We start from the raw sequence: 72,089 nt of genomic DNA on the forward strand, positions 1-72,089 counted from the left end.
TATTATATATTGCTGGAAAGCCCTGGATGTCTACTTTCCAACGCAATTGGAAGCGCGCCATCTCAAGTTCTGTAGCTCCAGAAAATCCACTTTGAGTGCAGGGAGGTCAGAATCCAACAGCATCAGCAGTCCTTTTTCAACCTCTGAATCTGATTTCTGCTCAAGTCCCTCAATTTCAGCCAGAAAATACCTGAAATCACAGAAAAACACACAAACTCATAGTAAAGTCCAGAAATGTGAATTTAACACAAAATCTATTAAAAACATCCCTAAAAGTAACTAGATCCTACTAAAAACATACTAAAAACAATGTCAAAAAGCGTATAAATAATCCGCTCATCAACTTGCTGAGTCAATATTTTGTTCTGAGCCAATATGGCATTCAGAGTATCAATTTCAAGAACTCCCTTCTTCATAGGCGTCCCATTATTCACAGGATTTCTTTCAGAAGTGTACATGAACTGGTTATTTGCAACCATGTCAATGAGTTCTTGAGCTTCTGCAGGCGTTTTCTTTAGGTGAATGGATCCACCTGCAGAGGTATCCAATGACATCTTAGATAACTCAGACAGACCATCATAGAATATATCCAGGATGGTCTATTCTGAAAGCATGTCAGAAGGACACTTTTTGGTCAACTGTTTGTATCTTTCCCAAGCTTCATAGAGGGATTCACCTTCTTTATGTCTGAAGGTTTGAACATCCGCTCTAAGCTTGCTCAGCTTTTGGGGAGGAAAGAACTTGGCTAAGAAAGCCGTGACCAGCTTATCCCAAGAGTTCAGGCTGTCTTTGGGTTGAGAGTCCAACCACACTCTAGCTCTGTCTCTTACAGCAAAAGGGAAAAGCATGAGCCTGTAGACTTCAGGATCTACTCCATTAGTCTTAACAGTATCACAGATCTGCAAGAATTCAGTTAAGAACTGAAAAGGATCTTCAGATGGAAGTCCATGAAACTTGCAGTTCTGCTGCATCAGAGAAACTAGCTGAGGTTTCAGCTCAAAGTTGTTTGCTCCAATGGCAGGAATGGAGATGCTTCTTCCATGTAAATTGGAATTAGGTGCAGTAAAGTCACCAAGCATTCTCCTTGCATTATTATTATTTTCGGCTGCCATCTCCTCTTCTTGTTCGAAAATTTCTGAAAGGTTATCTCTGGATTGTTGTGTTTTAGCTTCTCTTAGTTTTCTCTTCAGAGTCCTTTCAGGTTCTGGATCTGCTTCAACAAGAATATTCTTGTCCTTGCTCCTGCTCATATGACAAAGAAGATGGCACAAAAAAATAATAATAATAATATGGATCCTTTATACCACAGTATAGAGGTCCTTGTGTTAGTAGAAGAAAAGAAGAAGAAAATCTGAACTCAGAGAGAGAGAGAGAGGGAGTTCGGATTTTTGGTGGGTGAGGGAGAGATGTTAGTAGATGAATAAATAAATAGAATAAGATGAGAGAGGGAAAATTTCGAAAATAATTTTTGGAAAAGAGTTAGTGATTTTTGAAAATAGTTTTTGAAAAAGGTTAGTGATTTTCGAAAATTAAGTTTTAAAATTGAAATAATTAGTTAATTAAAAAGAAATTTTGAAAAAGGGGGGAGATATTTTCGAAAATTAGAGAGAGAGAGTTAGTTAGGTAGTTTTGAAAAAGATAAGAAACAAACAAAAAGTTAGTTAGTTAGTTGAAACAAATTTGAAAAGATAAGAAGTTAGGAAGTTAGAAAATATATTTTTGAAATCAAATTTTTGAAAAAGATAAGATAAGAAGATATTTTTGAAAAGATATGATAGAAATTAGTTTTTGAAAAGGATTTGAATTTTTAAAATCACAATTAATGACTTGATTCACAAGAAATCACAAGATATGATTCTAGAACTTAAAGTTTGAATCTTTCTTAACAAGTAAGTAACAAACTTGAAATTTTTGAATCAAAACATTAATTGATTATGTTATTTTCAAAAATTTGATATACAAATAAGAAAAAGATTTTTGAAAAATGTTTTTAGAATTTTCGAAAATAACTAAGAAAATTGAAAAAGATTTGATTTTTGAAAAAGATTTTAAAAAAGATAAGATTTTTTTTAAATTGAAAATTTGATTTGACTCATAAAAACAACTAGATTTTAAAAATTTTTGAAAAAGTCAAATCTAATTTTCGAATTTATGAGAGAGAAAAAGGGAAAGATATTTATTTTTTTTTATTTTTGAATTTTTTTATGATGAGAGAGAAAAACAAGAAAAATGATGCAATGCATGAAAGTTGTGAATCAAAACAATGAATGCATGCAAGAATGCTATGAATGTCAAAATGAACACCAAGAACACTATGAAGATCAAGATGAACACCAAGAACATATTTTTGAAAAATTTTAATGCAAGGAAAACATGCAAGACACCAAACTTAGAATTCTTTAATGCTTAGACACTAAGAATTCAAGAATGCATATGAAAAACAAGAAAAGACACAAAACATGCAAATGCAAAGATCTAACAAGAAGACTTACCAAGAACAACTTGAAGATCATGAAGAGCACTATGAATGCATGAGAATTTTCGAAAAATGCAAGATGCACATGCAATTGACACCAAACTTATAACATGACTCAAGAAACAGAAAAATATTTTTGATTTTTATGATTTTATGATTTTTTTGGATTTTTCGAAAATTAATTGAAAAAGGAAAATAAGGATTCCAAAATTTTTTAATATGAATTCCAGGAATTTTGCATTCTTAGTCTAAAGCTTCAGTCCAGGAATTAGACATGGCTCACTAGCCAGCCAAGCTTTCAATGAAAGCTCCGGTCCAAAACACTAGACATGGCCAATGGCCAGCCAAGCTTCAGCAAACATAGATACCTCTCATGTATACAACAGCTGATATTTCATCCAACTTCATATACTTATGAGTGGAAGCCTCAGTCCAAAAGAATTTAGACATGGCTTTACAGCCAGCCAGGCTTCACATGCTTCATGAAACACTAGAATTCATTCTTTAAAAATTTTGAATAAATTTTTTTTTTTCGAAAACAGGTGAGAAAATTTTGAAATATTTTTGAAAAAATTTTTGAAAAAAAGAAACAAAAAAGAAAATTACCTAATCTGAGCAACAAGATGAACCGTCAGTTGTCCAAACTCGAACAATCTCCGGCAACGGCGCCAAAAACTTGGTGCGCAGAAATTGTGATTACACTTTGATTATATAAAATTCATCGCTCTTTCTTTCCCTGGTAATGGCGCCAAAAACATGATGCCAATACCATGGTTCACAACTTCGCACAACTAACCAGCAAGTGCACTGGGTCGTCCAAGTAATACCTTACGTGAGTAAGGGTCGAATCCCATGGAGATTGTTGGTATGAAGCAAGCTATGGTCACCTTGTAAATCTCAGTCAGGCAGATATAAAATAGTAATGGGGTTTTCAAAATTAATTAATAAAATAAGGATAGAAATACTTATGTAAATCATTGGTGAGAATTTCAGATAAGCGAATAGAGATGCTTTCATTCCTCTGAACCTCTGCTTTCCTGCTGCCTTCATCCAATCAGTCTTACTCCTTTCCATGGCTAGCTTTATGTGATACATCACCATTGTCAATGGCTACTTTCGGTCTTCTCTCGGGAAAATGATCCAAATGCCCTGTCACGGCACGGCTAATCGTCTGGAGGCATCACCCTTGTCAATGGTTTCATCTTATCCTCTCAGTGAAAATGGTCAACGCACCCTGTCACGGCACGGCTATTCATCTGTCGGTTCTCGATCATGCTGGAATAGGATTTACTATCCTTTTGCATCTGTCACTACGCCCGGCAATCGCGAGTTTGAAGCTCGTCACAGTCATTCAATCATTGAATCCTACTCGGAATACCACAGACAAGGTTTAGATCTTCCGGATTCTCTTGAATGCTGCCATCATTCTAGCTTACACCACAAAGACTCCGATTAAGAGATCTAAGAGATACTCATTCAATTCTAATGTAGAACGGAAGTGGTTGTCAGGCATGCGTTCATAGGGAATGATGATGATTGTCACGTTCATCACATTCAGGTTGAAGTGCGAATGAATATCTTAGAAGCGAAATAAGATGAATTGAATAGAAAACAGTAGTACTTTGCATTAACCTTTGAGGAACAGCAGAGCTCCACACCTTAATCTATGGAGTGTAGAAACTCTATCGTTGAAAATACATAAGTGAAAGGTCCAGGCGTGGCCGAGAGGCCAGCCCCCAAAACGTGATCACAGGATCAAAATACAATCCAGGATCCAGGATTCAAAGATGTCTAATACAATAGTAAGAGGTCCTATTTATAATAAACTAGCTACTAGGGTTTACAGAAGTAAGTAATTGATGCATAAATCCACTTCCGGGGCCCACTTGGTGTGTGCTTGGGCTGAGCTTTAACTTTTCACGTGCAGAGGCCATTTGTGGAGTTGAACGCCAGGTTTTGATCCATTTATGGCGTTCAACTCTGGTTTTTGATCCCTTTCTGGCACTGAACTCCAGAATTGGGCAGAGAGCTGGCGTTGAACGCCAGTTTACGTCATCTAAACTTGGGCAAAGTATGGACTATTATACATTGCTAGAAAGCTATGGATGTCTACTTTCCAACGCAATTGGAAGTGCACCATTTCGAGTTCTGTAGCTCCGGAAAATCCACTTTGAGTGCAGGAAGGTCAGAATCCAACAGCATCAGCAGTCCTTCTTCAACCTCTGAATCTGATTTTTGCTCAAGTCCCTCAATTTTAGCCAGAAAATACCTGAAATCACAGAAAAACACACAAACTCATAGTAAAGTCCAGAAATGTGAATTTAGCATAAAAACTAATGAAAACATCCCTAAAAGTAACTAGATCCTACTAAAAACATACTAAAAACAATGTCAAAAAGCGTATAAATTATCCGCTCATCACAACACCAAACTTAAATTGTTGCTTGTCCCCAAGCAACTGAAAATCAAATAGGATAAAAAGAAGAGAATATACTATAAATTCCAAACTATCAATGAAACATAGCTTCAATCATATGAGCGGGACTTATAGCTTTTTGCCTCTTGAATAGTTTTGGCATCTCACTTTATCCATGGAGGTTCAGAATGATTGGCATCTATAGGAACTCAGAGTTCAGATAGTGTTATTGACTCTCCTAGTTCAGTATGATGATTCTTGAACACAGCTATTTTATGAGTCTTGGCCGTGGCCCTAAGCACTTTGTTTTCCAGTATTACCACCGGATACATAAATGCCACAGACACATAATTGGGTGAACCTTTTCAGATTGTGACTCAGCTTTGCTAAAGTCCCCAATTAGAGGTGTCCAGGGTTCTTAAGCACACTCTTTTTTTTTTTTTGCTTTGGACCTTGACTTTAACCGCTCAGTCTCCAGTTTTCACTTGACACCTATACGCCACAAGCACATGGTTAGGGACAGCTTGGTTTAGCCGCTTAGACCAGGATTTTATTCCTTTAGGCCCTCCTATCCACTGATGCTCAAAGCCTTGGGATCTTTTTTATTTACCCTTGCCTTTTGGTTTTAAGGGTTATTGGCTTTTTGCTCTTGCCTCTTGGTTTTAAGAGCTTTTGGCTTTTTCTGCTTACTTTTTTTTTCTTTTTCTTTCTATATTTTTTTTTCGCCTAAATTTTTTTTTTCTGCAAGCTTTGTTCTTTGCTGCTTTTTCTTGCTTCAAGAATCATTTTTATGATTTTTCAGATTATCAAATAACATGTCTCCTAGTCATCATTCTTTCAAGAGCCAACATATTTAACATTCTTAAACAACAACTTCAAAAGACATATGCACTGTTCAAGCATACATTCAGAAAACAAGAAACATTGTCACCACATCAATATAATTAAGCTAAGTTCAAGGATAAATTCGAAACTCATGTACTTCTTGTTCTTTTGAATTAAAACATTTTTCATTTAAGAGAGGTGATGGATTCATAGGACATTCATAACTTTAAGACATAGTTACTAACTACTAATGATCATGTAATGAAGACACAAACATAGATAAGCACATAACATAGAAAACGAAAAACAGAGAAAGTAAGAACAAGGAATGAGTCCACCTTAGTGATGGTGGCGTTTCCTCCTTGAGGAACCAATGATGTCTTTGAGCTCTTCTATGTCTCTTCCTTGTCTTTATTGCTCCTCCCTCATTGCTTTTTGATCTTCTCTTATTTCATGGAGCATGATGGAGTGCTCTTGATGTTCCACCCTTAATTGCCCCATGTTGGCACTTAATTCTCCTAGGGAGGTGTTGATTTGCTCCCAATAGTTTTGTGGAGGAAAATGCATTTGAGGCATCTCCGGGATCTCATGGTGATGAGCTTCCTGCACCTTTTGAGCTTCATGAATGGGCTCTCTTGCTTGCTCCATCTTTTTCTTAGTGATGGGCTTCTCTTCCTTAATAGGAATGTCTCCTTCTATGAAAGCTCCAACTGAGTAACATAGATGGCAGATAAGATGAGGAAAAGCTAGCCTTGCCATGGGGGATGACTTTTCGGCTATTTTGTAGAGTTCATTAGAGATGACTTCATGAACTTCTATTTCCTCTCCAATCATGATGCTATGAATCATGATGGCCCGATCCACAGTAACTTCAGATCGGTTGCTAGTGGAAATGATTGAGCATTGAATGAACTCCAACCATCCTCTAGCCACAGGCTTGAGGTCCAATCTTCTTAGTTGAACCGGCTTGCCTTTGGAGTCAATCTTCCATTGAGCTCCTTCCACACATATGTCCATAAGGACTTGGTCCAACCTTTGATTAAAGTTGACCCTTCTAGTGTAGGGGCGTTCATCTCCTTGCATCATGGGCAAGTTAAACGCCAACCTCACATTCTCCGGACTAAAATCTAAGTATTTCCCCCGAACCATTGTAACGTAGTTCTTTGGATCCGGGTTCTTACTTTGATCATGGTTCTTGGTGATCCATGCATTGGCATAGAACTCTTGAACCATTAGGATGCCGACTTGTTGGATGGGATTTGTTAGAACTTCCCAACCTCTTCTTTGAATTTCATGTCGGATCTCCAGATACTCATTTCTTTTGAGTTTGAAAGGGACCTCGGGGATCACCTTCTTCTTGGCCACAACATCATAGAAGTGGTCTTGATGGGCTTTGGAGATGAACCTTTCCATCTCCCATGACTCGGAGGTGGAAGCTTTTGTCTTCCCCTTCCCCTTTCTAGAGGATTCTCCGGTCTTAGGTGCCATCAATGGTAATGGAAAAACAAAAAGCTTATGCTTTTACCACACCAAACTTAGAATATTGCTCGCCCTCGAGCAATAAAAGAAAGAATAGAGGAAGAAGAAGAAGAAAATATGGAGAAGAGGGGTGAAGTGTGTTTCGGCCAAGTAGAGAGGAGAGAGTTGTGTTGTGTGAAAATGAGGAAGAATGGAGGGCTATATATAGGGGAGGGAGGGGGGTTAAGGTTTGGCCATTTAGGGTGGGTTTGGGTGGGAAATTGGTTTTGAATTTTGAAGGTAGGTGGAGTTTATGAGGTAGGTTTATGGGGAAGCGTGGATGGATGTGAGTGGTGAAGAGGTGATGGAGAAGAGAGATTGAGGTGATTGGTGAAGGGTTTTTTGGGAAAAAGTGTTTATGGGATTGTGTGAAAGAGAGTGGTGAGGGATGAGAAGAAGTGAATGGAGGTAGGTGTGGATCCTGTGGGGTCCACAGATCCTGAGGTGATCCTATGGGATCAACAGATCCTGAGATGATCCTGTGGGGTCCACAGATCCTGAGATGATCATGTGGGGTCCACAGATCTTGAGGTGTCAAGGCATTTACATCCCTGCACCAATTTAGGCATGCAAAATGCCCTTGCACACAACTCTGGGTGTTCAGCGCCAGGTTGGTGCCCATTTTGGGCGTTCAACGCCCATTTACTAGCCATTTCTGGCGTTGAACGCTAGAACCATGCTTGTTCTGGGCGTTCAGCGCCAGGATGCTGCCCATTTTGGGCGTTCAGCGCCAGAACCATGCTCTGTTCTGGCGTTGAACGCCAGACAGGTGCTTCCTCCAGGGTGTGATTTTTCTTCTGCTATTTTTGATTCCGTTTTCAATTTTTATATTTGTTTTGTGACTCCACATGATCATGAACCTACAAAGACATATAACTAAGAAAAAAATAGAGTTAGATAAATAGAAATTGGGTTGCCTCCCAACAAGCGCTTCTTTAATGTCAATAGCTTGACAGTGGGCTCTCATGGAGCCTCACAGATGTTCAGAGCTTTGTTGAGACTCTCCATCACCAAACTTAGAGTTTGGATATGGGAGTTCAACACCAAACTTAGAGTTTGGTTGTGGCCTCCCAACACCAAACTTAGAGTCTGACTGTGGGAGCTTTGGTTGACTCTGCTTTGAGAGAAGCTTCTTCTGCTTCCTCTCCATGGATGCAGAGAGAGATCCTTGAGTTGTAAACACAAGGTTGTCCTTATTTAATTGAAGGATCAATTCTCCTCTGTCCACATCAATCACAGCTCTTGCTGTGGCTAGGAAAGGTCTTCCTAGGATGATGGATTCATCCTCTTCCTTTCCAGTATCCAGGACTATGAAATCAGCAGGGATGTAAAGGCCTTCAACCTTTACTAACACGTCCTCTACTTGTCCATAAGCCTGTTTTCTTGAATTGTCTGCCATCTCTAATGAGATTTTAGCAGCTTGCACCCCATAGATTCCCAGTTTCTCTATTACAGAGAGGGGCATGAGGTTTATCCCTGAACCAAGGTCACACAGAGCCTTAAAGATCATGGTGCCTATAGTACAAGGTATTATGAACTTTCCAGGATCCTGTCTCTTCTGAGGCAATGTCAGTTGATCCAGATCACTTAGTTCATTGGTGAACAAGGGAGGTTCATCTTTCCAAGTTTCAATACCAAATAATTTGGCATTCAGCTTCATGATTGCACCAAGAAACTTGGCAGTTTGCTCTTCAGTAACATCCTCATACTCTTCAGAAGAGGAATACTCATCAGAGCTCATGAAGGGCATAAGGAGGTTCAATGGAATCTCTATGGTCTCTAGATGTGCCTCAGATTCCTTTGGTTCCTCAGAGGGAAACTCCTTATTGATCACTGGACGTCCCAGGAGGTCTTCCTCCTTGGGATTCACGTCCTCCTCTCCTTCTTTGGGTTCGGCCATGGTGCTTATGTCAATGGCCTTGCACTCTCCTTTTGGATTCTCTTCTGTATTGCTTGGGAGAGTACTAGGAGGGATTTCAGTGATTCTTTTACTCAGCTGGCCCACTTGTGCTTCCAAATTTCTAATGGAAGACCTTGTTTCATTCATGAAACTCACAGTGGCCTTAGATAGATCAGAGACTAGATTTGCTAAGCTAGATGGATTCTGCTCAGAATTCTCTGTCTGTTGCTGAGTGGATGATGGAAAGGGTTTATTATTGTTAAACCTGTTTCTTCCACTATTATTAAAGCCTTGTTGAGGCTTTTGATCCTTCCATGAGAAATTTGGATGATTTCTCCATGATGATTTATAGGTGTTTCCATAAGGTTCACCTAAGTAATTCACCTCTGCTATTGCAGGGTTCTCAGGATCATAAGCTTCTTCTTCAGGAGAAGCCTCTTGAGTACTGTTGGGTGCAGCTTGCAATCCATTCAGACTCTGAGAAATCATATTGACTTGCTGAGTCAATATTTTGTTCTGAGCCAATATGGCATTCAGAGTATCAATTTCAAGAACTCCCTTCTTCATAGGCGTCCCATTATTCACAAGATTCCTTTCAGAAGTGTACATGAACTGGTTATTTGCAACCATGTCAATGAGTTCTTGAGCTTCTGCAGGCGTTTTCTTTAGGTGAATGGATCCACCTGCAGAGGTATCCAATGACATCTTAGATAACTCAGACAGACCATCATAGAATATATCCAGGATGGTCTATTCTGAAAGCATGTCAGAAGGACACTTTTTGGTCAACTGTTTGTATCTTTCCCAAGCTTCATAGAGGGATTCACCTTCTTTCTGTCTGAAGGTTTGAACATCCGCTCTAAGCTTGCTCAGCTTTTGGGGAGGAAAGAACTTGGCTAAGAAAGCCGTGACCAGCTTATCCCAAGAGTTCAGGCTGTCTTTGGGTTGAGAGTCCAACCACACTCTAGCTCTGTCTCTTACAGCAAAAGGGAAAAGCATGAGCCTGTAGACTTCAGGATCTACTCCATTAGTCTTAACAGTATCACAGATCTGCAAGAATTCAGTTAAGAACTGAAAAGGATCTTCAGATGGAAGTCCATGAAACTTGCAGTTCTGCTGCATCAGAGAAACTAGCTGAGGTTTCAGCTCAAAGTTGTTTGCTCCAATGGCAGGAATAGAGATGCTTCTTCCATGTAAATTGGAATTAGGTGCAGTAAAGTCACCAAGCATTCTCCTTGCATTATTATTATTTTCGGCTGCCATCTCCTCTTCTTGTTCGAAAATTTCTGAAAGGTTATCTCTGGATTGTTGTGTTTTAGCTTCTCTTAGTTTTCTCTTCAGAGTCCTTTCAGGTTCTGGATCTGCTTCAACAAGAATATTCTTGTCCTTGCTCCTGCTCATATGACAAAGAAGATGGCACAAAAAAATAATAATAATAATATGGATCCTTTATACCACAGTATAGAGGTCCTTGTGTTAGTAGAAGAAAAGAAGAAGAAAATCTGAACTCAGAGAGAGAGAGAGAGGGAGTTCGGATTTTTGGTGGGTGAGGGAGAGATGTTAGTAGATGAATAAATAAATAGAATAAGATGAGAGAGGGAAAATTTCGAAAATAATTTTTGGAAAAGAGTTAGTGATTTTTGAAAATAGTTTTTGAAAAAGGTTAGTGATTTTCGAAAATTAAGTTTTAAAATTGAAATAATTAGTTAATTAAAAAGAAATTTTGAAAAAGGGGGGAGATATTTTCGAAAATTAGAGAGAGAGAGTTAGTTAGGTAGTTTTGAAAAAGATAAGAAACAAACAAAAAGTTAGTTAGTTAGTTGAAACAAATTTGAAAAGATAAGAAGTTAGGAAGTTAGAAAATATATTTTTGAAATCAAATTTTTGAAAAAGATAAGATAAGAAGATATTTTTGAAAAGATATGATAGAAATTAGTTTTTGAAAAGGATTTGAATTTTTAAAATCACAATTAATGACTTGATTCACAAGAAATCACAAGATATGATTCTAGAACTTAAAGTTTGAATCTTTCTTAACAAGTAAGTAACAAACTTGAAATTTTTGAATCAAAACATTAATTGATTATGTTATTTTCGAAAATTTGATATACAAATAAGAAAAAGATTTTTGAAAAATGTTTTTAGAATTTTCGAAAATAACTAAGAAAATTGAAAAAGATTTGATTTTTGAAAAAGATTTTGAAAAAGATAAGATTTTTTTTAAATTGAAAATTTGATTTGACTCATAAAAACAACTAGATTTTAAAAATTTTTGAAAAAGTCAAATCTAATTTTCGAATTTATGAGAGAGAAAAAGGGAAAGATATTTATTTTTTTATTTTTGAATTTTTTTATGATGAGAGAGAAAAACAAGAAAAATGATGCAATGCATGAAAGTTGTGAATCAAAACAATGAATGCATGCAAGAATGCTATGAATGTCAAAATGAACACCAAGAACACTATGAAGATCAAGATGAACACCAAGAACATATTTTTGAAAAATTTTAATGCAAGGAAAACATGCAAGACACCAAACTTAGAATTCTTTAATGCTTAGACACTAAGAATTCAAGAATGCATATGAAAAACAAGAAAAGACACAAAACATGCAAATGCAAAGATCTAACAAGAAGACTTACCAAGAACAACTTGAAGATCATGAAGAGCACTATGAATGCATGAGAATTTTCGAAAAATGCAAGATGCACATGCAATTGACACCAAACTTATAACATGACTCAAGAAACAGAAAAATATTTTTGATTTTTATGATTTTATGATTTTTTTGGATTTTTCGAAAATTAATTGAAAAAGGAAAATAAGGATTCCAAAATTTTTTAATATGAATTCCAGGAATTTTGCATTCTTAGTCTAAAGCTTCAGTCCAGGAATTAGACATGGCTCACTAGCCAGCCAAGCTTTCAATGAAAGCTCCGATCCAAAACACTAGACATGGCCAATGGCCAGCCAAGCTTCAGCAAACATAGATACCTCTCATGTATACAACAGCTGATATTTCATCCAACTTCATATACTTATGAGTGGAAGCCTCAGTCCAAAAGAATTTAGACATGGCTTTACAGCCAGCCAGGCTTCACATGCTTCATGAAACACTAGAATTCATTCTTTAAAAATTTTGAATAAATTTTTTTTTTTCGAAAACAGGTGAGAAAATTTTGAAATATTTTTGAAAAAATTTTTGAAAAAAAGAAACAAAAAAGAAAATTACCTAATCTGAGCAACAAGATGAACCGTCAGTTGTCCAAACTCGAACAATCTCCGGCAACGGCGCCAAAAACTTGGTGCGCAGAAATTGTGATTACACTTTGATTATGTAAAATTCATCGCTCTTTCTTTCCCTGGTAATGGCGCCAAAAACATGATGCCAATACCATGGTTCACAACTTCGCACAACTAACCAGCAAGTGCACTGGGTCGTCCAAGTAATACCTTACGTGAGTAAGGGTCGAATCCCATGGAGATTGTTGGTATGAAGCAAGCTATGGTCACCTTGTAAATCTCAGTCAGGCAGATATAAAATAGTAATGGGGTTTTCGAAATTAATTAATAAAATAAGGATAGAAATACTTATGTAAATCATTGGTGAGAATTTCAGATAAGCGAATAGAGATGCTTTCGTTCCTCTGAACCTCTGCTTTCCTGCTGCCTTCATCCAATCAGTCTTACTCCTTTCCATGGCTGGCTTTATGTGATACATCACCATTGTCAATGGCTACTTTCGGTCTTCTCTCGGGAAAATGATCCAAATGCCCTGTCACGGCATGGCTAATCATCTGGAGGCATCACCCTTGTCAATGGTTTCATCTTATCCTCTCAGTGAAAATGGTCAACGCACCCTGTCACGGCACGGCTATTCATCTGTCGGTTCTCGATCATGCTGGAATAGGATTTACTATCCTTTTGCGTCTGTCACTACGCCCGGCAATCGCGAGTTTGAAGCTCGTCACAGTCATTCAATCATTGAATCCTACTCGGAATACCACAGATAAGGTTTAGACCTTCCGGATTCTCTTGAATGCTGCCATCATTCTAGCTTACACCACAAAGACTCCGATTAAGAGATCTAAGAGATACTCATTCAATTCTAATGTAGAACGGAAGTGGCTGTCAGGCACGCGTTCATAGGGAATGATGATGATTGTCACGTTCATCACATTCAGGTTGAAGTGCGAATGAATATATTAGAAGCGAAATAAGATGAATTGAATAGAAAACAGTAGTACTTTGCATTAATCTTTGAGGAACAGCAGAGCTCCACACCTTAATCTATGGAGTGTAGAAACTCTACCGTTGAAAATACATAAGGGAAAGGTCCAGGCGTGGCCGAGAGGCCAGCCCCCAAAACGTGATCACAGGATCAAAATACAATCCAGGATCCAGGATTCAAAGATGTCTAATACAATAGTTAGAGGTCCTATTTATAATAAACTAGCTACTAGGGTTTACAGAAGTAAGTAATTGATGCATAAATCCACTTCCGGGGCCCACTTGGTGTGTGCTTGGGCTGAGCTTTAACTTTTCACGTGTCGAGGCCATTTGTGGAGTTGAACGCCAGGTTTTGATCCATTTATGGCGTTCAACTCTGGTTTTTGATCCCTTTCTGGCGCTGAACTCCAGAATTGGGCAGAGAGCTGGCGTTGAACGCTAGTTTACATCCTCTAAACTTGGGCAAAGTATGAACTTTTATACATTGCTGGAAAGATCTGGATGTCTACTTTCCAACGAAATTAGAAGCGCGCCATTTCAAGTTCTGTAGCTCCGGAAAATCCACTTTGAGTGCAGGAAGGTCAGAATCCAACAGTATCAGCAGTCCTTCTTCAACCTCTGAATCTGATTTTTGCTCAAGTCCCTCAATTTCAACCAGAAAATACCTGAAATCACAGAAAAACACACAAACTCATAGTAAAGTCCAAAAATGTGAATTTAGCATAAAAACTAATGAAAACATCCCTAAAAGTAACTAGATCCTACTAAAAACATACTAAAAACAATGTCAAAAAGCGTATAAATTATCCGCTCATCATCGATCAAAAAGCTTCTCCGGAGTTTCTGTTGTTGTGATTTCTACACGGAGGTAGTGTTTGGTAATTTTATAATAATTAAATACAAAATTGATAAGTGAATGTTGGTTGGATTAATTATTGTTTGAGTTTGAATGAGTTTATGTTGAATTATTCTTGTTTGCTTGAGATTTTGATTCGGTTATGTATGAACAGCCAGCTGAGTGTTTTGAATATTTTGGGAGTCAATGAATTTTCAAAAGCTTTAAGAATTATACTTGCTAAATTAGAATTATTAAAGAAATGATTATGTTTTGAGTTTTATCGAGAAAAGTATTATGTTTGAATTTGATTTATCAAGAAAAGGAGTTTGATAAAAGAAAAATGGATTTGAATTTTTGTTTAAAGAGAGATTTTGATATTTGGAAAGACCTGGGCAGTACGCAAGGATTGTGGCTTAGTCTCACTTGCTCCAGGTCAAGATTTTAAAAGATTGTGGTTTTGAATTTGAGCTATGAGCAGGCAAGGATCGTGGTGGTGTACTGCTTGTCCAGTGTCGCGATGGACGTGGGGATTGTGGTGATTTACCGCCCACGGGTTGTGGACGTGTTTGTGGGGATCGTTGTTATTTACCGCCCACATCTGTGTTGTTTTTCCAATTGAAGATCTTGCGAGGTTTGTGGTGGTGTACCACTCGCAATGGTGGGGTTCGTGGTGGTGTACCGCCCACCGGTTTTCAAGAGGACGATATCCAAATTAGCTACCAGGTGTGTTGGGTTTTGATAAAGTAACCGACACGTGAACTCACTGCTAGTAGGAAAGGCATGCATCGTACATGTTTGTGCATATCTCTGTGCTATGTAACTCTGTGATTGTGTGTGTGTGCTGCATGACTGATTGACTTCTGTGTTCTTTTATTATTTATGCTTGTATGTGTTCTGCTATTAGTTGCGGTTGGCTAATAATAGCAAAATAAAGATAATTATACACTCCGACCCTACTAAGAACTTCCCAATTCTTACCTCCTATTTCCACCCCTTTCAGCTACAGGTGCGAAGGTTTAGTGCGGAACTACAGGAGCATAGAAGATTATGTTCACAAGTTGAGTTGTTAGAATTTATTTTTTCCTCGTCGTTTATTGTCTTGATTTTTAGAGGGGCAGGACTTGTATTTGAAAATCTTTGAATAAGTCTATGTACATAATGTAACGACCCAATTTTCAATATGTCTAGATCATACCGGAAACCAAGCGCTACCAATTTGTCTTCCTAATTATTATCTATTATTTATCATATGAGCCTGATTCGTTGTTAAAAGCGTAGTTAATTTGCGAGGTATATATATATTTTTTTTAAATGTTTGGATTAATAGATGGAATCATTCATAATCAACTCACAACTGATAACAGATAAAACAGTTATAAGCAACCACACATAAATACATCGCAAGTAGCTAGCAACATTCAGTGATCCAACCCTTATTATAGTATAGACCTTTATTTAGAACACCCCTAGATATAGCTAGATAATAATTATATACGTATACATACATACAACATCCCAGGTCCTGACCTATTCAAGAGGTCCCTAAGCTGGCACCCAGGCTAGCCTAAACTCTATACTCACCTAGTCCCTCTAAACTACTAAAGCGAGGGAAAGTACGATCTAGGTCTTCAAAACTCAAGTCAGGTGGAACGTCACCAAAAGGTAGAACATCATCTGCTTCTCCTCTGCACAATCAGACATTGCCATATGACATCTCTCTGATACCACATCATGTAGCCACACAACAGGAGTCTCGTACACAGGTTTTAAGTTAAAGCTCACGTACAAACAGGGTGCAGACATTGGCTGGTCTCATAGTATATACATATAAACAGAGAACGAGATTCACCCTAGACTCAGAAGACTACCTAGAGCGGAATTCTTTTTGCAAACGGTCGTCAGTGAACTACGGAAGGGTACTCATGCTTCCATCTGAAGGGGGAAGGAAGAGAGAAGGGGTAAGAACTGGGGAGTTCTTAGTAGGGCCGGGGTTATTAGTTAAGTTCATTAATACCGTGTTCTTTAGCAAACGAATAGCAAAATACCGAGAAGTGAACAGAAGATACAGATAAATAGAGAAAATAGAGAAAATAGAAAGCAGAACACAAACAAAAGAATACAAGAAAATAAAACACAAATACAAAAAATAGAATACAAACAAATAGAGCATACATTCATTCAACAATCATAACAGAGGAAATGCACAACCAAGTATGATGCATGTCTGTCCTATGCAGGCCATGAGCTCATGTGTCGGTTTACACCCTACATCCTGACATTACCTGGGAACTAGTCCTAGATATGGCTTCCCATTGTGTCCTTAGTGCATACGTGTCGGTGGTAAAAATACCACTCCTTCGTGACTACCGGCAGTCGGCACAAAGCTCGACCCCATAATATACGCACAAGGGGAAACAGTGATCCTCAGTTCGTGGGCGTCCCCGAGATCAATTCACAAACAAAACAATGATCCTCAGTTCGTGGGTTTCCCCGAGATCAACATACAATAAAACAGAGATCCTCAGTTCGTGGGTTATACCCGAGATCAATACGCAGCAAACAACTTTCTGTAGGTGAACTTCGGCCTACAGAAATAGCACCTCTGTAAGTGAACTTCGGCTTACAGAAATAGCGCCCCTGTAAGTGAACTTCGGCTTACAGGTATCACAACTCTTTGTAGGTGAATTTCGGCCAACAGGAGCAACACCCTGAGATACACAATTGATATTCACTGCAGATGAACTTCGGCCTACAGGAATAACAACTCACTGTAGGTGAACTTGGGCCTATAGGACCTCTAGGGCCAATGGAAAAGCAGCAGATGAACATACAACAGAACATCATGCCGCAAGGCTTAACTCTTTATTCTTATACTCTTCTCCTCTATTCTCTTTGTTGTATTACTCTTTTCTCATTGTCTCTTTACTCTGCTCTGATTACTCTGTTCTCTGTGTCTCTCTACTCTGCTCTGATTTCTCTGTTTAACGTATGTATTTAAAGCTTATGTAAATTTCAGTATGAATAGTTAGTCTGTCCCAAGTATAGGTTCATTAAGTCTATACTGAAACATTTTAACTTTTCATATAATACCTAACCCTAGTCACAACTCAAGGACTAACTATATTGCCCTAGTTCGTTCACTAATCTCTGTCTGTTTTTCTGTTATTAAAACTTTACATACTTTTCTTTGGTTTTTATCTTTTCTTTAACTTCTTATCTTTCCTTTATCTTTGCCTCACTAACATGTTATTACCACTCCCTAAGTGTTTTATGAAGGTAATTATGAGATTCTACACTTAAAGTTGTCTTTCTAAAGCTTTTACAGAAAACTGCTTTTTCTGTATTATTTTATTATTTATATTAAAAAATTATTTTTAATTAAATATTATTATTTAATATTTTATTATTATTTATTATTTTATTAATATATTTTCAAAAATTACCTTCCTTTAACCATTTACTTTATAAATTCACTTTTTACCACCCGTAACTTTTAATATTTCTACTTTAACCACCCTAACTTTCAGAAATTACAAAATAACCCCTCAAACACCAAAATATTTACTTCCTTACCCTTTCTAAGATCTAAAAGGTGTTCTTCAATGTTCTTCACCACACTCAAAGTGTTCTTCGTGTTCTTCGTATATTCTTCAATTTCTTTCTCTGTTTTTACCCGTTTTTCAGTCTTTTCAGCAACCGATTTTTACCAAAATTCAAAATAAATTCCCAGCCACTAAAACCCCATCTTTTCTACATTATTTTAACACAAATTGAACCCTAATTTAAGGATTAGGGTTCGTTTTTCCAGCTGCACTCAAGGGCATGTTTCATAGCTTGAATATCATCAAATTTCATCAAATTTTCACCAAAATTTCAACAAGAATCACTCATATAAATCATCAATTTCAAGCACAGCCAAACCATATCATAATCACACAACTCAAACACAATCAATCAAGATTAATTTCGTCAAACCCTACCTTGATCTGCTGCTCCAAATCCGGTTACTCTTTGAAGTGTTCTTAAATCACTTTTTCCTCCTAAAACACATCAAGAACAACTTTAAAACTCTAAGCCATCAACAAAAAAAACTTCAGAAGCATCTTAGGAAGGTTATCCTCACCTTAAACATGCAAGAAATCAAAGATCTTTGGCCCACAAGTCAAGCTAAGCAAGAGATCTAAGGAAGAACATCAAGAAAACACTTGTTTAAGCATATTTCCTTGAAAACCGAATTGAAGAGGGAGGGAGACAGCTATCTCATCTTATTTCCAGCCTTGATAAGTTACATGGTTATATAGAGAAAGAAGAGAGGATCATTTTGGTGAAATCAGAGTTTTGATTTGAGTTTTAGTTCAGAAAAAATCAAGCTTTGAAGATTAAGTGTTCATGAAAGTTTCTCTCTTTTCTCTCTTGTTATTTTCGGCCAAAATGATGAAATGATACAGCCTTGGAGGTCTTGGGGGTGTAAGATGAGTTGTGATTGGTTGGCTTGGAGGTGGATTAAAATAATATTAAAATATCTCTGGTGTACAACTACTAAAACTAGGTGTATCAGAACACTCGTAAAAACATCTCTAAAAATTATTTTCTGAGCTACTAGCATAAATGACACTAGTAACATATTTATTATGAGAATAAAACATGTATGATGAGACCTTAGCATTGCTAAAGTCATCAGAGAGTGCTGGTGCTAAGCTGCACCAGTAAACCATAAACCTGGTTAAACCGATTTCCTGTTTTTAACTAAAACAGACCAGGTAACCTTATAATATCATTCAAGCATCTTCTAATACTAATATAATGATAATATTATACTATTATCTCTCTTCTCTCATGAATCGAGTCCAGTTCGTCAATCTGAGACTATTTACGAAAATCAGAATCAAAACTCCTAACCGATACAGTTCAAAAACTAGGTTCTTCGTGATTGCGTTATCGAGCTTGCCTCAGAAAATGTTCTAGCTTAAGGATGACATAATGAAAATGAGGATTGAGATACTTTATGATATATAAGAGGTGTTCCCTTTACTAATCTTCTGGAGAAATCCGTGCCTTCAGAAAAGATCTCGCATACTCAAAAATCAGGGTTGTTACACATAATGCTATGTGTGTGTGTGTGTGTGTGTGTGTGTGTGTGTGTGTGTGTGTGTGTGTGTGTGTGTGTGTGTATATATATATATATATATATAAACGGGCAATTCCAAAATTTCACTTCGAATTTCGGACCTCAACATCCAGCTGCTCATGGTGTTTCACGATCAGTATTGGAAATGAGGCATTTTTTCTTTCGGCATCCTCCTCTTAGTCTTCCGGTGAGTGGTCCCGCCTAACTCTTTGTTATCTGTCCGAATACCTATAACTATCTTCCTCTGTTCCATGGTTTCGCTCGTTATAGGACTTGACCAAACATCTCACGACACGAGCTTCCACTGGCAGGTGATTGTGTTATCACTGGATTTCTCGTTACTCATGTCAGCATTCTCACTTCTGATATCTCCAGGTGTTGTCACCAAAAACCTTCCCCGATTAAATGGTCTAAGGTATGGACTCTTCGCTTTCTGAAACAAATTTTTGATTCGTGTTTGCAAAAGTTCAATATTAAATGAAGATAGTATAAGATAAAAAGGTTTAGAGGTAGGTAACACCTGAACTTTTAGTACGATCATGAGGAGCTAAAAGTTAGGGTGTTACATTAGTTGTTCGAAGAACGGTTCAAAAATGATTTAAAACGAAAGAGTTATGGCATTTGAAGTTTGGTACAAAAATCTGAATTTTGCAGCATTTAACTTCTTCAAAGGTTTTTAAGGCCTGCGTACGTGGATCGTGCACACGATGCGAGGATTGGCCGCTGCCAAACACTCTCGCATATGCAACTTATAACACGCGATGCGGCAACCTTTTCCTATTTTGGATGCTTGCATACACGGGAGATGCATGCGTACGCGACTTGGGCAATTTGACACCCATGCATACGCGAGATGGGGCATGCGTACGCATGACCTTTGTTTTGTTGAAAACTTATTTTCTGATATTTTAATGGTTTCTCTAGTTTTCTAAACTTTTTTAATGTCTATTTAGGACTCTTAGCTAATAATTGGGTTTTGAGACTAGTGACGATGGATTAGGTGACTTAAATTAGATATTTTTCTATTATGAGTTTAGAAGACGGTGACTTAGGCTTGGGATGTAATGTGGATAGATTACTCATGTGAATTGATGGAGTGTTAGATTGATGGCGAATTTGAGAAATGGAGAACTGATGATGGTTACGATGAGTTTGGAACTCGGAAAGGAATGGTGGACTTGTTGGATATGGAAAGCGATCTCTGAATGATAAATTATGATGATACATTGTTGTCGAGGTTGCGGTGAATCCCAGTGCCTCAGGCAAGGACAGTTGTGAATCTCGCTTGTCAAGGTTGTGGCGTTGGCGTAAGGACGGTGGTTAATCCTGCTTACTTTTAGAAGTGAGAGCTGAGCTAGTATCCCGCTCACATAACCTTCTCTGCCGCAAGAGTGTGCAGGGCACTATATCCCTGGGATGTGCATGATAGTGTGCTAGACACTATTATTAGTTCTCTCATTTTGTATTGTATTTTGTTACCTTACAGCCTGTTTGGAATGCATCTGATTTGAAATCATAGATGAATTGAATTCTATTCCTTGCTTTGGAATAGAAAAGAAAAACATGAAGTTGAATTTCGGTGAGAATTCCAATCCTTATTTTACCCCCATTTACAAATCAGACCTACTTTGGTCTGATTTCAAAATCAATTCTCACCTAAATCTCACTTAAACTGTGCAATATCAAAAATACCCCTGTCCAAATTATAATATTCCATAATCCCTTCACTTTCTTCATCACCATGTTGTACAACGATATGAACTCCGTGAACAGATCTAGATACCTCGCCAGGAACACTATCGCATATAACTCCGGTGTCTTCCGAGAAATTCCTGAAACAAACCGTAACCGCCCCCAATTCAGATCAGTAGATCAGTAGAATCGAAATGGCCTAACTCAAAAATTAGTATTTTATCGGTTTGAGGAAGGAATGCGAGTGAAATGAAGAGAGGGAGAGACCTGAGAATATTTGGTGGCGTAGATCTTGAGGAGGAGGACCAGAATGCTGAGAAGATGGGTCATATCACCGGCGAGCCTGAAGATATTCATCTTGACGCACTCTCAATACTCCAATGCCCTAGAGAGAGAGATAGAGAGAAACGCAGCACAAACACAAAGCAATGAAAAAATGAACGAGCGGAAGAAAGATCCCGTGTGCCAACAACGCTGCGCTACAATTGTAAATACTCAAAATTGTAGGTCCTTTTTCTAAATTCTTTTATATTACATTTACCCCCAATTTATTTTTGGATTTAGCTCACAAAAGTATGTGTTAAGAACTTAAGATTATAAATTTTTCTTTCATGACTGTTAAAGCCTAAAGGTTATAAATTGAAAATATTTTTATAAAAGTTATACAAAATTTAATTTTTTTAAAATATAGTTATAAACTTATAATGTATTAAACTATTAATTAAAGTAAAAAAATATTTTTATTAATAATAATCACACACAAATAAGATTATAGAAAAAAATAAAAAAGTTATGAGATGTTGATTTTTTTTTAAATAATTTAAATTTCTCATTTTTAAAAAAATTCCACCTATCATGATTTCATGGGTGAGATGGATCTAATTGGTGAGGTTGTATTAGACCAATTTTACTTATAAGTGATTTATATAATTATATTATCTAATTTAATTGATAAATAAAATTATACTTAATATTATTGAGGGGTAAAAATGTCTTAGAGAAATAATGTAATTCATCAACAAGTCATTCCAAACAATAAAATTCAGTTCTATCTCATTAAATGAGTTAGTTGTTCTAAACTATGGAATTGAATTCCATTTCTTTATGAATTCATTTCTTGATGGAATTAAATTCTAATTCCATCATTTAAAGGTGTCCAAACAGGCTGTTAGAGGCTTTTGCTTTAAATTTTGAGAGATATGAAGTAAAACTTTTATAAAAATTCTGTTGTATTTTTTACTAATCGGCCTAAACCCCGCAAGTTGAGGCTAGTTTCTCTTTTTGATAATGTATACATATAACTTGTTTAACTATTAGCCACTACCTTGTATATTGGAGCTCTATGCAAGGTTGTGTATATTATCATGTTCTGTTCATGTTGTGCCTATACGTTTTAGTTATCGTATGTGAACGCTTCGCGATTTGTTTCTTCTGTTTAACTATCTTTGAACTCCAGTTCCTTAGATCGGACTTCTAGTATTATTACTTCTTTCTATATATATTATTGTATGAGTTCTAGAATTATCGTGGCACTTTTGTTATCCTTCGCTTTACGGCTAGAGATAAGGCTCAAGGTGATAAGATGTTAAATGCTTGGTAAAGAAGTGAGTATGAAGAGTGATTGATGAATATGAACAAATGAAAAATTAATTAATAATATTGAACGATAAATCATCTGATACAGAAAATGCAATAATATATTTTTTTTATTTTAAAATAGAATGACATAAACGAAATCTCTACTGGTTTTCAACCTCAAAGAGGCACCAGATTTTTTTTTTATTGTGTGGTTAAAATTACAAAATGTAATTTTTCTAGTAATTTTTATAAATTACAAAAAAGTTTATACCTTAGTTAATTAGCTAGTTATATTATCATAACTTAGATTAAATTAAGAGTTAACATTAACTGCGATAAATCGTCCTATTTTATCAAGTAATTGTTTGACATATCACGAAGAGTAATTTATTCTTTATTTTGAAAAAAAAAATAAAATTCACCATATATTTTTTTAGTCAATAAATTGAATCCTATCACTATACAAAATAGTGAATATTAATTTGCTTCTTAAATATTAAAGTGTAAAGGGCAATTTCTCCTTAACGAAATATGCACCTAATATCTAGCATGATTCAGTGGCATTATACCTCAAGTTGCATCGTGCTTTTCTAAGATGAAATCATAAAACGACACGTGTCAATACTCAAAGTCACAGTCGTTGATTGTCTCTGTAGCGAGGAACCGCCAAGGCCAAATGAATATGGACGCAAAACCAACCAAATTCGTCATTTCTCTTTGTTCTTGTCATCCCCTCTCTCTCTGCCTCTCTTTTCTACTAGTAAACCTTCCTTTTTCTTGTTTGTTGAAACTTGAAAGCGTGTTTGGCTCTTGTAAAGCTCAACCCGGAAAAAAAGAAAAAAGTAGAACGAAAGCATCCAACCGTTTTAGTTGGTTTGATCTCTGTGCCGCCGCGTCTCATAAAAATAGAAAAGAGAAATGGAAGAAAGAGGTGGTTGCAACAATAACATGAGTTCTTCTTCTTCTTCTCCTAAGGGAAAGAGATATGATATTTACCATGTGCTTCACAAGGTTCCTTTTGGGGATGGACCTTATGTTAGAGCCAAGCATGCTCAGGTAATAATAGTACTACACAATGATTTTCACTTTTTTATTTTCTTGTTACTACTTAGTTTTGTGTTGTTGAGTTATTCAGCTGTACGTTGCACTATTTTTATGATGATGAGAGGTATTTTATTTATGATGCCACTTCATTACTGTTTGATTCAATAAGAATAAATTCTATAGAATTAGTGAAGCCAGTTCATGAACACTAAAATAACAGCTTCCACTGGCCATGAGTCACCAAAAATTGGATTAAAGACTGGCTTCACAATCTTACTCGTATAGTTTAAAAAGATAGAGTATTCTACCTATTAATTAATATAGGTGGTAAATGAAACATTTTTACAAGCGAAGTCATTGCGATTGAATTTATGTACAACTGACCTTTTATTTTTTTTTCCTTTTTTAAAATTATTTTGAATAAGAAAGAAAAAGAAAATAAGATAATGATTCATAGCTTAATTAAACTGCTGCATATCTTAAGCTGGTGATGCATCTCAAGTATAATCCGAATGTGGTTTTTCTTCTCCTCTCTTTTTCGTTTTCTTATCTAATGCGTCGTCCATGGTTTTAATTCAGAATTTTTGCTTGAGTTTGCTATTGATTTGACCCAACAAGAGAAGCTACACTAGCGTGACTGAAGTCTCGGATTAATAAAAGTTCCAATTTACTAAAATATACTAATCTGAATTATACATCGTATATCCAGCTGGTAGATAAGGACCCTGAAGCTGCAATTGTATTATTTTGGAAAGCAATAAATTCAGGGGATAAAGTGGACAGTGCTTTGAAAGATATGGCGGTGGTGATGAAACAGTTAGACAGATCCGAAGAAGCAATTGAAGCCATTTGCTCATTTAGAAGCCTCTGCCCCAAACAATCTCAAGAATCTCTTGATAATGTACTAATAGATCTGTACAAGGTACATCCGAATTTCTCCGAACATCTTTCCGAATTAGCTAATGAATAATCAACAAGAGTTTAATTATCATGCACTGTTACATTACATTTATTGTTTTCGACATCTATTTATGTGATCAATATAAAAAATAATTATTATAAAATAGTGTATTAAAATTAAATTCTAATAAATGATATGAATTATGAATGGCCGGATGAGAGATTAAAAAATTATTTATTCAATAAATCGTTTAATATTTTTAATGCATAAAAACTTTAAAAACTTTAGAGTAATATTATGTTACTAACAAAATTTATTTTTTTTATCAACACTTGACAACAAAGATGTTTTTATACTAAATTTTAAATGCTAAATCCCAGATCCAAATTTTAATAGTATAAAAAAATAAAGCATTAGTTCAAAATATTGATTAATATTTATAAAAAGTATTGACCTCTAATATTTCTGTTTCTGTAAATCTTTTAAACAGTTTGTTGAATGTCCTGTTAATTAGCATTCAGTTAATGGTCATTACTTATTACTGAGTCTTTAAATTGTCTCTATATTAATTTAATTTTTGTTTTCCTGATGGTAGAAATGTGGAAAACTAGATGAGCAAATAGAATTGCTGAAGCAAAAGCTGAAGTTGATCTACCAAGGCGAGGCCTTCAATGGAAAACTCACAAAGACAGCACGTTCTCATGGCAAGAAGTTCCAAGTTTCAATTAAGCAGGAAACTTCAAGACTACTGGTAACTTAATCTTATTTAACTTAAGCATCCTTTTGAAAGAAAAGAATTATTTGCAAATTGCAACATTCATGGTTCATAGTTTGGTGCAACACAAAATTTTGCACTTAATCACAAATGACGTTGTAAACCTTAAGAAAACTTCATTATAAATATAGAAATTATATTTGTACTACTCTTTGGTATATCACTAAGTATATATCTTTGGATTTTATTTAGAAAAAAAATAAATAGGTCATTGAGAATTTGAAAATACATTTAAGTCCTTGACCTTTTCAAAATCTGGACTTATCGATCCCTTACGTTCATTTGGGTCTCTCAATTCAATAGAAAAATCTGACTTGATTGATACGAATGCACCCGTGAGAGAATTTTTAAAATTGGACAAATTAAACTCAAGGATCGATATGTTCAGATTTTAAAGAAGTCCGAGACTTAAATGTATTTTTAAATTTTCAGAGACTTAAATGTCCGTAAACCAAAAAATCAGAGATCGATTTGTCTTTTTTTTCTTTTTTTAATTTAAATTATTTAAATATAATATTTACAGAAATGTATAATCATTCCAAGTATAGAGTCATCAAAATCATAAAAAAACACAATTATACTCTGTATCTAGGATACATACAGTTTAAAATTTTGTGCATAAACCCGATGTATTGTACTTGAGGGAGCCATATTTGGGATATATGCAGTTTATAATAGATATTTTTTTCTTTCAACTAATATTTATTTATCTTTTATTCTTATATTAATAAAATAAAATATAATATATATGATTTAAAAATAAAATTATTTAATTTTTATTATTTTTTAATTATTAAAATTTTAAATTTTAAAAATATTCAATTATTATAAAAATTATAATATATTAAATAAAGTGATCCAGTTAAATTTTAAAAGGTTAAGAAAAATATAAGAATAAAAGATAAATAAATATTATTTTAAAAAAAATATTTTTTTATAAATTGTATGTATTCGGAGTATAATGTCAGAAATTTTGTTATGGTTCTATTCCGGATGCAGTATAGCTGGAATATACCTGGTTTATGCACGGTTTTTTAAACTGTATATATTTTGGATAGGTTTATGCAAATGTAAAAATACGCTATAAATTACATATTTTTATAAATATTTTATTTAAATAATTTAAAATAAAAAAACCCCATATCTTCTTATTATGTAAGAAATATATTTTTTATTTTCTATAAATTACTTTAATACAAAAAACAAAAAACATACAGCTTAAGATGGTGCAGAAAATATTTTTCTATAATATATTTTGCACTGCTACTATATAGGTTTATGATTTACGCACGACTGCATGTGTGATTTGATTTAAGTAATTTAAACTTTAAATTCAGTCCATTGCAAAGTACTATTGGGTTTGGTATGGGTGCAAAAGAATTTAAATTTAGGGTATGTTTGGTTTAGTATTGGAGAGGAGAGGAGCTGGTTTGAGTTTTTTAAAAGGGTTTTTTTTTTAATGTTTGGTAACTTTTTTTTAATATTTGAAAAAAAATTATTTGTTTTTTATTAATTTTATTTTTTATTTTTTTCTATAAAAAGAATACAAGTAACCATCTACGTTAGTTTGTATTTATATACTATGTTTATGTTTATTATTTAAATTTTGTATAATATAAATTATGATTCTATTAAAAAAGGATAAAATAAATAAAAAATTAATTATAAGTAACAATAAAGTCATAAATAATAAAAAATTTATAATCTAAAATAATACTAAATTAAAGAACACTAAAAATATTAGAAAAATTATAAAATATTTTTTTATTTGATATTATAAAATTTATAGTATTTTTTTTATATTTTTATTTTATATTATATTATTTTATTTATATGATAAATATTTTTTATAATAATTTTTTTAGTGTTCTGATTTCTCAAAGAATGTTATTGTTTTTTAGAGTTCTTATTATTTCTTAGTTGATATGATTTTTTTTATCATTCATTATAGTATTCTTTAGGTCTATTTTTTAAGAAGTTTTTGTTTTGTTTTTATTTGGCTTTATTTATTTGATTTTTTATTTATTTTTTTATTTGACTATGTATAAAATATTTTTTTATGTATTTTATTGATATTTTATCTTTTAATATAATATTTATTTACATTAACATATTAAATTATTAATTTATTTATATATTTTTTATTTTTAATGTATTATATTTTACTAATTTTTATATGTTATTTTTAATTTAATAAATAAATATTAATTTTATTATAAAATTAATTAATAAAATTTATTTAAATATCTAAATTAAATGATAGAATAATATAAAAAATTTATTTAAATTGATATTTTTTTTAGTATTTTTTATCTAAAATTTTTTTTAAATAGTATAATCTAAACAATATTTATTTTATTATAATCTATTTTGATATAAAAATTGAGAAACGTAAATCACATTAACATAAATTTATTTTTTTATTAAAATCAAATTTATAAAATTAATTTTATGTAAAATTTTATTTATAACCTCCATTTATAATGTGTAATCTAAACACAAATTTAGTCTTCGACTTTTAATTCCCTCCCACCTCCCACTTCCCACTTCCCACTTCCCAATACACCTTTTTTTCCGGAAGAGTTTAATTTATATGCATTGTTTAATCATTTTTTTAAATAATTATTTTTATTTATATAATATTAAATAATTAAATATATGTATAAAATTATTTTATATGAAAAATAATTATTTTATTAATGTAATATTAGATAATTAGATATATATATATATATAATACATTAAAGTTAAATTTTTATAATTATTTATAAAAAGTGATCTTTTAGGCAAAATAATCACATCTAAATGCACCGATTTATTCTTGTATAGGGAAACCTAGGCTGGGCCTACATGCAAAAGATGAATTACATCATGGCAGAGGTAGTTTATCGGAAGGCCCAACTAATCGATCCAGATTGTAACAAGGCTTGTAACTTGGGCCTGTGCCTCATCAAACAAGCCCGTTATGAAGAAGCCCAATTAATACTTAATGATGTTTTAGAAGGCAAATTACCAGGCTCAGATGATGGCAAGTCAAAAAAACGGGCCCAAGATCTCTTAACAGAGTTAAGATCCCTTCTTCCTGCACCGCAGTTATCGGATATTTTGACCCTTGATGATGAGTTCATCAAAGGCCTTGAACAGATGATGAATCAATTGGGGCCGGTTAGATCAAAGAGACTTCCAATTTTTGAGGAGATTTCTTCATTTAGAGATCAGTTAGCATGTTAAATTTTCCACTATGTACAGATTTGGTCATACTTATTCCTTTTGTTTATCGCCTGCTTCTTTTCTTTAATTTTCAAAGTGTTGGTTTTTTGGGTGGGGGAAGAGGAAATAGAAATAGAATATACAAGGTGAAGCCTAAATTAAAGTTGAGTGAAGATTTTGATGTAAATTCACAAAGGGATGAAAGTAATAAGCCTGATGTAAACTTTTTAATAACAAAAACTTGCTTTCTTAAAATTGTACTTATTTTATAGTTAGAAATAGAACAAAATAAATAAAAGGATTAATGTTACGGACCAGAATGGCCTTTGACTCGATTAACCGGGGATGACTCTATCCGACGGCCCGAACCGGCTCTACAGTTTTTAACAGACATTTGAATTCAAATACTTCTCTTATTTTAGCCAGATAAGATGAGATAACTATCACTAGTTATATAAAAAGGAGTCAGAGGTTTTTTTAGGTACGTTATTCATTCTACATACCTTATACCTCTCAGATCTATTCTGACTTGAGCGTCGGAGTATCTTTGCAGGTACACCCTCCCCCCCCCCCCAATTGCTCCAAGAAGCCGATCCGACACCTGATCCATCTCACAACCCATACCAGAGAGTTATAATACATTGGTACCATTTGTGGGGACTGCCGACTCGTGACGATATGACAGGGAATCCCGAGGAGCAATCCTAAACTAATCACCACACGCCAAACCCCGAAGTCCAACACCCGGCCTTTGGGATAGCCTTCTCCTCGTCCCCGGGAGGATAACCAAGCACTATGCATCGCCTGCCAACCCCGGACCGGCAGCAACTGAAAGAGGACGCTTATCAACCCGACAAAGCTTGGGCACCTGACGGCTTAGGAGAAAAAGCCATCCAGATAATCCAAGAACTCTGTCTCAGAGTGCAAAACCTCGAAGGCCAAAGTCACAACCAAAGAGCGATATAACCCAGCAAACGTCATGCAACTTCCAGAACCTGATCGCGCCGTGAAACTAGGAAAAACAGGTCACCCGAACGCATGAGCGCAGTGTGTCTAGAGACCCAGAACGCCATCGCGACTAGGACGACCGAAGACACCGACAGGAGGCCAAGCGAGCACAAAGAGACCACTTGATCATAGGAGCCACCACATTCACGGAGAAAATCCTGAGAGCCAAACTCCCGAAGGGCTTCGCCAAGCCCACTGATATGAAATACGACGAGACCAAAGATCCCCAGGAACACCTGATGGCCTTCGAGGCCAAGATGAACTTGGAAGGGGCTGCGCGATGAGGTTCGATGTAGGGCCTTCCCGGTTACCCTCGCCGGCCCCGCGATCAAATGGTTTAACGACCTCCCTAATGGGTCCATAGCCAGTTTGGACGACGTCTCCAGGAAGTTCATGGGCCAGTTCACCACAAGAATCACCAAAGCAAAACATCCCATGAGCCTACTCGGAATCACCTAAAGACAAGACAAATCCACGAGAAAATACCTCGACAGGTTCAACGATGAGTGCCTGATGGTCGATAGACTCACGGACTCGGTCGCCGGCCTTTGTCTGACCAATGGTCTCATGAATGAAGACTTTCTGAAACATCTCCCCACCAACCATTCTAGACCATGCAAAAAATCCAAAACGTCGTGACGGAATACATAAATGACGAAGAGGTTAGTCAAGTCGTGGCCACCAATAAACGGCAGCACGACAATACGACACCACGTAGTAACCCACCACCGAAAGACACCCCGAAAGAACACACCAGACCTGTGCCCCACAACGGACCACCTAGGGTAGGAAAGTTCTCGAACTACACCCCCTACCCGCTTCCATCACAAAAATCTGCCACCAAAGAGCAGAGTGAGGCATCCTTCCGAAGGTGCGACAACTGAAGGAACGAACCAGCGGCAACAAAAACCTATACTTCAATTACCACTGAGGATACAGACACAAAACCGAAGATTGCTTCGACCTAAAAGATGCCATTGAGCAAGCCATCTGAGACAGCAAACTCCTCGAGTTGGCCAAAATCATCCGAAAGTCCAGGAGAACTGAAAGAGAAAGATAACTGGAATGCGAAGGACGCAACCCGAGGACAATACGACGGGCACCCCCAAGACAGCCCAAAAATCGACCCCACCATCATCATAAACATCATCAACGGAAAGGACGTGCCGGAGAGGTCAAAATTAGTACTAAAAAAGGCTCTCAAAGTTCTAGCCATAAGAAACCAAGTGCCAACCTCCTTGGTTCTAGTGGCGATAACATTTTTTCCCGATGACTGCCAACATAGCACCTCAGTAGAAGATGCCCCATTCGTCATCTCAGCAAAAATCGGAACTGGACTTGTGAAAAGAATACTGGTCGACACCGGGGCTGATTCCAACATCCTCTTCAAAGGAGCCCTTGACAAGCTGGGTCTCCGAAACGAAAATGTGCAAACCCACCGCAATAGGGTAACCAGACTCGGAGATAACTTCCTCAAACCGGACGGTTTCATAGTGCTACCACTAACCATCGGGACCATAAACTAGAGGAAGACCATGATGCATCCTCAACTTTGCTGTTTTTCCCTCTTTATTTCAACCGATTTACCAGCAATTTACTAAGAATTCCTGTCGAATAAACAATAATTTTTAGGTTTTTAAGAACATTGCTTTGATTAGTTGAATTCATTGACTACAGAAAGATTTGGAAGGGAAACAACAAGAAATCAAGAAGAAATTGACCACTTTTTGGGAAGTCAAAAAGGATGAAGAAAGGGAGCCTTGCCATGACCACGTGCGTTCCGATTAGGATTTATAAATCAACTAGGGGAGATTCTTATGAATTGTGTGGCTTTATAAATCAGTGAACGTTCTTCAACTCTTTTCTTAAATAATTGACTAAGGAATTAGCAATTAATTAAGTTAAAGAGAAATCAAATCACCAAGGGATTGGGGCTTGATTACTAATGATTTGCCATAAAAGAGTCTTTGCATGATTAAGGTGGAAAGTGAAAATTATTGATCTGGAAGTTTCAACATCTCCAAAATCTTAACTCTCTTTTATCATATTATCTTTCTACACTTACTGTTTGCTTTTATTTAATTCATTGTCATCGATAAAGTTTTCTGAAGCCCCAATTTGATTGTCTGACTAGATTAATCGATTGACCATTGCTTGCTTAATCCGTTAGTCTTTGTGAGATCGACACTCACTCACCGTGAGTTATTACTTGATACGACCCGGTGCATTTGCCGGTTAGTTGTGGTATTCGAAATTCTACGATCAGACCATCCTCTCCTAGTTCGTGGTTATCAAGGATTCCACTACCTACAACATCATCCTCAGAAGGAAGACAATTCACGGCCTATCAGCCATCATCTTCACCAAGTTCCTAATCATGAAGTTCTAGGTCGATAACAGCACCATCGGAACAATAAACGGAGATCAGGAAGTCGCAGTAGAGTGCGACGATACCAGCTTGGCCCTCTGCAAGAACTCCCCTACACGACTTGGCTGGCCAATGTCATACTGGTCAAGAAGGCAAACAACAAGTGGCGAATATGCGTCGACTACATGGACTTGAACAAATCTTGACGCAAAGACGCCTTTCCCCTTCCAAACATTGACGGACTAGTCGACGCCACATCGGAGCACCAATACTTCAGTTACATGGACACTTACTCTGGGTATAACCAAATATCCATGCATTGGCTCGACTAAGATAAAACCGCTTTCGTAACTCCCGATGACACGTATTGTTACACGATTATGCCATTTGGATTAAAAAATACTGGGACTACCTACCAGAGGCTCATCACAAAAATCTTTCAAGACCTCTCTGGAACCAAGCAGGAGGTCTACATCGATGACATACTTGCCAAAATCCAAACCGGCGAATAGCTCATCAGCGACCTTAAACTCGTGCTAGACACCTTAAGGAAGCACCGAATGTGTCTCAACCCGACGAAGTGTGCATTCAAGATGGAAGCCAGGAAATTCCTAGGCTTTATGATCACTCAACGGGGCGTGGAAGCGAACCCGGAAAAATGCAGGGTCATCTTTGAGATGAGCAGCCCGGCAAGTCTCAAGGACGTCCAAAGGCTAACTGGCCGACTAGCCGCCCTCTCCCGATTCCTCGGAGCCTCGACCCAAAACGCCATTCCTTTTTCAAGCTCATGAAAAAGGGCATAAATTTTAAATAGAAAATCGAGTGCGAAGAAGCCTTACTTTCTAAGCCCAGAACGAGAGAAACACTTTACCTCTACTTGTCCATAACAGAGGAAGCACTAGCCGTGGCGCTTGTCCGAGAAGGCGAGCAGAGAGTACAAAGACCCATATACTTCATAAGAAAGGTCCTCCAGAGTGTGGAGACACACTATTCCCGGCTCGAGAAACTCGCCTTCACAATACTTATAACCTCACGACGTCTCCGACAATACTTCCAGGCCCACCCCATTACGGTTCGGACCGACTAGGCAGTCAGGCAAGTGTTTCAGAAGCCGGACCTTGCAGGAAGGATGCTCACATGGTCCGTCGAACTATCACAAGAGGTACGATTTTAGTTTCATTTAAATACAGTATAATGTAGTATGAAATCCTAGGCTAGATACCCTTAGGATTAAGTTTGAATTATGCATTTGGTTGGAGTTGATGTGTATAGATGACGTGTTTAGTAATTTATGATTTGGATGAGGATTGGGTGATTATACATAGTTGTTGTATTGTGAAATTTGATTATTTGAATGGTAATAATGCATTTATGAAATTCTGTGTTGAATTGATGGAATTTGTGCCGGAGGCCGTGAATATTGGGTCAGAGACTAGAAAAAGGTAAGAGAGGTAAGTGGTGATTGTATTGTATGATGATTGATTGAGTTTGAATGGAAAATGTGGTATTAGGTATATAAAAATTGAAATAATTGATGGTATAGTGAAAAATGTGATTTTGAGGTGTTGGGTCTGAGTCAAGGTGAACCTGGCTTCACCGAACTCATGTACACCCTAAAAAAAATAAAAAAGGTATATATGTTTTAAATTAATTTTAATATTATGATATATTAATTATAAGCTTATTGTTTATAATAAATTAAATACATTCAACAACATAGACATTGATAATATAATTAGTTTTTTAAAATATTAAAGAGAAGAAGTATAGTGAATCTAGATAGATAATAAGTATGAATAGGATGGCTTCAATTCAAAATGTCAATAGTCAATTAACACATGCATTAAAAATATGTATATTAAAATTAAAAAAATAAAAAAATTAGCCAAAAAATAATAAAAAAACTCAAGAATGAAGGAGAGCAAGCCATTAGTCAGACTGAGTTTTAAGAAAAATCACTATAAATTTTTCTTTAAAATATTAAAGAGAAGAGAGTGAATTTAGATAGACAAGAAGTATAAATAAGACGGCTTCAATTTAAAATGTTGACAGTCAAGTAACACATGCATTGAAAATATGTACAATAAAATAAAAAAAAATAAAAAAACCAGCCAAAAAAAAAACCCCTAAGAATGAAGGAGAGCAAGCCAACTGTCAAAGACTGAATTTTAAGATATAATTATAGATTATAGATAAATACAGATGAAGTTATCTTTTTTTTTTTTGAAATTATTTGGATCAAGTACGATTTTAGTCTCAAAGGTATATGTTAAAAATTGTTTTTGTTCCCATCGTCCCTAAAGTTTAAAACCAAGTTTTAAAATCATATTTTTTATTTAAATATTAAAAATTTGGACCAAATTACTCATAATAAAAAAAATTATAAATAAAAAAATAAGAGAAAGAGAGTGTTTCTCCTCCTAAAGAAAAAATAAAGAAGAAGAAAGGGAAAGGAAAAAAGAAGGAGAAGCTGTCCATGATCTATCTTTGCCTTCGCTTCTGCTACCACCTCTATACAATTTTAATCCTTAAGGTAAGGACGATTTTAAAACTGAGTTAAACTTTAGAGACACTTTTGTACACAAAAAAAAAATTGGAAACGAAAATAAATTTTAGACTAAATCTTAAGGACCAAAATCATACTTCAACCAAATTATTTTTTAACAAGACATTAAAATCCTCATTGACTCGAGTAAAATTTGGGCCCGGCCTTGTTGAAAGTGGCAAAAGTATTTGCCTCAATCCAAAGCTACACAAGTTCGAATCCTAGCAGTGACTAGATTAGTGTGTGTGAGTAAGTGTATGAGTGTGTAACCTAAGACTGGTTGTCCAATCCATCGGAAAAAAAAAAAAAAAACTGTTTTTATAAAATTGTTGAAAATGGTTGTAGCTAAGAAATAATAAACCCAAGTCCAAAAAAAAAAGAAATAATAAACCGTTTTCTTCTCTGCTAGAGAGAAAGATTTGGACTTGGAACGATGGAGCAGGAGGAAGAAAAAGTTTCGAATGCCTTCATTCCCTCGTCGTTGTCGTCCTCCGATTTGGAACAAGTGCTCCACTCTCTGCCTTCCAACGCCCTCAACCACTTGTTCTCCCTCGGCGTAAGTTCGATTCTTCTTCTTCTTCTTCTTAGTTATGCTCTATTTACTCATTTCAAACGCTTCTTTTTATTTTGTTGCTACATACACACACATATACAGGTATGTGTCCGCTGCGTCCTTCGTCTCTTTGGTATCAAAGGCCCAATCTGTGCCTCAGTTGATAACGGTTCCGAAAACCCTCTAGACTCAACCACTTCCAACGAAGCTAAACTCTGCAACATTTGCTTAGGGATTCTGCAGTTCAGGTTTTACGATGAGAGAGAGAAAAGAGTGTTGCAGAAGGATACTGCTTATGACGTGGCACTCCTCATTGCTGACATGGTTAAGCAAGAGAGATACCAGTTCGATACCTTCTCACTTGAAGTTTCCATTCCTCCTCTCATCCTTCAAAACGAAACCTCTGTTTGGTGAGAAATTTTTTTTGGCTTTTTGTGTTGATATGGCGTTCTTTGTTTTTCGCAGTTATTTACATTAGTTCGCATTCATGGTTGCGATATTGAAATTGCACTATCTCATGTTTATTTTGAACTTTTGAACAATTGTTTGGCAAATGAAACCTCTATTTGTAATTTATAAGGACATTCTTCAAATTCGGTATTTATTTGCAGGATTTTGTATTCGTGATTGTAACATTGAACAATCTCATGTTTATTTTGAACATTTATTTGGGCATTTCTCTATTGTAAAATCAGCTGCGTGCCTTTGTAGTTTGTAGTTAGGTCACAACTCACAAGTTTCTTTTAACTGTTTACCCTACTCTGCTTCCTATAGTTACATTGAGGCAGAACAGTCTATTCACTCTGATATTACTACTTTACATTTATGTTTTCTGATGTTCATGATCACTGTATTAGTAATCCTTTTTGGTGCCACTCTTTTTTTGGTTAGAGTAACTTCTTGATTTCCACTTTTTCTAGCACTGATTAGAATGTCTCCCTTGTTAAATTCTTGTAGGTCATATATGCAAAAGAAATATGGATCTGAACCTTGGTTTCAAGAAAAGCTGCACACTGGATGTATCTCTATAAAGGATGCTTTGAAGTTTTCTCTAATAAATCCTCTTGAAAATCTATTGGTGAGAACGTTTTCTGGCCATATCTGTTTCATAGACATTTGTTGCCGGCTTTGATTATGCATCTTTTACACCAATATCTTTATAATTTCCCCTTCTAATCACCTGTAACACAATAGATGATGCTTTATCTCACAGTTGATGTGTATTTCACATATTCTTTATGGAAATCATGTCTTGCCTTGTAGGGTTGTAAATCAAGTTTGTGCCCTTTCCGGATTCGTTTAACATACACTCACACCAAAGCATCGGAAGGTGTCGCCAAATGTTCTGAAAATGATGGGAGTTGCAAGAGAAGAAAAACAGGCATGTCTTTGTTGTTTCCTTCTAATTCATTTTCTACACCAAGTCTATATACATAAGATATATCAAGAATGTCTGTAGGTTTGATAGGCATAGGCACTTCCGATGATTTCACTTTCACAGCTCCTTCCATTGACCATTTGATTTGAATTTTGGTTTTATAGGTGAATCCAATTTGATTGGAGAGAGGCCTCTTAGCAGTTCAGTAGAAATTGAATCCTTTGACAGCTCCAAGTTATTTCTGAAAAGTGTAATTCTTCTTTCTTTCTTTCTTTCTTTCTTTCTTTCTTTCTTTCTTTCTTTATGAATAGATGACTAAAGAATTTAAATTCCTTTGTTTGATGATGTTTTCATTTTTTTGGAATGTTTTATATCTAATTCATCTGTATCATAAATCCTTGATGATTTGTATGGTAGGCCCACAAAGTTCTACCGCAGTCAGTTTCTGCATATTTTTTCTGCTTAATTTGTATATGATTCTGTGGCTAATTTGGTTTCCTTTCTTGCTATTTAGGCAAGTGAACCTTGCCATTTTAGTTACAATTGCTCCAGGACACCATTCTATTTTGGTGGGAGATACCTGAAGGTAATGAATTTGGAAAACTATGCTTCACTATTTTTTTTTTTAATTTTCTTGGGATGTCTTATTTTCTTTCGCTGCCTTGTATCATTCTTTCCGCCGTCATAATGAATACTCTTATCCAAAAAGTGGGGGAAAATGCATGAAAAAATATTCCTTTTGGTGTTAGCATTCTTAGCAAGGATGTGTCTATTTGATTTTGTTCTAACTTCTGAAATATGATAAGCCTCACATTTCTTTAAGATTTCAATTTAAGTTGCTAATTGCTATATAGTTTAACATTATCAGATGTGCATGTTTCTCTTTGGTACTTGATGTGAATTGCAGGTTTGCTTACAGTACTTTGAAATCTATAAGCTAAAATAAATTGAAAATTGTGAATGTCTGATAGACCAATATATCCTCCATTTTCCTTTATTTTGTCTAGATATGAGTGTATATATCTATAATTTGCAAAGTGATGATTGACTTATTTGAGCTTAGCTGATGCTACCTTTAATAATTCTGTTAATTTTGTGGTAGTATTCACGGAATGTGAGTCAAACACGCTGGATCATTGATGATGAAAGAATGGGGGAAGCATCAGTTGAGGTATTGTCTACATCGGCAAGTTATCACAGTATCCATTCGTTTATTTTGATTTTGGAAGCTGGCTATAATGTGTGTTTTATCGTTATAGGAAATAATTGGTACAAAGGTCCTTCAAGCATGCCGTGGTGATAACTATAAGTTTCATGCTGCTGGAAGAGAGGATATTGATGTACTGAAGATTTCCATTATCTTTTTCTAAAGTTTATTTGTCACTGAACCGATCTGATTTAGAATTATTCTTCTAGGTCCGAATGTTGGGTCCTGGTAGGCCATTTATTCTTGAGGTGCAAAACACACGGCTAGTCCCAACTGAACAGTTTGTAAACAACATAGAGAAAATGATTAATGAAGTGGAAAATAAATTGGTAATGTAGTTGATTTTGGCCACTTATATGTGGTATTCATTTATTTTGTCATGAGTAAATTTAAAGTATTGTATGACCATGTAGGTGAGGGTGAAAAATCTGAAACTTGTTGGCAGTGATGGCTGGAACCTTATGCGAGAAGGTGAAGCAGAGAAGCAGGTCTTGCATTTTCCTTCTTAGTTGGATAGTTTCATTTCATAGTTCATAATTTACAACTGTGCTCCATCCTCATTTTATCTGGGCCTTCCATAGTTTATTCATTCGTATGTTCTTAAAATTTTGTAGAAGCAATATGCTGCTTTAGTGTGGACTTCTCGTCCTCTGAAGGATGAAGATTTTCAACAAGTATCTTCACTAAAAGATTTGGTATGTAAGAAAAGATCTACATAAATGGTGTTCAAAGATGTGCCATTATTCAACATGTATTGGTTGCAATGACAATACCTGTGCAATGCTCATATTGATATGCCATTGCTTATTCAAGGAAGGATTTAATGCTATATAAGCTAAAATAAAATGCAGTTTTAATAAAAAGATCCCCAGTTGCCATCACTAGTCAATTTGATATTGTTTTCCTTAATCACATAAGTCAATTTTTCCTGGAATTCTGTATTTTTTTAATTTTCCTATGAAAGATTAATCCATAACTTTGAAACTGCAAAATATTGTTTGTACAGAAAGTTGTGCAGAGGACCCCAATAAGGGTGCTTCATCGTCGCAGTCCTCTAGAGCGTGAAAAGATTATTCATTGGTATCGCCTGCTTATAGTTCTTAAATTTACAATCGTTTGACATGTTCACCTTCTAGGATCCTTGCTAGAATCTGACATTTTGTTCTTGAAATCTTTAGGATGAAAATGGAGACAGTTGCTGGAAGTTCCCAATATTTTCTTTTGCATCTATGTACGCAGGTATTGTTTTATTTATGTTCTCTCTTACAGTACAAATTTCTCAATCACTTAGTTAATTTTATATTAGAACAAGTTATGGGTTTAACATAATCAACCTCACAAGAATAAGAGAGATGGAACATGATTGTGCAGGCTGGGACCTACATCAAGGAATTTGTTCATGGCGATCTTGGACGCACCCATCCCAGGTATGACAAAAACCTTCTTCACCTTGTGTAGTGTATGGTGGCAGAAGTGTGAGACAGAGACATACAAAGTTAGTAGTGGTAAATTATTTTAGGTGGACATGATTACCATGGCTGAACCACTGCCAGTGGTGCCAGCCGTCTGGAAGGAGCCACAGGGTAAAGGTTTTATGTCCCTAAGGCTGTGTTCGAGAACAAGACAGGATACAGAGACACAAAAATAGGTGTTTTTGTATTTTATTTGGTGATAAACTAATAATATAAGAAATAATAAATTATGAAAATTCAATTTACTCTCTTTTTTTCTGCGAAAAGAATTTAGGAAGAAAAATATAACAATAAAAAATGTAATTATAAAAAAAAATTAAAAAATAAGTTGTGTTCTTTACTAATCTGTGTCTTTCTTGTAAAGAAGGATACAAAATACAAAATAAGTTTTGTTCCTTACTAATGTTTTTGTGTCTTTCCATCTATCTTTTGCCAAATTTGATTTTGTATCTCCATATTCCTATCTTAGTGTTTTGTACTCGTAAACAAATGCAGCCTAAGTTGCAAGGTGTGTCTCCAGTGTCCACTTATTGGAGCTACTGAAAATACACAAATTGTGTTCTAGGAAACAAAATCTGTGTCTGTCCTTGTCTCTGCATCCTAACACAACCTTGTCTCCCCTGTCTTGATAACAGTGATGGGAAATGGTAAAATAAGTCCCCTGCATTCATGTTTGTATTTGAAAGACAACTGAAAATCCTAAACCCTAATACTCGCTAATACCCAAATGACTAATCACTCTAATTATCATATTATATGTTGATATCAATATTTGCATTTGCTTTATTGGGAATTTGTTGTTTTGCAGCATCGGATCTATCTTGGGTTGTACAGCTGAAATTTTGCAACTTGATGTCACAGACATCAAAATGGAATGCTTCCTAACATAGTATGTTATGTGATGTTCTAACTGATCTTGGGAATGAATATTGCTTTGATGGAAGACACTATTCAATCCCAACACGTATTTGAAAAAAGAATCTGGTAACTAGTACTAAAAGATGGTTCCTAAGGAACGCTGCATGTTTTTTCATATGCCTATTCGGTTCCTTAGGAGTTGTTTTTAAGTTAGATTTTGGAGGGGAAGAGAAGACTTCTAATGTAAATTTTACACTAGAAATGATCCAAAACCCTGTTTTTTTCTCCTAACCCTTAATTCACAAACCATTCCTCGTAGGTTTTTAACAGTTTACCCTAGTTGAGAATCAAGTTTACAATCTAAACAGAAAAGACAAGACCAGCACCCATTTGGGATTTGTCTTGCTGGTGAGCAATTCACCTCTCCATCGACTTTGCTTTTTGTAAATTCAGTCAGTCATAAACAGTTTAATACTTTCATTTCATCATGGTATTTCATGATTTACGTTGATTCCAATATTTATTGTGTTTCAAATGGGGTTCCTGTTAAATCAAAATTGAGTGTGGTGGTTAAAAAAATATTCTCTCTCTCTCTCTCTCTCTCTCTCTCTCAACCAAATTTAGTCAACGGATAATTTATACAATCAATAATTAACTTCTTTATAAAATACTAATTTAACTTTTATCATCTCTATTTTCACCATTTTCTCATTTACAGCATCCATTTCTTCTTCTTCTCTCTCTCTCTCTCTCTCTCTCTCTCTCAAATTGGAATCACAATTTTATTAGGGTTTCTCCACATTATCTCTTCTTTCTTCTACTATAGTTGATTAATTGTTAGGGTTGCTAGTGATAATGATGATGATGTTATGGCTAGTTTTAGTAGTGGTGGTTATTGATGATGAGATTGTTGGCGGTGTTGGTGTTGGAGATGGAAACAAAAATGATGGGGATAGGGGTTAAATTAGTAACTTTATAAAGAAGTTAACAGGTGACTATATAAATTAACTATTGACTAAACATTCAATTCATTTTGTCAAAAAAAAATATATCTTTGGGACGTTATTTTGCAAAAACAATTTTTGCGGTCCATCTTGTTATAATTGTAATTTTTCGGTGTTCAAAATGACTACATGATAAAGATAAAAGGTAATACTTTTATCTTAAAATTAGAGACATGGTGTAAAATTGGTCTCAGGATGCATTGCGTATTATGATAAAGATTTTCCATCCCACACGGACCATCCCCTCCCTCAGGCCGACAAAGGTAGAGGTTAATCCCAATATGACAAAAGCATAAAAGCTACTTCCTACTATTTATTTTTGTTTGGATGACTGAGGTCGGCGCGGGGGGCGAGGAGGGGTTAGGAGACCTAAACCCTAAATTTCTGCTCTCATTTATTCAATTACCAGCCATAAGCCCATAATTTTTTTTTGTTTAACCAAACGGTATCCTCCAACCCAATGTTAGGTTTTGTGGAGCCATTAAAAAAACAATGATATATTCTTACCAATAACAAAGAGTCAATGTCCACAAATAAATTCTATAATTATGAAAAAAAACTTCTACCATTTTTTAATGGCTCCACAAAACCTAATAGAATCCTAACTTTATGGTCCAACTTAAATTCAGGTCGAACACTATCACGATTCAAGATGCTTAACAATATTTGATATTATCCGATATTTGCAATATTTTGGAGGAAATAGTATAAATAAGAGGGTCTAGCAGCCTTTCACGTATGATCTCGCATACAAATTAAACTCTAAATTTTTTAGCTAGAGCATTGAGGCCCCTTGTAGGTACATACCACATCGGTCCTTGGAGCGAAGAAGTCACGCTTCTATTCTTGAGGCATTTCATTATTTTCTTGAGTTCTAAGTTTACACTAAGCACTAAGGTATCATTTATGAAGAGGCAAGTCCACGAACATGAAGTATAATGCCACCAAGGACCCTTAGAAACATCTAATGAATTTTGTTTTGAAGCCAGGATGAATCTTGAGGGAGAAGCAGGCACTATCTGATGTCACATATTCCCAATTACCTTGTCAATCCAACAATAAAGTGGCTAAACTCATTTTCCCAAGTTATAGTGGGATGTTTTTCTGATATCTCCAAAAGATTCTTGGTGCACTTACAACCAAGATTACTAAAACAAATCATCCCATGAACTTGTTTGGGATTACTCAAGAAGCTAACATGCTCATAAGAAAATAGCTGGATAAGTTTAATGATATGCTATTAGCGGTTGATGTGCTAACATACTTAGTGGTATGTTTATGCCTCATAAATGACTTAATAAGTAAAGACTTCATAAAACACTTCTCTGCTAAAGCCGTCTGAAGCACACACGAAATACAAACCATGCACGAGAATATATCAATAATGAAAGTAGCGCAAACCCAAGTTTGAATTTAAATTATAACCAGAGCTTACTCACCCAAAAATTCTTGATGCAGCGCAACGAACATACACCACACCAAGAAAGTGGCTTGCACACCAAGCCTTCTCCTCTAAAGAGATGTTAACTATAGAATCCTTTCCACTCTCAAAAGTCTATAAATAGGCCAAGAGAGGTGCTGAAATTTCATGGATAGTCCTACAGTACGCATAGTAGTCCCTATCGAGAAATGGAGGATGATTAAGGGAGAACCTTTCAACGTGACTTAAAGTCAAATTTGTCATGGATTTTTTCTTTTGCAAACCATTAGGAAGTTCAATCCCTTAGAAGACCAGCTCTAATACCAACTGAAATTCGGGGTTATTGTACTTTTAAACTTTTTCAAACATAAAACAAGAACTCAAAAGCTTCACAAGTCCGAAAACTTGTATACAATGAAAAATGTTAGAGCATTATTTCGAAAGTTGGAATTGGCTATGGTGAGGAAAGTTAAGTATGGTGCTGCAAGGACTTTGCTAGAAGATTCCTATTATGTGGTGAGGATGAGAGCCGGACAGTAAAGGGATCGGATTTCCATTCTACCCCTGTTTTTTTTAATAATTGAAAATATGCCCAAGAGATCAAGTATAAGTATGCTGAGTTGGATGGTGTTAGTATGGAGAGTGAAGATCTTGGGCTTTGGTTGAAAAGTTGAAGCGGGCCAGGTATTTATTTGAAGTGGTAGTTGTGTTTGAAATGAACTGAATGATAAAAAAAGTTAATATTAGTGGAGCTTTAGGTTGGTTGGTCTGGTCCAGGTGGGTTGGATTTGAATGGTTTCCCATCAAAAAACAAAGAAGAGTTTAATAACTTAGTGTTTGGATGGGCCTGTGTACATGGATTTGAAAAAGAGTTGAAAATATGCCCAAGAGATCAAGTATAAGTATGCTGAGTTGGATGGTGTTAGTATGGAGAGTGAAGATCTTGGACTTTGGTTGAAAAGTTGAAGCAGGCCAGGTATTTATTTGAAGTGGCAGTTGCGTTTGAAATGAACTGAATGGGAAAAAAAAAGTTAATATTAGTGGAGCTTTAGGTTAGTTGGTCTGGTCCAAGTGGGTTGGGTTTGAATGGTTTCCATAAAAAAAACAAAGAAGAGTTTAATAATTTAGTGTTGGGATGGGCCTGTGTACATGGATTTGAAAGAGTTAATTGTAAAAGTTTAAGACTTCTACCCAAAAGAAAGAAAAAGTTTAATAATTGAATGAATATAGTTGTGAAAAATAAAATAATTCGATTAAGGTATGTAATAAAATTATAATCCTTATTTATATGAAACTAGAGTACTTGACTTAAACATAGAGAGAATGCCATTTTCGTCCTATAGAAATTAAATAACATGTACTTTAATCGATATAAATTTATTGTGAATATAATAATGTTAATTTATGTTTAATATTTTAACTTGTCACAAAATTTTAAATTTTAATCCGTTGACATATTTTATGATTAAGGATTGTTACGGATCCAACCCACGGATCCCACAACCCGGGATGACCTCCGAACCCGGCTACCCGGGTCCGACCCATCGAAACCCTCTAGAAGGCCAAAAACCAGCCCAATAGAGCTCCCAACCAACTTTTGAATTCAAACGTCTCCCTTATCTTAGTCAAATAAGATAAGATAAGATATTCACCATCACCTATAAATAGAGGACCCAGGTCCCTCCAGGTATTCATTCATTCCACACACCTTATACCTCTCAGACCTATTCTGACTTGAGCGTCGGAGTGTCTTTGCAGGTACCTCCCCCCATTGCTCCAGTCAAGAGATCCGGCATCTGCCTCAACCCGCAAGTTCTTGATCCATCTTTCAACCCGTACCAGAGACATCTCATACATTGGCGCCGTCTGTGGGGACTTGCGCCGATTGAGCCAGAATGGGGAACGTACTTGAACAAACCTCCCTAAGCCATGATAACTCCCGAACGAGGAACTTGACCCCCGAACAGCAGGAGGTCACGAACCGTGGAAGGATAGCAAGCACCATCCACCACGCCACCCCAGCACAGAATAAGGAAAACGAACGCGTCGTCGCAGAGCCACGGCACCCCGAAAACACGGGGGACAAAGCGGCACAAATATCCAATATCTCTGTCTTCGAGTCCAAGAACTCGAAGGCAGAGTGGCCACCAAGGAAAGGCACAACGCCGAAAATGGAAGCCACGCAACCTCTAGATCAAAATCTCGCCGAGGCAGATCGCCAACTCGACAACACGATGGGAGAGACAATCGCATCACCTCGCGCGACCTCAGACGTGAAAAGTCGCCAGAACGGCGACACAGTAAAAGGTACAACTGCAGCGCTTCCCGGGATCTAAGTCATCAACACGACTCAGACGAAGACCGACGACACCGAGAAACCAAGCGCACGAGAAACGACCACACAATAATGGGAGCCACTCCCTTCAGGAGAGGATCTTAAAAGCAAAACTCCCCAAATGTTTTGATAAACCCACGGACATGAAGTATGACGAAACCAAGGATCCCCAGGAACACCTAACGGCCTTCGAGGCCAGGATGAACCTAGAAGGCGCAGCCGACGCAGTCGGATACAGAGCTTTTCCGGTAACCCTAGCCGGGCCGGCAATCGAATAGTTCAACGGCCTCCCTAACGGATCCATAACCTGTTTCCATGACATTTCACAAAAATTCATGGCCCAATTTACAACCAGAATCACTAAAGCTAAACACCCCATCAGCCTGCTAGGGGTCACACAAAAACAGGACGAGTCCACACGGAAATACCTCGACCGCTTCAACGATGAATGCCTAACGGTCGACGGGCTCACAGATTCCGTCGCAAGCCTCTGTGTAACCAACGGGCTCATGGACGAAGATTTCCGCAAGCACCTTACCACCAAACCAGTGTGGACCATGCACGAGATCCAGAACGTCGCAAGAGATTACATAAACGACGAGGAGGTCAGCCAGGTCGTCGCTGCCAAAAAATGGCAACACAGCAACACCCAACACGGCAACCCGACATCCCGGCTTAACCCACCATCCAGAGAAAATCAGAGGGACCATCCCAAACAAACAAACACAAACTGACCACCCAGAATCGGCAAATTCTCTAATTACATACCCCTGACAGCCTTGATTACTAAGATATACCACCAAATAGCAGATCGAGGAATTATCCTGAAAGCCCGACAACTCAAAGAAAGAACAGGCGGCAACAAAACCCTTTATTGCAACTACCACCGAGGTTACGGGCACAGGACACAAGACTGTTTCGACCTTAAAGACGCACTCGAACAAGCCATAAGAGACGGCAAGCTCCCAGAGTTTGCCAAAATCATCAAAGAACCAAAACGCGCGGAAAGAGACAGGTCGCCAGAAAGAGAAGGACGCAACCCGAGAACACAAAAACAACCTCCTAGGGAAAGCCCAGAGGACGACCTAACCATAATAGTAAACGTTATCACGGGCAAAGACGTATCAGGCAAATCAAAATCAACACTAAAAAAGGACCTCAAAGTCCTGGCTGTCAGAGACCAAACCCCAACTACCACCGCCGACAACACGGTAACCTTCCTACCCGAGGACTGCCAGCACGGCACCTCGGCCGAAGACGCACCTTTCGTCATCTCGGCAAGAATCGGAACAGGACTATTATGAAGATTACTGGTGGACACCGGCACAGACTCTAACATCCTCTTCTGAGGAGCCTTCGACAAGCTCGGGCTCCGCAACGATAATCTCCAAACACACCGCACCGGCGTCACGGGACTCGGAGACAACTTCCTCAAACCGGACGGTTCCATTACCCTCCCCCTCACCATAGGGACAGGTAACCAAAGGAAAACAATTCTATCCGAATTTGTGGTCCTAAAAGACTCCACCGCCTACAACATCATCCTCGGAGGAAAAACAATCAACGACTTCTCCGCCGTCATCTTTACCAAATACCTCCTTATGAAGTTCACAACGGAAGACGGCTCCATCGGTACCATCCACGAAGACCGGGAAGTCGCAGCATAATGTGACAACAGCAGCCTAGCTTTACGGAAGAAGTTTCGCGACGCGGCTGGGATATTCCTAGCCGACCTGGACGCCCGACAAGATGGCCAACCCAGGCCAGAACCAGAAGGCGACATGGAGAAACTACAAGTAGGGCAAACCAAAGACGAATACACTTTCATCAACAGAAACCTCCCGTATGACCTTAAAGAGGATCTTTCCCAATTTCTGAAACAAAACAGAGATTTGTTCGCATTCACACCAGCCGACATGCTCGAAATAGACCCCGATCTAATGTCCCACCGGCTAGCCGTAGACCCCAAAGCCAAACCCGTGGCACAAAGGAGACGAAAAATGTTCCCAGACCGAGCAGCCGAGGTCAAAAGGCATGTAAACGCCCTACTCGAAGCAAACTTCATCAGAGAACTATCCTACACGACGTGGCCGGCAAATGTCGTTCTAGTAAAGAAATCCAACGGGAAATGGCGAATGTGCGTTGACTACACGGACCTCAACAAAGCCTGTCCAAAAGACGCCTTTCCCCTACCAAACATCGACGGATTAGTAGACGCCGCATTTGGCCGTCGATACCTCAGCTTCATGGACGCATACTCCGGCTATAATCAAATACCTATGCACCAACCCGATGAGGAAAAAACGTCATTCATCACCCCCGACGGGACGTACTGCTACACAATCATTCCCTTCGGCCTGAAGAACGCCGGAGCCACCTACCAAAGGCTCGTCAACAAGATATTTCAGAACCTGTCCGGGACCAAATTAGAAGTCCATATAGACGACATGCTTGCCAAGACCGAATCCGGCGAGCAACTCATCAACGACCTGAAGCTCGTAATGAACACCCTACGAAAGCACCAAATGCGACTCAACCCGACAAAATGCGCCTTCGGAATGGAGGCAGGAAAGTTCCTCGGCTTTATGATCACACAACGCGGAGTTGAAGATAACCCAGAGAAATGTCGTGCCGTTCTTGAGATGACAAGCCCAAAAATCCTTAACGATATCCAAAAGCTCACCGGCCGGCTCACTGTGCTATCCCGCTTCCTCGGAGCATCGGCACAAAAAGCAATCCCCTTCTTCAAACTGATGAAGAAAGGAACCCCCTTCAAATGGGATGCAAAATGCGAAGAAGCATTCTAACATTTCAAGAGAGTCCTAGTAGAACCACTAGTCCTCGCCAAACCCCAAGCAGGAGAGATCCTCTACCTATACCTCTCCATAACAGAAGAAGCACTCGCAGCGGCACTCATCCGCGAAAACGAGAAAAAAGAACAAAAACCCATATACTTCATAAGTAAAGTCCTACAAGACACGGAAACTCGCTACTCGCGCCTAGAAAAGCTAGCTTTCGCACTCCTCACGGCCTCCCAGCGCTTACGACAATATTTTCAGGCCCATCCCATGACAGTCCGAACCGACCAAGCGGTCAAACAGGTACTGCAAAAACCCGACCTAGCAGGAAGAAAGCTAGCATGGTCCATCGAGCTTTCCCAATTCCATATCAAGTTCGAACCCCGAAACGCAATCAAAACACAGGCAATGGCCGACTTCATCGCCAAGATGACGCTGGGAAACTCCGCCCCCGAGTCATGGAAACTACACGTCGACGGCTCGTCGAACGTCACCTCTGGAGGTGCCGGAGTCATACTCGAAAGTCAAAACGGGATCATAATTGAACAGTCAATACGATACAAGTTCCCAGTTTCAAATAATCAAGCAGAATATGAGGCCCTCCTGGCAGGCCTAGCTCTAGCAACAGAAGTCGGAGCAAAGGACCTGGAAGTAAACACCGATTCACAGGTAGTCAGCTCCCAAATTAACGGAGACTACCAAACGCGAGATCCCTACTCCAACAATACCTTGCCAAGGTGAATGAACTAAAGGAAGGATTCAATCGCGTAACTATACAGCACGTTCCTAAGGAACGAAACGCCAGGGCAGATCTCCTCTCTAAACTAGCCAGCATTAAGCCAGGACATGGCAACAAGTCGCTAATTCAGGAAGTCATCAGATCACCATCTATATCAACGACGACCGACACCTACCTAACACTCTCTAGCCAGGGATCATGGACCTACCCTATCATACAATACCTCCTCAACGGAACACTGCCAGAAGACCCCAAGGAGGAAAAACAGACAAAAAGGGAAGCCACCGATTATACGGTCATCGCAGGACAACTATACAAGCGCGGATTCTCGCAACCCCTTCTCAAATGCGTTGAACCCGGGGACACGGAGTACATACTCCGCGAAGTCCATGAAGGCTGTTGCGGCCACCACATCGGGGGTAAAACCCTGGCCCAGAAAGTCATCAGGGCCGGATACTTCTAGCCCACGGTTATTCGGGACTCCATGCAGCTGGTAAAAAAGTGCGAAAAATGCCAAAAGCACGCCAATATTCACCAAGCCGCTTCGCACCAGCTCAGCATCATATCGGTAGAACGGCCATTCGGTACCTGGGGGATCGACCTCATCGGGCCCTTCCCTACGGCACCCGGCCAACTCCGGTACCTCATCGTCGCCATAGATTATTACACCAAATGGATCGAGGCCGAACCCCTGGCCTCCATCACGGCAACCCAATGCCGAAAATTCCTTTGGCGACAGATCATAACCCGTTTCGGGATCCCCGAGATCATCATCTCGGACAACGGAACCCAATTCGCCGATAGGAAATTCAGAGAATTCCTAGAAGGGGTACATGTATCCCACCGATTCGTCTCGGTAGGGCACCCCCAAACAAACGGGTAGATAGAATCCGCAAACAAAATAATCGTCAAAGGACTGAAGAAACGGCTCGACGAAGCCAAAGCGCTATGGGCCGACGAACTCGGATCAGTCTTATGGTCGTATCGAATAACCCCCTAAACAACCACCGGGGAAACCCCCTTCCGATTAACATACAGCGTGAAGGCTGTTATCCGAGTGGAAATAGGAGACCTAAGCCCAAGGAGGACGATAAGGGGTAACGACGAGGAAGCAGAACGAGACCTCACCAACGAAGTAAGAAGCATAGCCCACATCAAAGAGCTAGCCCTAAAACAAAGAATCAGCCTAAGATACAACCACGGCGTCATCCGACGAGAATTCGTACCCGACGACCTCGTCCTATGACAAAACGACATTGGAACCCCAACCCCAGGGGAGGGAAAACTCACCCTCAATTGGGAAGGACGGTACAGAATCAAGGCTGCACTCGGAAAAGGAGCATAACAAGTCGGGCACAACAGCTCCGGCCGCCACCAGTCCGCCAGACACGTCATCTCCTACCAGTACAGAAGATCTCATCCGAGATCGACCTTCAGTTTCAGGTAACCCACGGAACATTGGCGCTGTTGCCGGGGAACCTGGAAGTCATCCCATCACCATGGCGGACGACCATGACAACGACCACGATTCATATCTAGAGGACAGAACACCGCACAAAAACGCGGATGCTACACCAAAAGATACTCCGGAATCTAACGGAGACAAAAACTCATCACATCCGGGAGTAATAGAAGCGCTTCAAGATCGCCTAAAGCAACTTGAAAAAGAAAGCCAGCATCAACGAGAAGTTGGAAAGGATCTACAAAGAGAGGTAAGGCGACGCCGCGAGTTAAAGGACAAGCTCCTAAAACTCGAAGCAGATCTCAAGGCCAAAACAACTCGATCCGGTCACGAAGACAGCCCCCACAAAGATCAAGACCCATTCACCAAAGAGATCATGAAAGCTAAAGTCCCAAAGGACTTCAAAGCTCCCAACATGACGCCGTACGACGGCACATCAGATCCAAGCCATCATCTTAGCAATTTCAGAAGCAGGATGTATCTCACGGAGGCCTCAGATGCAATCCGTTATTCTCCATCCAGAAGGATAAGGCTAAGCACGCCCCCAGTCTATTAGAAATCAAGCAAGGAGATCCGGAAAGTCTTCACAACTACATGGAAAGATTCAACAAAACATGCCCAGACATACAAAGCCTACCAACAGAGGCCGCCATCATGGGTCTCATTAATGGCCTGTGAGAAGGAGCTTTCAACCACTCAATATCCAAGAAGCACCTAACATCTCTAAACGAAGTTCAAGAAAGGGCGAAAAAATATATCAATATGGAGGAGAACTCCCGATTGGTAGACAGCTCAAAAACCAGATTCTCCTAACCTACTACGAGACAAGGATAAAGAGTCCAGGAAGAAAGAAGACCAACCCACTGAGAAACCTATCTCTTGTGGATGTTTAACGAGAAATACGCAACATTGAGAAGATCCCACCACCTCGCCCAATCAAAAACAAAGAGGTCGGACGAGTTGAAGGTCCACCTCACAACAAAGAGGTCGGACGAGTTGAAGGTCCACCTCACACCAAAGAGGTCGGGCGAGTTGAAGGTCCACCTCACAACAAAGAGGTCGGGCGAGTTGAAGGTCCACCTCACACCAAAGAGGTCGGACGACTTGAAGATCCACCTCACACCAAAGAGGTCGGGCGAGTTGAAGGTCCACCTCACAACAAAGAGGTCGGACGAGTTGAAGGTCCACCTCACACCAAAGAGGTCGGACAAGTCGAACGTCCACCTCACACCAAAGAGGTCGGACAAGTCGAACGTCTACCTCACCCCTCTAAGAGACGTGTTCATATGATAAATGTAGGATTCGCAGGAGGTTCGATCTCCAAATCATCTTGCAAAAGACACCTCAAAGAGGTATATTAAGGAAGGGAGAGAGGTTTGAAAAGGACAACGAAATGCGAACAAGCCTTCCGAGATTTCTCCTATTCTTAGGGCAACCACCCATTCTCACCAGATCCCAGGAAAGTGAAGAACTCATATTATACCTCGCAGTAGGAAGTCGGGTAATAGCCTCAGCACTAGTCAGAGAAGATGAAAATGGGCAACAACCCATCTACTTCTTCAACAAAGCTCTACAAGGGGCCGAACTAAACTATCAAAAGATAAAAAAAGTTCGCCTACGCCCTCGTACTCATCTCTCAATGACTCCACCCATACTTTCAAGCTCACACTATCAGAGTTCGGACCAACCAGCCCATAAAAGGCATCCTACAGAAAACAAACTTAGCTGGAAGAATCCTACAGAGGACAGCTCGGATAATTCGAGGGACCCTCGACAAAACCAGAGAACATCTCGGGGGACCCTGGACAAAAACAGAAAATAGCTCAGACAAATCGGGAAAAATGAAGTCCGACACATAGAATGCCCGAGCTGATGCACTTTTAAAACCAGCCAGTACCAACAGCTCGGACAAATCGGGGAAAATGAAGTCCGACACATAGAATACCCGAGCTGATGCATTTTCAAAACTAGCCAACACCAAACCAAGGGGCAATAACAGAAGCCTCATCCAGGCTACATTACAAGACCACAACGAGTCAATTTCGAAGGCGGTATAAGGGATGTACTCAGGTTCAGCCACAGTAACACGCATTAAAACTATGAAACCCAGCTAATCAGACATGCTGTCCGGATCTTAGTAGACATCTCAAAGACATAGGTCGACTATGAGGTTACTACCAAACAACTCGGGCAAATAAGGAAACAACTCGGAGAATAACAGCAAAACATCAGGTGTCAGATACAGCAGTAAAAGGGAAATCCCAAGACTCACACGAAGGTCCAGGGGCATCTTTTGGAGGCAACAACAGGGCAAGAACACAGAGAAAAGAAGTCGACAATCTATACCCAAACAGCCCGAACACCTCTCAAACAAAAGGTCAAAACAAAAGCTAGAACTTTTGTACAAAAGGAGTCAGGCAACAATGAAAAGAAACAAGAACAGCAACCAAACCCTAAGCAAAGCACACATTCTTCTCAAAGGCGAATGACAAAAGAAAAGTGACAACAAACGATCAAAGATGCAAACTTTTTGTAGAAAGAACCAAAGTTCTTCAGAACAAATACAAAGTCAAAGCCTTACATCAAAAGCATGCCAACTTCCCTATAGCCCCACCAGAAGAGCTCCCACAAGTCCTCTGGGTATCGGACAACTCCACACTCCACTACAAAGGAATCACCCTTCCGATTAGCTTACGGAATGGAGGCAATGATCCCAGTGGAGGTCAAAGAAGGATCGCCCAGAGTGATCCACTACAGTGAAGAGGCCAACTCCCAACTTCAAAAGGAAGAACTCGACCTACTTTCAGAAACCCGAGAAAGAGCTCGGATCAAGGAAGATGCGTTAAAACGTCAAATGACCTCAAGATACAATCGGAAGGTAATTCAGCAACAACGATCTCATCCTGATCCGAAATGACATCAGAATAGGTCAGTCAGGAGAAGAGAAGCTAGCAGCCAACTGGAAAGGACCATACCAAGTCGTTTAGAAGAACTGGGGAAAGGTTGCTACAAAATGTCCAACCTCAAGGAGCAAGAGCTACCAAGGTCATGGCATACCTAAAAAGGGCGCCAGACCGAGATCCAAAAAGATTGCCCGACCTAGAAAGGTAAGTACTAACATGTACACACTCTTATCTTCATTTTATTGTTTAAAAGATTGCAGATTCCCTAAAAAGTTTCCTACTAAGATGCCCGACTACGGCAGGTCGGCAAGGTGAAACACCAAATTCACCGCCCGATCACGACAAAGTTGGCAAGATGAAAACCAAATTCATCGTCCGATTACAAAGCGACAAGTCGGCAAGGTTAAAACCAACTTCACCGCCCGACCACGATGAAAACCGAATTCATCATTTGATTACGACAAAGGTCGACAAAGTGAAAACAAAATTCACTGCTATACCAAGACGCATTAATCTGAAACGCAAATTTCACTGCCGGATCACGACAAGGTCGGCGGGGTGAAAACCAAATTCACCGCCCGATCACGATAAAAGTCGGCAAAGATGAAACCAGAATTCATCGCCCGATTTCGACAAGGTCGGCAAAAAAGTGAAAGCAGAGTTCATTGCCCGATTATAAAGCAACAGATCGGCAGAAAGTGAAAAACAGATTCACTGCACGATCACGATGGAAGACCAATAAAGATGAAAACGCGATTCATCTAAAGGTCGACAAAAAAAAAAGACAACCTTCTACAAATCGGCAAAGATGAACACAGAATAATGTAAGAAGTTATCGAAAGTGATTCGAAAAAAGAACCTGACGAGGTCTTATGGATTGCTAAAATGATAACTTAAAGACTGGCCGACGTTGAGAAGTCGGACCAAGTCAACCCAAGTTATCAGCAAATCCCTGGAAAGAGGTCTGGCCAACCCTATAAAAGAGGAATTGCTATAACTTAGAAGAGATCGACCTAACGAAGTCGGTCTCCTACGAAAAACAAGTTATAAAAGTAATCCTGAAAGAGATCTGACAAAGGTCCAAGAAAGAGGATTACAAAAATAACTTAGAAGAGGACGACGTAAAGAAGTCGACCTCCTACAACAGACAAGTTATTAAAATAATCCCTGAAAGAGACCTGACAAAGGTCCAAGAAAGAGGATTACAAAAATAACTTAGAAGAGGACGACGTAAAGAAGTCGGCCTCCTACAAACAAGTTATAAAAGTAATCCCTGAAAGAGACCTGACAAAGGTCCAAGAAAGAGGATTACTAAGAAATAACTTAGAAGAGGCCGACATGAAGAAGTCAGCCCGAGCCAATTAAAGCTACAGCTTGGACCGACAAGAAGAAGTCGGACCAACAAAAGCTACAGCTTGGACCGACAAGAAGAAGTAAGACCAACGAAAGCTACAGATTGGACCGACGAGAAGAAGTCGGACCAACGAAAGCTACAGCTTGGACCGACAGGAAGAAGTCGGACTAACGAAAGCTACAACTTGGACCGACAAGAGAAGTCGGACCAACGAAAGCTAAAGAAAGATCGACAAGAGAAATCGGACCAACGAAAAATGTGCGCTAAAAGGGACATAGCTTTGCCCAAAAAGCCACGGTTCCACGACAAGTCTATCGAAATTGTTCAGACTAACTAAAAAAGTTCTACCAAAGAACACTAAAAAGTTGTCGGACAAGTTAGCCCCAAAGGACCACCTCGACCAAGCAGAAAGTGGACAAAACAAAAAGAAGTCGGACAGCAAAAGTACCAAACACTCTACAAACATCTCACAAAGGCCAAGGAAAGGTCAAAAGACCAAAGCCAGAAGTGCTTCGCTGAAAAGTACGAAGTCTTGAAAAAAGACACTACTTAAAAAGCAAAAAGCACGGCCTCAAAGACGGCGCTAAAAAGTCATCCAAACAAACTATAAAAAGTTGTTGGATTATGACTAAAAAGCCCGAGCAGTGAAGACAAACAAATCGAAAGAAGGCTGAAAAGACCTCTCAACAAACTAAAAAGGGGCAATACCAAACTCTCACAAGGAGAAACTACTTAAGATCGACCAAAGTCAGGATGCTTGAGCACGACTTCCCCAAAGAGATCAAAGCTCCGAAAGCACGATCTCACGGAAAGGTCCGAACTCAAGCAGGGGCAAAGTCAGACAGGTCGACGTCAGCTAAGAAGAGGCGCAAGTACGATCTCAAAAAAGAACAAGCCAAAAGGTTGGGAAACAACTTAAGGCTCAAATGTGCTTAGCTAAAAGGGATACAACTCCACTCAAAGAAGGCACAATCTCAAACAGGGCTACAAACGTCATCCAAGACTAAAAAAGGTTCTATATAAAGAACACTAAAAAGTCATTGGACAAGTCACTAAAAGTCCGGATATCAAGCCACATGGATAACTTCGCCAAAGAAGAGGGTTGTCAACAAAAACTTAAAGCAAGGCGCGATCCAGAGAGCAAGGGAAGAAAACCCACACTACTACTCAAAAGAGGTTGGACTATGAAGTACCAAACCTCTAGAAAATCTGCAAAATATTGCAAAGCAATGAAGAAACAAGCTAGACAGATGCTTGAGCACGACTTCCAAAGAGATCGAAGCTCTGAAAAGCACAATCTCACGGAAAGATCGAACTCAAGCAGGGGCACTGTTCATACCCTGGGTCAAGCTGTCCGACCCGGATGTTTAGCGACAAGCCGACCGACCTCTTCAGGTCAGACTATCCGACCTCTTCTCAAAGAGCTTGGCCAATGACTGACCTCTTCACAAAGAGCTCGGAAAAAATGCCACAGAGGCCCAAGAAGGCCCAAAACGAAGGAACACAGCCCAATCCAAAGGCAGCCCAAGCCTACAGAGAGAAAGGCGGTTCCGTTGAAGATAAACTGAACTCATTCAAAGATAAGATAAGATAACTATCTTATCTCCAGAAAGGTCACTCTACAACTACTATAAATACACTGGAGCACCCAGGTATAACTCATACTCTGATTCTACTAAAAACCTTCTTAATACCCGTGCTAACTTAAGCATCGGAGTCTCTTGCAGGTACCCCCCACCCTCCGGTGGCCAAGGATCAGCAGTGCAGCAAGTCCAACAAGTCGGGCACAACAGCTCCGGCCGCCACCAGCCAGCCGGACACGTCATCTCCGACTAGTACAGAAGATCTCATCCGAGATCGACCTCCAGTTTCAGGTAACCCACGGAACACTCCCCAAACAAATGCCAAAGGACACTAGCAATGTCCTTATCCTCCTGAGACAAACCATCGAATGTGACCTTGGTCAAAACCGACGGCCTGGCACCGAAATTCCAATAAGTTAGAAACCGACGCTCGCCCTCTAACGTAAACCAAAAAGGACGATGGCCCTGAACAGGGCGCACTTTAAAGTATTCTCTCTTAAAACCGTGGAAAGAATCTTCAAACAAACCAAATATACGACGATGAGGCTGAGCCCGGAACGACATGTATCCTTTCTTATGTTTTCCCTCCTTAGTTGGAAGAGTACATAAGAAAAGAAAAAGGAAAACAGGAACAGAAACTGGAAGATCGAGGTACTGACACACAAGCTTAAAAGACTTGACGGCAGCCTAACTATTCGGGTGAAGCTGAGACGGTGCCACGGAAAACCGACTCAGCAGCTCCTGAACAAATGGCGAAAATGGAAGCCGCACGCCGAGCCGAGTAAACATCGACTCATAAACCCACATCCAGTCCGGCACAGTGGGCGAACTGAGGTTCAGATAACAAACACGCTCATCGGCATCCAGGAGGGCAAGCTCATATTGCCGCTACCACAAATCGCCCCCTGATCGCGGAGCCTTTGGAGATTGGCCTCCGTCATTTGCGACGGAACGCCCCACACATCACTAGTCACCCAAGTATAGCTAGCGGGGACGCCCCTGGAAGGGGCTATCAGAGTACCCACTCCCTCACTCCTTCGCCGGTGCATACCTAAAACAGGGAGGAGCACCACCATCAGCCTACTAACCCTACGCAGAAGCAAGAAAGACAACCAAAAACCTACTACCCACTACCAATCCAACACGGCGGTGCTCAGCCCCTTCAAAACACAAATACCACCACCACCCAAAACGCAAAACGCAGCACAAGAAAGCAGATGGCAAAATAATGCATGGCAAATACAGAACAACAAAACACCACCAAATAATGAAAGCAAGAAAGAAACAAAGGGATACCAACCTGATAATGCAAAGAACGAACCTTAAAATGCTGAAGCAGGGAAAGCAGAAAACTCAACCTCGAAGAAACGCCAGAACACCAGAGAGAAGGAGATTTTTCAGAAAAGAGAGTAAAAGAGAAATGAAACAAACGAGGGAAGTAAGAAGGAAAGCCAAAACAGTTTCAAAAAGAGCAGAAAGACGAAATAACCTTGGAAAGCAAAAAGGGGCGTAGGGGCAATAAAGGAAAGCTACCTAAAAACGTCCCCTCGCAATAAATGCCCCCTTGGAAAAAAAACCAATAAAGTACGCCACGAAAAATGCAACAGGCACTGGGACACAGAAGAGACGTGTCAGACCAAAACGGCCAGGCAAAACTTCGGAATGGCCATAAAAACCAGAGCCGGCGCACCAACCTCTCCTCAAAAGAATCAAATGACCACTTGAGGAGAACATAAGAAGGCCACAAACGGTCAAGACTACACCTCCCAGCGACAGACCGACCTCGCTTGCTCTCCCGCTGCAGGGGCAACTGTTACGGATCCAACCCACGGATCCCACAACCCGGGACGACCCCCGAACCCGGCTACCTGGGTCCGACCCATCGAAACCCTCTAGAAGGCCAAAAACCGGCCCAATAGAGCTCCCAACCAACTTTCGAATTCAAACGTCTCCCATATCTTAGCCAAATAAGATGAGATAAGATATTCACCATCACCTATAAATAGAGGACCCAGGTCCCTCTAGGTATTCATTCATTCCACACACCTTATACCTCTCAGACCCATTCTGACTTGAGCGTTGGAGTATCTTTGCAGGTACCTCCCCCCATTGCTCCAGTCAAGAGATCCAGCATCTGCCTCAACCAGCAAGTTCTCGATCTATCTCTCAACCCGTACCAGAGACATCTCGTACAAGGATAAAATTTTAAAAATTAAATAAAACTTATTAATCTAGTAATAAATATATTATTATTATAACCGGAATATAATGAAAAATTTTGAATTTTTTACTTAAGTATTCGAGATATCTTATTTTTTTTGTCAATAATATATTTTTTATGTATTTAAATACTCTTAACAATAGTGGAATTGATTCAAATAATAGATAGAATGGTCATAATATGGAAATATGTCTAGTTTTGTTTTAGAGATTATTTTCAAATTTTGTTGTTTTTTATTTTGAAATTTGAATGGTTAGAGATTGGTCATCTGCTCATTTTTATGGTTGGAGTCTACATTTGGAGAGATTTTTTGAACATGCAACATGACCATATATGTCACATCCTTAAAGAATAAGAAATGTTGGGCCCAACTCCATTGAACGATCCAACTACGTTTCCAATTATATTTGAGTTGCCTTTCCCAAATTGCAATTAACATTATAATAACTATGTCACATCACCACCATATGGAACTTAATGCTCAATTACAAAATTTTAATAGAGCTCCAAATTTTTCTACAATTCAAAAAGTATCCAGGTCCTTCAAGGACCAAAAGATACTTTCTTCACCATAGAAGCTTCCTCGAAAGCTATGTATAAAGTTCTTAAAATAGACATGAGATACTTTAAATCACACCTTCTAAGGTATCTTGAAAACACACTTCCAAACACAGTTAAGGTAATAAGTTATAAAACAAAGAGATAAGCGTAAGATGTACACAAGTGTAATATATTGATTAGGCCTAAACTACTTACATCAGGTCTTCAAGTTTCTTGAGAGTTTTACTTTTGTAATAAGTGTACAATGGATGTTCTCTCCTCAAGCCTTCTCAGGCTAAGCTTTCACTCAAATTGGGTCATAATCTAACCTAAGAGCCTTAGGTATTTTCTTAACCTTCTCAGACAAAACTCAAGTTGGATATCCCACCAACCTAAGAATGTTAGATATTATTTTTTCAAAGCTTTTTAGGTCTATTAAATTACAAGATTCGCTTCTCACCAACCTAAGAATATTAGATATTCTTCTGTATGCCTTCTCAAGACTAAGCAGTGACTCAAACTGGATACTCCACCAACTATATGTAAATTGTGTAAATACAACCTCAAAATATTTTCTAAAAAAAAGAGTAATAGAAGAATAAGAAAAAAAAGTATAGAAAACACGATGTCTTTTAGGGTTTGAGATCAAATAGGGTAGAGTTAGGGGTGGCAAACAGACTATTTAACACCCAACCACACATAACTTTATGCCTAGGTCGTAAATTAAAGGTGGTGAGGCGTGATATGAGGATTATCGTCAGTTAGAAATTTCACAGAATAATTCCATTGATAGTATAGTTCCCAACCAACAAACAATCCTCAATCAAAGTTTAATTTTTGGTTGTCACAAGTCCAACCCAATAAAAGTAACCGAGAGTATTAGTTCTGGGTCGTTCTCCCTAAAAATCACAATCGAGTGCTCAATTATTGGTTATGGGTTTCACGGGTTGGGTTGATAAATATGAAAGAAAATAAATGACAAGAAAATAAAGTAAATCACAAAATATAACAACTAATAAAGAGAGACATTCATGGCAAGGATTGATAATATAGGCTTTCTATCATAGTCATTAATCATCATACAACGATTAACAAGAGCTAATCCTATTAAGTCATCTTCAACATAGGAAGAAAGTACAATGTTATCTTCATATTGAGAGAAAGTCAAATAGGACTAGTTAATCTCAATCCAAAAGTCCTAATTAACTTACTAATTGAATTAGCAAGAGATTAGAGTCAATGAAAATAATATTAACTACCAACTCTAGATCACTAATCTAAATTGAGTATTAATGACTCAAAATTGTTCAATTTCTCTTTTCAAGTCAAGAATGCTCAAAAACTACTCTAAAGTCCAACCAAACATTTTGTCAAACACTTGGAAGGCATAAAATAAAGGCCTGGTAAAGTGCAAGAAATAGTAAATTCTACAACTACCCAATGCAAAAAAATAACAATAACAACTCAATTAAACATCAAATAAATATAAAACATAAATTGCATTAAAAGGAAATCCAAATCCACCAAGAGTTTATAAACATAAAAGTGACATAAAAAGAGAAATAAACAAGAAGAACTAAGAAGATTGAGGCAAATCAACAAGGAAAAGTAAAGGAAACTGAATCAAAACAAGTAATTAAACCTAAATCTAAGATGAAATTAACCTAAAACCCTAATTCTAGAGAGAAGAGGGAGTTCTCTCTCTAGAAAACTACCCTACATGATCCTAAGCTAATCTAACTGCTCCCCCTTTGTCCAATCTTCAATTCTACATCAAATAGCCTAAAAAATGAGTTAGATTTGGGCCTAGAAAGCTCAGAAATCGTCCTCAGCGTATTCACTTTAATGAGGTCACGTGCTCAGCGTCACGCGTGCGTGTGGTCGATGCGTGCGCGTCGCTGGCAAATTCCCTCCTCATGCGTATGCGTGGGTGACGCGTGCGCGTGGCCTTGAATTCTCCAAATGCTCATTTCTTCATGAATTCTCCACTTTGCATGTTTTTCTCTTTACTTCTTCCATCCAATCCTTGTCTTATAAACCTGAATCACTCAACAAACATATCAAGGCATCGAATGGGATTAAAGTGAATTAAAATAGACAATTTAAAGGCCTAAAAAGTATGTTTTCACTCTTAGGCACAAATTTAGTGAGAATTACAAAAGCATGCTATTTCATTGAATAAACGTGAGATAAGTTGATAAAATACCCTAAATTAAGCACAAAATAAACCACAAAATTGGAGTTTATCAAACCTCCCCACACTTAAACTAAGCATGTCCTCATGCTAAACTCAAGAAAGAGACAAAGGGTATCAACATTTATTCAATGCAAATAAAATATCTAAATGCATGCAACTATCTAAATGCAATCTACCTATATGCATGCAACTACTTGGTCAAAATAAGTCGATTTCCACGAATACATATATGAACACAAGGGCTAAAGCAATCATATCAATCAACTCCACAATTGAATTGAGCTATTGAAAAGATTTTACAAACTTGCAAGAAAAGAGATGATCATATGTGAAAAATGTAATTGAGCAATCGAACCCTCACCGGATGTATATCCGTTCTAGTCGCTCAAGTGTATAGGGTTGATTCACGCAATTCTCCTCTAATCATGCTTTCTAAGGTTTGTTTTTCATCTAGCAATCAACAATTATTCAATGCATGCATAAAAATATCATGAGGACTTATCCATGGGTTGTAATGGGGCTAGGTCAAGGTAGGATTGTATATGGTCAAATGAGCTTGAAATTTGAATCTTTGACTAAGTTAAGCTCTCACCTAACTTAAAATCTATACAATTTCAAAGCAAACCTAACTACCCATTCTTCACTTTTTCACACACTCATGCATTCTCTTTTTGATCACAACCCATATGCATTGATCATTATTACTTTACTTTGGGGTATTTTGTCCCCTTTTTGTTACTTTCTTTTGTTTTTTTACTAAAATATATATAAGAATGTCAATGCATATGGTTTAACATTTAATGCATGAGTATATACCCAATTTCCTATATTTTCATTAAACTCTCAAAATACACTTTTATCCCAATCAATGTTTCCAAATTTCCCAAGCTCGAATGATAAACACTCTCACTAGCCTAAGCTAATCAAAGATCCAAACAAGGGACATTTATTATTTTTTGCTTTGGGGTAGTGATGTGCTAAAATTAAGAATAAAGGGATTTATCATAGGCTCAAAATTGGCTAACAATAGAAGATAAAAGGTAGGCTATTTGGGTAAGTGAGCTATTTGAAATGATGACCTTAATCAGATAAATGTATTCATACACATAATAATGGACATAAAGAATCAAACAAATCAAAGATTACAATTATAGAAAGAGAATAATACACACAAGAATGAAAATAGTGGTTATATGATGTAACCACATAATTAGGCTCAAAACTCACATGCTTATGTGTTCTTAGCTCAAAACATGTTCCACAATATATATACATCATGCAAGTTTCAAATTTTTTTTTTCAAATCAATTGGGTGCCCTATAGATAAAATCCTTGGAAAATTTTATTATTTTGACTAAACTTATTATTTCGGACGACCTCCTTACACTTAAAAGTTTGCACCGTCCTCGGTGAACTCAAAGATGAGCAAAGGGGTACGGCGACTTCACGGGTTGCCACCTTCAGCTGGTGGGTCAACCGGTTGCTGCATATTCTTTCTTCCATTTCTGTTTTTGCTTATGGTGACTTATCCTAAAAATAAAAGATAAGATAAGACGATAAATAGATGCAAAAGCAAGGAATCATATATTGTTTGAATAAGGTGATGATCACTAGAATGAAGTGAGTGAATTAGTGTAACATTGATGAAAAATAGGTGTGTGAATTCTAAGATTGCATGCGGTTTAGAACTCACACCCTAGTATTTAAAAGCCATGTCACAATTATGCAAAAGAAGTGATGAGCGGATAATTTATACGCTTTTTGGCATTATTTTTAGTATGTTTTTAGTAGAATCTAGTTACTTTTAGGGATGTTTTCATTAGTTTTTATGCTAAATTCACATTTCTGGACTTTACTATGAGTTTGTGTGTTTTTCTGTGATTTCAGGTATTTTCTGGCTGAAATTGAGGGACTTGAGCAAAAATCAGATTCAAAGGTTGAAGAAGGACTGCTGATGCTGTTGGATTCTGACCTCCTTACACTCAAAATGGATTTTCTGGAGCTACAGAACTCAAAATGGCGCGCTTCCAATTGCGTTGGAAAGTAGACATCCAGGGCTTTCCAGCAATATATAATAGTCTATACTTTGCCCAAGTTTAGACGACTCAAACTGGCGTTCAACGCCAGCTCTCTGCCCAATTCTGGCGTCCAGCGCCAGAAACAAGTTGCAAAGTGGAGTTCAACGCCCAAACTGGCACAAAAGCTGGCGTTCAACTCCAAGAATGACCTCTCCACGTGTAGACTTTAAGCTCAGCCCAAGCACACATCAAGTGGGCCCCGGAAGTAGATTTATGCATCAATTACTTACTTCTGTAAACCCTAGTAGCTAGTTTATTATAAATAGGACCTTTTACTATTGTATTAGACATCTTTGGATTATCTTTTGATCTATTGATCACGTTTGGGGGCTGGCCATTCGGCCATGCCTGGACCTTCATTACTTATGTATTTTCAACGGTAGAGTTTCTGCACTCCATAGATTAAGGTGTGGAGCTCTGCTGTTCCTCAAAGATTAATGCAAAGTACTACTGTTTTCTATTCAATTCATCTTATTTCGCTTCTAAGATATTCATTCGCACTTCAACCTGAATGTGATGAACGTCGCAATCATCATCATTCCCTATGAACGCGTTCCTGACAACCACTTCCGTTCTACATTAGATTGAATGAGTATCTCTTAGATCTCTTAATCAGAATCTTTGTGGTATAAGCTAGATTGATGGCGGCATTCATGAGAGTCCAGAAAGTCTAAACCTTGTCCGTGGTATTCCGAGTAGGACTCTGGGATTGAATGACTGTGATGAACTCCAAACTCGCGAGTGCTGGGCGTAGTGACAGACGTAATAGGATAGTAAATTCTATTCCAGTATGATCGAGAACCTCCAAGATGATTAGCCATGCAGTGACAGCGCATCGGACCATTTTCACAGAGAGGATTGAAAGTAGCCATTGGCACCGGTGAAATCCTTACACAAAGCCAGCCATAGAAAGGAGTAAGACTGATTGGATGAACACAGCAGGAAAGCAGAGGTTCAGAAGAATGAATGCATCTCCATACGCTTATCTGAAATTCTCACCAATGATTTACATAAGTATTTCTATCCTTATTTTAGTATTAATTTCGAAAACTCCATAACTATTTTATATCCGCCTGACTGAGATTTACAAGGTGACCATAGCTTGCTTCATACCAACAATCTCCGTGGGATTGACCCTTACTCACGTAAGGTTTATTACTTGGACGACCCAGTACACTTGCTGGTTAGTTATGCGAAGTTGTGAAGATATGTTTAGACCATGGTTCTGTGCATCCGTTTTTGGTGCCATCGCCAGGGAATCAATTTCGAACAATAATTCACAACCTGAGTAACAATTTTGCATACCAAGAAGCATGCACTTCACTCATTCTAGTGTGCTTGAAATACTTCAAAGAAACCTAGTAGGTTAAGACAACCAAACAATCAATAAAGAAGCATAAAAGCATTCAAGAAAAAATCAAGCAATTGTGAATTAGATAATGAATGGACATTGATTGATGTGCAAGTAAACTTAGTGAACCAATTGAAATATAAAGCTCACACATCAAACAATGACACATATTGAAGTTTGTTTGCAACACCTAAGTGACATAAGGGTGGAAGACATGAGTGCTATGGAACTTAGGAAAAAGAAAATAGACGTGAAAATCAATCACATAGCAAGCATGATCCACAAAGCTTTATAAAGCTAAAAAATATATCACTAGGTAAGCTTTCGATCCAATTTCACAATTCCAAAATTTCAATGCATGAAATAGGTGATGTAAATAAAGATCAATCATAAACAAGCATCAGCCAACAAAAAGTGCATTGATAATACACAAATTGCCTCACAATGGATGATGAATGGATGGTGGCCAAAACATGCAATTTAAAAGAGTTAAGATGCTTGAAGGCAATGTCACATGTACTTGGTGTTCAAAAATAATAAGCATGAAGAACTCAAAACCAAGCAACAAAAGGTACCTCAATAAAAGAAACCCAACAATGAAAATTAACAACATTGATGCTGAAATAGCATCCTATAGTGATCAGCACCAATAATCAACAAACAAGATTAATAATCCAACCCTTATAATGAAAAACAGAAAAATAAACATAAATCAAACTAACTAAATAACTAACTAACTAAAAGAGATGGTGATAGATGGTGATTGGTAGTGTTGGATGATGGTTGAAGGAGGGAAAGAAAAGAGGAGAAGAGAGAAGAAGGAAAGAAATGGAAAGAAGAGAAGAAAAGAAGGTGGGTGAAACAGGGCAGTGAGTCACGCGTACGCGTCACTTCACACGTACGCATGAATGGCAGCAGTGAGGTGTGACGCGTACGCATCGTCGACGCGCACGCGTGGGTAACGCGTACGCGTGGGTGAAAATTGTTCCAGGGGCACAATTTCAGCACACTACGCGTGCAACTCTCTGATTTTTGTAATGCACTTGAAAAATTTGGGGGGTCACGCGTACGCGTGGGCGAGGCGTACGCGTGAGGGGTTGGAAACTTGGGGGTCACGCATACGCGTGGCTGGGTGCTCTGTTTTTTAAAATTTTTTCAAATTCTAGCACCAAACCAAGCATTTCAAACCTCCAAACAACTACGAAAACACCATAAAACCTTATTTAACGTACTAGACTCCCAAATAAACCAAACAAACAAAATGAAACATGAAATTAAACCTATTTACCAATATTTACAAAAGGGAAAAGTGAAAAGAATTTACCATGGTAGGGTGTCTCCCACCTAGCACTTTTATTTATTGTCCTTAAGTTGGACTTATGGGGAGCTCTCATCAAGGTGGCTTGGGCTTGAATTCATCCTTGAACTTCCACCAATGCTTGAATCTCCAATAAGCTCCATCATTCAAAATTAGTAGCTCTAAGCTTTGATGGAGTTCTTCACAAACCATGAGATCCCAAAATTGATCCTCTTTTTGTAATCCGGGATCCCACACTTTGTTTTCACACCCGTCTTCAAGTTGATCATGGTAATTCCCTCCGGGTGGTAAGCAAGCCGAATTCTCACATAGGCACCAAACTACCCTCCTAGACCCATCCAATTGAGCACTCATCCAACCCTTGCTCGTAAATTTTGAGCTTCCAACCATAATGAGCCTAGATTTTTAATGCCAACCACTAAACATCCTTCTCTTATGCTTCATTCCACAAAGCATTCTAAGTTGACTGAAAGAACTGAAGATTGATGGTTTAGAGGTTATAGTAAACTCTCGTTGCAAATATAGTTACTAAACCAAGCAATCAACCTTTCTTATAAACGTTTTGGTTGTCACAAGTAACAAACCCCTTTAAAATTGATAACCGAAGTATTTAAACCTCGGGTCGTCTTCTCAAGGAACTGCAGGGAAGTATGTTCTTATTATTGGTTATGAAGATTGTAAATCGAGGTTTTAAAGATGAGGAACAAGTAATTTAAATTGCAATTAAAATAAGTAAAAGACTATAAAATAAATAAATAACTGTAAAACACACTTTTGGCAAGGTATGAGAAATTGGAGGTCCTATCCTAGTTATCCTTATCAATGATGATGAAAATTGAATCTTAATTCCACTTAGTTAACCTTTACTAGAGCAAGGGAAGGTCAAGTGACTAATTAGTTTGATCTTCAAATCCTAGTTAATTCCTAGAAAAAGATTGGGATTATTGAAGTTCAATTCAATTAGCAAAGATAACAATTATCAATCACGTTGAGTTTGATAACTCCTGAGTTACTGATTTCTTAACCAAGACCAAAAGGGAAAAAGTAAATCTACTGGAATAAAAATGTCTTCAGATTGGAAGCAACAGTAACATAAATAAAAGAGAGCAATAATAAACTGAAATACCTCAATTAACATTAATTCAAAGAATAATCTGTAACATAGAAGAATTCATAAACTAAATTGAGAAGATAAATAAAAAGGAATGTTGAACCTGATAAAAAGAGGTAATCCTAAAAGCAAAAGAAATCCTAATTCTAAATCCTAAAAGAGAGAGGAGAGAAACTCTCCCTCAAAACTACATCTAATTCATGAATACTAACTAATTGGAGACTCTCTTTTGAATGGATGCATTCTCCCACTTCATAACCTCTGATCTGTGCCTTCTGGACTTGGATTTGGGCCAGAAAGGTCTTCAAAAATCGCTGGGAGCATTTTCTGTACTTTCTGGTGCGTGGCCTCTATCACGCGTCCGTGTGGGTCACGCGGTCGCGTCATTTGGAGTTTTTCTTGTCACACGGTCGCTTCAGTCATGCGTCCACGTCATATGCGTTTCGCTTATAGCGCGCGATCGCGTCAATCACGCGGTCGCGTCACTACCAATTTCTTCAAAAACTCCATTTTATGCTTTCCTTCCATTTTTGTATGTTCCCTTTCCATCCTTTAAGTCATTCCTATCTTAGAAGATCTGAAACTACTCAACACACGAATAACGGCATCGAATGGAAGTAAAGGGTAATTAAAATAATTATTTTTAAAGCATAGGAAACATGTTTTTCACATACATCACATAATAAGGAAGGGAAAGTAAAACCATGCAATTAACATGAATAAGTGGGTGAAGGATTGAATAAACCACTCAAATTGAGCACAATATATATCATAAAATATGAGTTTATCAACCTCCCCACACTTAAACAATAGCATGTCCTCATGCTAAATCCAAGACAAAGAGTAAGGTAAGGTTAAAGTGGTGGAATCTCATGCAATGCAATCTATTCTAAATGCAACTACCTAAATGAATCATGCAATTCTAATTTGTTATTCCCTTGTGTATAAAGCTTACATGTAGTTGAATTAATTCACATTCTCAAGGAATCTTATATATATAGCCAAACCTTAGATAGTAATATACTACCTTTACAATTGAGATGGGAGAGAAAAACATTTTACAATTTTGCAAGACAATTAATAATTTAAGCAGAGATATATGTTGATGAGCTATTGAACCCTCACTGAATTTTGTGTTTACTCTCTAGTCACTCAATGTTTATTGGGTTAATCACTCTATTCTTATTTTTATCCTTACTGTCTATAACTTTGTTCTTCATCTAACTAATCAACAATTATAGAATATAGGCATACAAAAATCATGAGGTGTTTAATTAAGATTGTAATGGGGCCAATGCAAAGGTAATGGTATATGTATAAGGCTAAGTGAGCTAATTAAGTGAATCCTTGATTAGTCTAAGATCTCATCTAACATACATATTTTGTAAAGCAAAGCTTCTTTACCTATTTTCCCATATTTTTCCCACTTTTTATGTTACATGCTCATATTTTAATTTTTAATTTTTATTTTTTTTCATGTACATCGCTTTTTGCATTTGGGGAATTCTTTTATATCCCCTTTATTCAAATACTAAAAAATAATTTTTTTTATGCATATGGTAATTAAATTATTTTGATTTCACATGAGCATGCTTCCCAAAACTTCTAAAAATAAAATTTTTTATCCTTTTTAACTTTCTACACTTTTGTTTCTATCATCCATGTTCCCATAAGGTTCCCACACTTACAAAATACACAATTTCTATCTTAAGCTAACCAAGGATTCAACTTGGGATTTTTATTTTGTTTTTCTACTTAAGGCTAGTAATGTGGTTATAAAACAAGAGGGGATTTAAAGGCTCAAGGGGGCTAACAAGGGTGATGTAAAAGGGGGTAACAATAGCCTCAATCACTTTCTTGGTATGTATCTATATTCTATAATCGGACATATAGATTAAAACAAAGTAAAGAACACCAGAATAAATAAGAAGGGCAGAACACACAGGAATAAAATATTATGGTTTAAATGTAACCATGCAATTAAGCTCAAAACTCACTGGCTGTGTGTTCTCTAACTCAAAAATCATATATCAGTTATATAAGTCAAGCAAGTAAAAATTAAGAGTTCCCATTATTCTCAATGTAAATCTTAAGGTGGCTTTAAAGTTCTAGTGTTTCTCCTTGATGAAATGTTGTTAACTAACCAACATGTAATGCTATATATACAAGGTGTGGGTTATTTTTATTCTGTTAAAGTCTCTAGTTTACTTCCTTTTTATATTTGTAATTTAAACTAAGTTATCTTATGCTAAAAAGGATAAACTATACTAATTAATCCACATTTTCTATAACTAATAAGTTAGAATTGCAACTAAACTAAATGGCTAAAATATGAACTAAAGTGCAACATGCAGAAATATAATAAAAATACATGAAAATAGCAATGTATAAGTACTGAGAAAATAAAAATAAAAATAAAGAGAAAAATACAGAAAAATAATAAAGTAAAAAGAGTCTGTAGTGGTTCACCAAAAAATATACGCCAGAGATGGCGACCTCCCCACACTTAATATCAAGCATCGTCCCTGATGCTCACTCAAGCAGGGTGTGAAGGGGTGTCATCACTAGAAGGATGGGTAGCTGGAGTCTCTGTGGTGGTGGTCTGAGGATCTACCTACTGTAGAGGAGGTGCTGACTGAATAGGAACCTCTGGGTCTGCAGCCTGAATCTAATGCGGGGCCTCCTACTGGGGTGTAGTCTGCTCTGTGCCTGCCTGCGCAGCCTCTCTCTGTGGATGGGTCTCCGCCTTGTGATCATCCGCCTCCTCCTCAGATGGCTCTGATGGGGTGTCAGGCTCGGAAGGGATGTCGCTGCCAGAACGGATCATCAGCTTCAGGTGCTCATAGCGTCGCTTGCTGCGACGCTCAGATCTCTCGTATCGCCGCGGTTGCGGCGCTCCATTTGGTCTAGCTGCTGAAACAGGCGGTGCACTAAGTGATAAACTGGCTCTGAGGCAGGTGGAGGTGCAGTGAGGTTAGCAGGGGTAGCTGTAGAGGAAAAGGGGCCGGCAGATGGTGTGGCTGTCTCATCAGTAGGAGTGAGGAATGGAGGTCTGTAGCCCAAAGGCAGAAAGTTCCTGCTGTGAGGGATAATTTTCTTGCATTCTACAGCAGGTGGCTTCTCATTCTACAGGGATAATTGGTCCAGTTCTCACTGTAAGTACATGTCTTTCATTTTCTTAAATTTAAAATTAAAATAAGTGTTGGCAGCTTCATACATTTGTGTATTATTCTCCCTAAGATATGATTTGTGGAGAGAGAACTACTCTTGAGTGCAGTAAGTGAGAAGATATGAATGAATTCTAGAGTTAATTGAAATAAGTTATACATAACTATTCTAGTGTTTATATCCATGCTTTTGATTGATGATTAAAAAGGAGTTTATCTGGTGGGGGTGGGAGCTACGAACAATTTGCTGCTTTCAGGTTAAACACACATTTTCAAGTTTGTGCCCTAGTTGATATAGGTGTGCATTATTTATTTGTTTGACATTATTGGTAATGGTAAACTGCAGACTGTGGAGTCATATATCCAATAGTATATTAGTTGTTTGATAAATAATTACTCAGAGGTTCTTTTTAATTTTCTTACTTTATTTCACTTCTTTTTTTATTCTTTTTTTATTTTTTATGTGCAGTTTACAACTGAATCAATGTTGTAAATAGAGAAAATTAAATAGAAGAAAAGCATAGCTTAACGAAAAGCTTTTGAAGATGCATATACTCACAATCATGTTCTTACATACTTTTGGTTGTTGTGCTTGCAAGAAGGACATACAAAATTGGAGGTTGTGATTTGAGCAGCACTGCTCCTCCTTGTAACAGGTAAAGTTTCGGTAATAAGCAATTCAATTGGCTTTCTCTTTACTTTCCTAGATTTGACGGAAGATTATCTATTTTCTTCAGGTAGATTGAAATGATGGCTCATGTTTTCTCAAGAGCTGCATGGCATTGCATGTGGTATATGATCCAGGTGGATTGAAATGATGGCTCCCGGATTAGTAATATGTAATTCTAGGATGGTAGCTTGCTTAGAATCTTCGTTAGCTTGGGTACTAGTAGTGTTTTTTTGTTTCAGTAAAAACTAGTGGTCTCTTTTGTAACTTCCTATTGATTCTAAAATTTTTTCTCTTATGTAATATTATGTAAAGCAAGTAGATAATGTAATAGTTGTTGTAATGATTTTGATTTTTGGTATTTTGTTAGAGCATGTCATGTGATCAATCACACTATATTTGGTGACAAGTTTATAAAGATTGGATTAGTTGATTTAAAATTAATGGTCATTGTATAAATTTTACAATTATCTATGAATTTTATAAGATTTTATCATAAAGACTAGAAAAAGAACAATAGAACCTGAACAAAGTTATAGCTACGCTTTAAAAACGTAGACATATTGTACAACAGTTATCAATAGCTACTCTTTAAAAGTGTAGCCATAGATCTTGTTACTGGCACGCTTTAAAAGCGTAGCCATATCTTTTGCTACTGGCACGCTTTAAAAGCGTAGCGATATCTCTTGCTGTTGGCACGCTTTAAAAGCGTAGCCGTATCTCCAGCTATTGGCACGCTTTAAAAGCGTACCGATATCTTTCACATACAGCCACGCTTAAAAGCGTGGCAATAGATAAAAGCGTGGCGACAGAAAAAGCGTGGCCATAGGTCACCAAAAGCGTGGCGATAGAGCAACCGGCACGCTAGCAGTTGTGACCCTTTCAAAAGCGTGCCGGTAGCTCAAAAAGCGTAGCGAAAAGCTATCGCTACGCTTTTTTCAACTTTTCGCTACGCTTTAAAAGCGTAGCAAAATCCTGGTTTTCTTGTAGTGAGTAATGAAAATGAGTTAAGTAAATGTGCATTAAGGATTGAATAGGAGTTAAAAGTCCGAGAAGAAAAATTAACAATCCAAAATGTATTAGAAATCATGTTAATTAGGAAAAATTATCATCACACCTTGGTTAGAAGGTTAAAGAGAATAGTGAAAAACCATAAGAGATGTTTTGAAAGGTTAGGTTGGTTAGGAATGAAAAAAGAGTGACGAGCGGGATTTTTGCCAGTAAAGAATGTCATAAAAACAGTCGCGTTGTAGATATAGTCTCTAAACCAACAAAAATCCCTTTCGTGCAAACATTTTGGTTGTCACAAGTAACAAACCCCTTTTAAATTTGATAACCGAGTATTTAAACTCGGGTCATCTTCTCAAGGAACTGCAGGGAAGTATGTTCTTATTATTGATTATGGAGATTGTAAATTTAGGGGTTCAAGAATGAGGAACGAGTAAATTGATGACAAGTAAATTAAATGGTAATTAGAATAAATAAATAACTGTAAAGCAAAATTTTAGCAAGGTACGAGAAATTAGAGGTCTTATCCTAGCTATCCTTATCAATGATGATGATGGTTGAATCTTAATTCCACTTTGTTAACCTTTACTAAGATAAAGGAAGGTCAAGGGATTAATTGGTTTGATCTTCGAATCCTATTTATTTCCTAAGAAAAGATTGGGATTATGGAAGTTCAATTCAATTAACAAAGATAACAATTATCAATCACGTTTGAGTTTGATAACTCATGAGTTACTGATTTCTTAACCAAGGCCAAAAGGAGAAAAGTAAATCTACTTGGAATAAGGACGTCTTTAGAGTAAAAGCAACAATAGCATAAACAAAAGAAATCAATATTAAACTGAAATACCTCAACTAACATTAATAAAAGAGTAATCTGTAACATGAAAGAATTCATAAAGTGGCTTGCAGAA

At 37.8% G+C, this 72,089-nt stretch overlaps 2 protein-coding genes and 1 non-coding gene across 4 annotated transcripts; all 3 read left to right on the forward strand.

Annotated features, from left to right (window-relative positions):
• The first annotated feature begins 9,894 nt into the window (after positions 1-9,894).
• Positions 9,895-10,002, forward strand: LOC148568032 (small nucleolar RNA R71). The gene has a single exon (XR_015882378.1). It is a non-coding gene; the product is annotated as a small nucleolar RNA R71 (small nucleolar RNA).
• A 13,307-nt stretch (positions 10,003-23,309) lies between these two features.
• Positions 23,310-28,785, forward strand: LOC107637821 (protein SULFUR DEFICIENCY-INDUCED 1). The gene is made up of 4 exons (XM_016341116.3): positions 23,310-23,656; positions 24,354-24,566; positions 25,141-25,296; positions 28,150-28,785. Exons 1-4 carry the CDS (start codon positions 23,519-23,521, stop codon positions 28,549-28,551), a joined length of 909 nt encoding a protein of 302 aa, XP_016196602.2. The 5' UTR covers positions 23,310-23,518; the 3' UTR covers positions 28,552-28,785.
• Positions 28,786-34,800: 6,015 nt separating this feature from the next.
• LOC107639374 (Pseudouridine synthase family protein) lies at positions 34,801-40,404 on the forward strand. Of its 2 annotated transcripts, XM_016342846.3 has the most exons (15): positions 34,801-35,007; positions 35,107-35,414; positions 35,962-36,082; positions 36,268-36,385; positions 36,547-36,632; positions 36,897-36,968; positions 37,485-37,553; positions 37,642-37,722; positions 37,799-37,918; positions 38,003-38,077; positions 38,204-38,284; positions 38,596-38,669; positions 38,768-38,828; positions 38,961-39,016; positions 39,870-40,404. In XM_016342846.3, exons 1-15 carry the CDS (start codon positions 34,885-34,887, stop codon positions 39,949-39,951), a joined length of 1,527 nt encoding a protein of 508 aa, XP_016198332.3. In that variant the 5' UTR covers positions 34,801-34,884; the 3' UTR covers positions 39,952-40,404. The 2 variants fall into 2 exon arrangements, with proteins under 2 accessions (XP_016198332.3, XP_088340127.1); XM_088484001.1 differs by lacking the exon at positions 37,799-37,918.
• Positions 40,405-72,089: the final 31,685 nt, after the last annotated feature.

Source organism: Arachis ipaensis, chromosome B4, assembly GCF_059453495.1.
Source record: "Arachis ipaensis isolate K30076 ecotype BB chromosome B4, ASM5945349v1, whole genome shotgun sequence".
In the NCBI taxonomy this organism is placed as follows: Eukaryota; Viridiplantae; Streptophyta; class Magnoliopsida; order Fabales; family Fabaceae; genus Arachis; species Arachis ipaensis.

Coding starts and splice junctions, on each gene's coding strand:
- LOC107639374 (XM_016342846.3), top strand. CDS start 34,885: ATGGAGCAGGAGGAAGAAAAAGTTTCGAATGCCTTCATTCCCTCGTCG. Junction 35,415..35,961: donor CAAAACGAAACCTCTGTTTG/GTGAGAAATTTT, acceptor AAATTCTTGTAG/GTCATATATGCAAAAGAAAT. Junction 36,083..36,267: donor ATCCTCTTGAAAATCTATTG/GTGAGAACGTTT, acceptor CTTGCCTTGTAG/GGTTGTAAATCAAGTTTGTG.
- LOC107637821 (XM_016341116.3), top strand. CDS start 23,519: ATGGAAGAAAGAGGTGGTTGCAACAATAACATGAGTTCTTCTTCTTCT. Junction 24,567..25,140: donor TACTAATAGATCTGTACAAG/GTACATCCGAAT, acceptor TCCTGATGGTAG/AAATGTGGAAAACTAGATGA. Junction 25,297..28,149: donor AGGAAACTTCAAGACTACTG/GTAACTTAATCT, acceptor ATTCTTGTATAG/GGAAACCTAGGCTGGGCCTA.